Raw genomic sequence first — 72,089 nt, 5'->3', positions numbered from 1 at the left:
AAATGACCTGAATAGTGGGAAGTTCACATCTCTGGGCTCTGGGCTGTCCGCACCACTCTCTGCAGAGTCCTGCGATTCAGGGAAGTACAGTCCGCATATCAGAATGCTCTCAGTTGTGTTCCTATAGAAAGCTCTCAGGATTTGGGGGCCTACGCCAAACTTCTTTAACTGTCTGAGGTGAAAGAGGCACTGTTGTGCTTTTTTCATTGCACAGCTGGTGTGTACAGACCACGTGAGGTCCTTGGTGATGTTTATGCTGAAGAACTTAAAGCTGCTCACCCTCTCAACCTCAGCTCCATTGATATCAATAGGGGTTAGCCAGTCTCCATTCCTCCTGTAGTCCACAACAAGCTCCCTTGTTTTTGCGACATTGAGGGAGAGGTTGTTTTCTTGACACCACTGTGTCAGGCTGATGCCTTCTCTGTAGGTTGAGATTATTTGAGATTAGGCCAATCAGTGTAGTGTCATCAGCAAATTTAATTAGCAGATTGGAGTTGTGGGTGGCGACACAGACATGGCTATACAGAGAGTAAAGGAGGGGGCTTAGTCCTCAGCCCTCAAGGGCATCTGTATTGAGGGTCAGAGAGGCAGAGGTGAGGGAGCCCACTCTTACCACTTGCTGGCGATCTGACAGCAAGTCCAAGATCCAACTACACAAGGCAGGGTGAAGGCAGAGGTCTCTGAGCTTCTTGTTGAGCCTGGAGGGAATTATAGTGTTGAATACTGATCTGTAGCCCAAGAATAGCATTCTCACATAAGCATCCGTCTTCTCCAGATCTGTAAGGATGGTGTGTAGAGCTGTGGCTAATGTATCATCTGTTGATCAGTTGTGTCAGTAGGCAAATTGTAGGGGGATGCTTAATCAATGATAGTGCAGAGCATTGTTTCATACCTTTGTTTTGTGCCTCAGAGAAGGTGGAAAGTTCTTGGGTATTAGGGGATGAATCATACGAATCAATTAGTTGGATGAATATCCAACTTTGTGGTATTGACATTTTTATTCTTGTGAAGGTCAACGTCAGGGTTATTTCTCATTAATTATAGGTAGGCATGAGCTGGTTACATTCTGTAACTGCGTTGGTCACTTTACTCTGTGATGGATAAATGGATAAATTGATGCAATGGATAGGGCAAGTTATTGTATTCTGTGTAAAGGGTGGGATAGGCTACTATAATACCCACCTTTGCCTTCTTGGTTAGCCAAGTTTTGTTCAACTATCCCTTAAAATATTCCCTCCTTATTAGAATATAATTTTTTGCTGAATGTCATTAATTATCCCTGAATCTATCTGCTTCGTACACTTTATTCAACTCTGCCTCCACTCTATTTTAATTTTCTTTAAGTTAAACCCAGTTGTCTTCAACCCAAGTTTCTTCCTCTCAATTCAATACAAAATTGTCCTACTACAAACAATAGTTCCTTGGAGATCTTTTACTCTGAGGTAATTTAGTAAATCTGCTTCATTAGCCATTACCAGTCCCAAGATAGCCTCTTTTCCAACTGGTTCCATAAAGTATTGCTCCCAAATGCACTCTGAATTCATTCTCAGAGCTACCTTTTCAAACTTGAGTAACCCAATCTTCATGAAGATTGAAGCTTCCTACAATTATTGCTCACAGGAGATTCTGCAGATGCTGAAAATCTTGAGCAACACACACAAGATGCTGGGGGAATTCAGCAAGTCAGGTATCATCGATAGATGGAAATAAACAATCAACATTTGGGCCAAAACCCTTCATCAAGACTGAAAAGGAAGGGGCAGAAGCTAGAAAAAAAGGTGGTGGGAGGGAAGGGAGTACAAGTTGGCAAGTGATAGATGAGAGCTGATGAGGGGGCAGGTGGGTGGGTGGGGGATGTAGGATGAAGTGAAAAACTGGGAGGGGATTGGAGGAAGAGTTAAAGGACTGAAGAAGAAGGTAGATAGGAAAGGACAGTTGATCATGGAAGAAAGGGAAGGAAGAGGGTAACCAGAGGGATGTGAGAAAAGAAGGGGTGAGAGGGTAACTTGAATGGGAATTGGAAAAAGAAGGGGGTAAAATTACTGGAAGTTGGAGAAATTATTGTTCATACCATCAGACTGGAGGCTGCCCAGCGGAACATGCGGAGAAGCTGAGTTTGACCATATTATGGCAGTAAAGAAGGCTGTGCACAGACATGTCAGAATGGGAATGGGAAGTTGAATTGAAATGGACAGTCACTGGGAGATGCTCGACAAAGCGGCCCCAACAATCTGCACTGGGTCTCACCAACATAGAAGAGGCTGCACTGGTTACAATAAATGATCCTGACAGACTCACAGGTGAAGCATTGGAAGGACTGTTGGTGGCTGTGACTGGTGGTGAGGGGGGAGGTGTAGGAGCAGGTATGGCACGTGGTCCCCTTGCAAGGATAAGTAAAGAGGGAGATCAGCGGAGAGGGACAAATGGTCAAGGGATTCATATAAAGAGCAATCCCTATGAAAAGTGGAGGAGGTGGGAGAGGAGGGAAGGATGTGTTTAGAAAGATGATCTGGTTGAAGATGGCAGAAATTATGAAATACGGTGACTCATGGGATGCTAGGTAATGACAAGAGGACCTGATCCCTGTTAAGGCATCAGGAGTATAGGAACTTGAAACTCTCAGCTCTCTCTACCTCAACACTGTTGATGTAGACATGAGCTTGTGCATTGCATTCCCCTCACCGCCCCCCCCCCAGCTGAAGTTAATGACTCTTTGTTTTATTAACATTGAGGGAAAAGTTGCTGTCATAACACCATGTTACTAAGCTCTCTTTCTTCTTCCTGTAATCCAACCTATGATTATTTGAGATACGGCCTGCTGGAATCTCTGCAAAATTATAGGTGGAACTAGAGAAGAATATGGCCTTCCAGTCATGAATGTACAAGCAGGAGGGTAGGGACTGTGGACACAACCTCGTGGAGCACCATTGTTTGGAATGATTGTGGCAAGGTGTTGCTATCTATCCTTACTGATTGCAGTCTGTTTATCAGGAAGTCAAGGATCCACATGAAGAGGGAGACATTGACTCTCCCAGGTTCTAGAGTTTTAAATGAAATTATAGTATTGAAGGCAGAGCTGTAGTCAATGAACAATAGTTTGATGTAGGTAATTTTACTGTCCAGATGATCCAGAGATGAGTGTAGGACCAGGGAGATGGTGTCCATCATAGTTGTGTTTCAGGAGAATGGGATTTGCAGTGATCCAAGGTTACTTGGAAGGCTGGAGTTTAATCAAGCTATGACAAGCCTCTTGAAGCAATTTATGACGGTAGGTGTCAGAGACACCGGGTAGTAGTTGTTAAGGCATTACTATATTTTCTTTGGTACTAGGATTTTAGTGCTTTTTAATTTATCTCCTGGCTCCTTAAATTAAAATGCAGGATTATATTTTTACCTATATAGTCAACACTAATGTGTAACATCACCCTGACTTTTCATTCTCTACTTTCAGCAAGCTTTGCAGCCATTCTGTGACATTTATGACTTCAGCACCAAGGGAGCAACATACCTCTTCCCACCCTGCCGGGTGCAAAAATGCTATTCCCTATTCCCAGTTCCTCTGTCTCCACCGCATCTGCTCCCAGGATGAGGCGTTCTGTTCCAGGACATCCCAAATGTCCTCTTTCTTTAAGGATTGTGGTTTTCCTTCTGCCGTCATCAATGATGCCCTCACCCACATCTCCTCCATTTCCCGTACTCCAGCCCTCACCCCATCCTCCCGTCATCACAACAGGGACTGAGTTCCCCTTGTCCTCACCTACCACCCAACCAGCCTCCGGATCCAGCATATTATCCTCCTCAACTTCCGCCAACTTCAACAGGACCCCGCCACCAAGCACATCTTTCCCTCTCTACCCCTCTCTGCTTTTCGCAGTGATCTTTCCCTCCGCGACTGCCTTGTCCACACGTCCCTCCCCACAGATCTCCCACTTGGCTTTTATCCCTGCAAGCGTAAGTGCTACACTTGTCCCTACTCCTCCTCTCTTACCACCATTCAGGGCTCCAAACAGTCCTTCCAGGTGAGGCAACACTTCACTTGTGAGTCTGTTGGGGTCATCAATTGCATCTGGTGCTCCCGGTGTGGCCTCTTCTACATAGGTGAAACACAACACGGATTGGGGGACTGCTTTGTCGAGCACCTCCGCTCTGTCTGCCACAACAGGCAGGATCTCCCAGTTGCCACCCACTTCAACTCTGCTTCACATTCCCATTCGGATATGTCCATACATGGCCTCCTCTACTGCCAAGATGAGTCCAAACTCAGGTTGGAAGAGTAACACCTCTGGGTAGTCTCCAACCCCTTGGAAGGCACATTGAATTCTCCAACTTCCAGTAATTCCCTCCCCCTCCCTTTCTCCATCCCAGTTTCACTCTGCCTCCTCCTCCTATCTGCCTCATGGTTCCACCTCCTTCTACTACCCATAGTGCTTTCCCCTTACATTCCTTCTCCACCTTTCCTGCCTATCCCCTCCCCCACCCCTTTATCTTTCCCCTTACTGGTTTTTCACCTGGCACCTACCAGCCTTCTCCTTCCCACCCTCCCCCCACCTTCTTTGTAGGGCCCCTGCCCCCTCCCTCCAGACCTGACAAAGGGTCTTAGTCTGAAACATTGAACTGTTCGTCTCCAACAGATGCTGCCTGATCTGCTGAGTTCCTCCAGTGTGTTGTGCGTGTTGCTCTGACCCCAGCATCAGCTGAGTTTTGTGTTTAAGAGTAACATACCATCCTGGCCATTGTACCTATGATCGCAAAAACAGTTTTTGGTTCTTGTTGCAATGGAACCTTTTTTCATTACTCTTATCCCTTCTCCTTTGGCTGCTGCCATAAACTTGCCTCTTACTGCACTCCCCTAAGAGGTCATCTCCCCAAAGACAGTGTTGAAAACAGTATACAGTACATGTACAGGAGGAGGTTGTATTCTGTGTGATCAAGGAATGAGTTTTGCTACATTCTGTGGGGCATGGATCTTGTTGCACTGTATTGGATAGGCAGATAGTTGCATTATGAGAATAGTGGACCGAGTTGATGCATTGTATTTTGTAGCTGGGCAATACTAAGGGAACCATCTTCTCCACGTCTACTCCATTAAGGCCTTCCAGTATCTTGTAGGTTTCATAGAACAGTACAACACCATACAAACCCTTTGGTCTATTATGTTGTGGCAACATTTTAACATACTCCAAGATCAATCCAACCCTTCACCCTCGATTTTTCTTTCATCCATGTACCTATCTAGGAGTCTCTAATGTATCTACCTCTATCACTACCATGGGCAGCTCGTTTCATACATTTATCCCTCTCTATGTAACATATTTACCTCTGACATTCCCTCCCCCCAAAGTTTTATCCAATCACTTTAAAATTATGCTCCTCCTCTTACCCATTTCTACCCTGGGAAATACTTTCTGGCTGCCTACCTCGTATTATCTTATAACCTTCTGTCAAGTCACTCTGAAGAGAAAAGCCCAAGCTCATTCAACCTATCCTCATAAAAGATGCTCTCTAATCCAGGCAGCATCTTGGTAAATCCACTCTACATCCTTTTTAAAGCTTTAATGTCCTTTGTCACATATTCATAAGAATTCAAACTGGCTAATGAGGCATGACCTGCTCCTCCAAAGCCATGCTGACTGTCCCTAATCAGACCATGATTCTCTAAATGCTTATAAATTCTTTTCTTAAGAATTTTCTCTAATAGTTTGTTCACCATTGACCTAAAACTCACTTGCCTATAATTCTCAGGATTATCCCTATTATCTTTCTTAAACAAAGGAATAACATTTGCCACCCTCCAATCTTCTAGAGGCCAGTGAGGACACAAAGTTCATCACCCAATTTGCAGCAAACTCTTCCCTCACTTCCCATTGTAACTCAGTTTGACCCTGGGGACTTGCTTTTCAGAATGTCTTTCAAAAGTTCTAGCACATCTTCTTTCCTAACGTTGACATGTTCCAGCATATCTGACTGTTTTATGCTGTCCTGATATTCATGAGGATCCCTCTCACTGATGAATATTGAAGCAAAGTATTCATTAAGGACCTCCCCTACCTTCTCTGACTCTAGGCATATGTTTCCTTTTTTATCCCTGATCAGTCCTCCCCTTGCTCTCATCATCCTCTTGTTCTTCATATACATGTAGAATGTCTTGGGGTTTTCATTACTCCTGCTTGTCAAAGCATTCTCATCTTCCCTTCTTAATCTTCTTCCTGCATACATTATGATTCTCTAGAGTCCTGTCTGATCCTCTCTTCCTAAACCTTGAGTATGTTTTTCTTCCTCTTGACTAGATGTTCCACATCTCTTATCAACCATGGTTCCTTCACCCCACCATCCTTTTCCTGCCTGAATGGACAAACCATTCCAGAACACCATGCAAATGCTCCACAATTAACCACCACATCTCTGTTCTGCATTTCCCTGAGTACATCTGCTCCCAATTTACGCTTGCAAATACCTGCTGTATAGCATCATAATTTGCCCTCCCCCAATTAAATACTTCTCCAATAGTGCCTGCTTTTATCCTATCCAAGGTCAGCGAGTTGTGTTTACTATCTCCAAAATGCTCACCCACTGGGAAATCTGTCACCTACCAAGGTGTATTGCCTAAAAATACATACAATATGGCCTCTCCTCTAGTTGGCCTGTCCACAAATGGTGTCAGGAATCCTTTTTGGACACGCCTAGCAAATTTCATCCTATCTAAAAATTTTGCATTAAGGATGTGCCACTCAATATTAGGTCACCCATGGTTGAAGTCACCCATAAGAACAACCTTGTTGTTTCTGCCTCCCAATCTGCTCCTCAGTGTCTCTGTTCCTATTGGGCAGGGCAGGGGATTTCTATAGAATACCTCAATGAGACTTCCTCCTGATCTTTCTGAACTCCTTCATAGAGAAATAAAATGCTCCTCATACATTAAGCCTTTTATTGCTGAGAACATCCTCTGGACTCTCTCCAAAGCCAGCACATCTTTCCAGAGATATGGGGCCCAAAATTACTCACAATATTCCACATGGGATCTGACCAACGCAAATAAGGTCTCGGCACTTTTATGTCTGTAACCTTCTACTGTATGCTTTGTCTATTCAATTGCTTGTGTAAGTGCCTCTTAAACATTGTATCTAATTCCATCACCTTCTCTGACTGCACATTTCAGATATCAACCGCACTCATGTAAAGAGCTTTCCCCTTAGATCCCCTTTAAAACTCCTCCCTTTCACCTTAAATCCACACCCTGTATTAGACATCCCTACCATGGGAACATCATTCTGACTATCCTTTCTATGGCACTCATAATTTTATAAATCTTTGTCAGGTCATCTCTCAGCATCGTTAGGGAAAAGAAGGCTAGTCTATCCAAGCTCTCTTTATGACTAATGTCCTCCACTCTAGAAAACATTCATGTGAGTCTCTTCTGCATTCTCTTCAGTGTCATTGCAGCGTTCCTGTTGGGTGGAAACTGGATGAAAAACTGGCATGGTAATACGAGGCTGTGGGTAGTGGTGGAAGGATGTTTTTCTAATTGGAAGCCTGTGACCAGTGGTGTATCATATGGATCAGTGTTGAGATATTTGCTTTTGTGAAATATGTCAACAACTTGGATGTGAATGTAGGAGGCATGATCAGTAAAGAATTTAATCCTGTCAAACAGGCATATATAGAAAATGGCAGGGCACTAAACCAATGAAGAGAGAAACCCAGGGATTCATAGTCCCTGAAAGTGGAAAGAATGGTGAAGAAGGCATAAGACTTGTTTTCTTTCATATGTCAGGCATAGAATATAAGAGTTACAACAAGAAGCTAGGCTTGATTCCCAGGGCAAAGGAAGCTGAGGGAACAACATGACAGAAATACATTAGACTGAGAGGAACAGATAATCAAAATTGTTTTTCCATAGTAGCGGTCAAAAACAAGAAGACATGGGTTTAAGATAAGAAGTTGGAGTTTTAGAGAGGATCTGACAGATGAGTTCTTTTAAGAAGAGGGTGGATGATATCTGGGATATGCTGCCAGTAAAAGTGATGGAATCAATTACAATTACTATTGTTAAGAGGCATTTAGATAGACACTTAAGTAGGCCAGGCAAGAAAGATTACCATGCTAATGTGGGCAAATGGGATGGGTAAAAGAATTGGCATGGAACGTAGTACGTTGAAGGGCCCATTTCTGCATTGTACATGTTTATAACCCTATCCATGACATTCCAACTGCTATATTCTTTGCTCTGTCCTATGAAGGCAAGAATGACGTATGCCTTATTTATCAAACTATCAACTTGTGTGGCTACATTTAGACTTCGACCTCAAGGTCTGTTTGTTCATTAACCTTCTTTTGCCCTTGTTCTTGCTGTACATACCCCACCCCTATTTGATTTTCCAAAATGTATCACTTTGCACATTGTAATTAAACTGCAAATGCCAAATCTCCATCCAGTTTTCCATTTGGTGTATGCATTATTATAGCCTTAGATTCAAACTTTCAAAGTGTATTTATTATCAAAGAACATATAAATTATATAACCTTGAGGTTTATTTGCTTACAGGCAGTTGCAAAGCCAGGAACCTGAAAGAACCCAATAAAAAAAAAGACCGATGCCCAGTGCCCACAGAGAAAGGGAAAACAAAACAAATCATACAAACAATAGAAGTAAGCAACAATAACAGCATTCTGAACCAAACTGAGTCCTTAGCTCCAAATCCCCGGAGCAGCCCAGAGCAGGTCCAACGTCTGGGTATTCAGTTCACCATATTAACAGGGATAATTGCTGCCAAGTTCACAGCATGAAGCACAGCAGCTGGGGGCAGTCTTACAGCCTTAGTGTCATGGAGAGAGGAGCCCCCAATCTGGGCTGGCATTTAAATTGTCAGAAACTCAAACTTGAACCTGGCCCCGCCTTGACGGATTTCACAGCCAGAAAAGCTGTTGTTGACCTCTCCAAATCAGCTTGCCACCCAGAGCAATCCAACCTTGCCTGACATACTGCCTTCCAATCTATCTGGACTGGTGTTTAGATTGTCCAAACAGCGTATTGTACCTCGCATTAGGACCCAGGCCTTGCTGCAGCGAATCTCTCTGGGTCGAGAACACACTGCCCAGCGATTCGCTCGGGTCCTAGATTTCGCTGCCAGAGAATTCATTCTTGACCTCTCCAAGTTGGCTCAGTGCAAAGGACAATCTACCCTTGCACCGAGGCCAGCTGAATGGGCATCGGAGCTCCTCTGTTTTGTCTCCTCTCCCAATTGTCCACTCCAGTCAGCACGGTTCCAGGTCCAAATGTGTCGGTTTTGCAGCGCACCAGCAGGGCACATCTCTCAAATTTGCTTTGCCCTCATTCACCTTTTCATTGTTTGCAGTGATAGTTTACCACAATTTACCTCAAAATATGTTGTTTTGAATGTACCACAGCTCTGAGGGGCCGAAGGGTGCGGGGTAGCCGCCTCCTTTGTGAGAATTGCAAGAGCATTATTGGGTTGGGTCAGAGGACCCAGGAAATGAGAGAGAGACATGGCCATTGTCTCCTGGAGACAACGTTTGTGGATTGGGGACTATGCTATGTGCAAACCCTCAGGCAAAGTGGGCTGGTTGAGAGAGAGATTGCATCACCCCAACCTGATTGACATCTACTACCCTGCTAGTTAAGATAAAAGAGGGGCTGTAGGGACAGCCCCTCAGACGCACCAGAAGAAACGCTAGCGATCCCGTAATAGCGGGAAGCCATTTGAAGGAAGCCACGTGCGTTCAGTTCCCTTGCCTGGGAGCTGGTGGCTGGTACCACAGAAAACGACTTGGAACTAACAACGGGGAACCAACTCCCCCGACTCAACGGATTGGCCTCATAAAAGACCCGGGCAAGTTTAAAACCGTCTCTCTTAAACCCAAAGAGCTGCAGCTTGAAAGGACAGTGACTTTTATCTTTCCATCGGACAATACAATATCCCCTAGACAAATGATAGAGCTATTGCTTAATTGATGAGTATTATTATACCCACGTTTTTAGATTGAGTATTGACGACGTATGTTATCTGAATGTCTGTATTAATCTTATTTTTGTGCCCCTTTATAAATAAAGACTTTTAAAAATAGTACCATCAGACTTCAACGGACCTCTCGATCTTTGCTCGTAAGTGACCCAGTTACGGGGTTCGTAACAATGTTATTAATAGTTTTTAATCAAACTCCTTTGCTTTCAAACTACCAGTAATCTGTTGCATGTCGGTAGCACCATCTTAAACCGGAACTTAGATAAGCTTCCTTATTGTCCAGGACACACCACCTACGTTTGTGTCACCGGCAAACTCAATACCTTCTACATTCACAACCAAGTCATTCTTGTGGTACAGCAGTGGTCCAATTCTATAAGGGGCTAAAAAATCAAAGTCAGCAGCATTGCCAACAACAGTGCATCCCTTCCTGATGAGCTTAACTCATTATGAGCACATTTTGAACAGAAGGTACATGGAATGTCACCATCTGCAACAAATAACTCTAATGTAGCTGAACCCACAGTTACTGTTGTAGATGTCATATCAGTCTGTCAGATAGTGAACCCATGAAAAGCTTTTGGCCTGGTTGGAGTCCCAGGCCATTCCTTCATATCCTGCACAGATCATTTGGTGGGGGATACTTTCAGACAATTTTACCCTCCCCACTTTCAATGTGAGGTTCCCACCTGCTTCTAGAAGATCTCTATCATCCTGGAACTTTAGAAAAATAAGGTAACATGATTTGAATGCTTCTGCCTAATGGCTCTGACATCCACCTCATGGCACACATTAATTTCAGCCTCCCAGAAAGCCTTGACCCACTGCAATATCCCTACTGCTGCAACAGGTCCACAATGGATAGCATAGAGATAGACAGCCCAGTTACATGCTGAAATAAGAACATCCTTTACTTCACTGTCAGCAAAACAGAAGTGCTAGTCATTGATTTCAGTCCTGGTGGTAGGTGGGTGCGGTGGGGGGTGGATAGTTTATAACCTCCTGTTTAAGACAAGGTTCTGAGGTCAAGAAGGTTGATAGCTTTATGTTCAAGGTGTTGTCAGCAAATTTAAATATGGCATTGGAGCTGTACATAGCTTCCCAGCCATAAGTATAACGTGAATAGAATAGTGGCTAAACATACACCATTGTGGTGTACCTGAGCTGATGGAGATTGTGGAGATATTGTTGCCAATTCAAAGTGACTGGGGTCTACAAGTGAGGAAATGGAGGATTCAGTTGTACAAGAAGGTATCGAGGCCAAAGTCTTGAAGATTATTGATTAGTTTTGTTGGGATTACAGTGCTGAATGTGGAACTATAGTCAATGGAGAGCATCCCAATATATATATCTCACTTTTCAGATGTCCCAGAGCTGAGTGAAGAGCCAACAAAATGGTATCTGCTGTTGATGACTCGTGGTGGTGGGCAAATTGGAGTGGATCCAAGTCATTCCTCAGGCAGGCGATGCTAAGTTTTGTTACCAACCTCCTAAGGTATTTTATCATCAATGGACAATAATCATTGAAGCAGGTTGCCATGTTCTTCTTTGGCCCCAGTATGACTAAAGCCTGCTTGAAAAAGGTGAGTACATCAGACTGCCGAATTGAGAGGTTATTGTGATATTTAAGCAAGCTGTAGTTTGGTGTTGGGCCAAGTTGTTGCATGTCTGATGATGTAGGCAAACAGTTGTGATATTCAGGTGTTGGGTCAAATTGTTCTTGTATTCTGTGATGTTGGATCATATTTATATTGGTGCTGGTGTCACATTCTTGCACTTCTGGTGATGGTTCAATCAGTGGCAGGGTAGCGTAGTAGTTAGCACAACACTCTATAGTACCAATGATGTCGATTCAATTCCTGCTGCTGCCTGTAAGGAGTTGGTATGTTCTCCCTGTGACCTTTTGGATTTCCTCTGGATGCTCCAGTTTCCCTCCACAGTCCAAAGACATGCCAATTGGTATGTAATTGTCATTGTAAATTGTCCTGTCACTGTAAGAATAGATGGAGAAGTGAGTCAGTTTGCGAAAATCAAGAGAGGTGTTAGAGAAGGGTGTGTTTTCTCCCCTTATTTGTTTAATGTGTACAGTGAAATGTTACAAAAACAAAAAGAGATGTCCTGGGAATCAAAGTTAGCGGTGAAAACATCAATAGTTTCAGATATGTGGATGACACTGTGTTAATTGCAAGTATGGAGGAAGAACTACAAAACTTAATTGATATAATTGTTGAAGAAAGTGCTATCTATCAATAGCAAAAAGACAGAATGTATGGTGATATCCAAAAAGAAGGAGAATCCTATCTGCAGGCTGATAATAAACAGGGAAGCCATAAACCAAGTACAGAACTTTTGCAACTTAGGAAGCTGGGTGACATCAAATGGCAGGTGCGACACGGACATCAAAAGAAGAATAGGGATGGTAAAAGACACCTTTACGAGAATGAAGAATATAGTGACCAACACTAAACTAGACATGACAACCCACCTCAGAGTACTGGAATGTTACATTTATCCAGTTATGTTATATGGTTCAGAATGTTGGACAATATCTAGTAACATGAGGAAATTAATTAAAGCAGTAGAGATGTTGTTTTTGAGGAGGATGCAAAGAATATTATGGCCCAAATGAATATCTAATGAGGATGTCATGAACAGAGCAAGCACAAAAAGAAAAATAATGTATGAGATCATGAAAAGGCAACATTGCTTCATTGCACATGTGATGAGGAAAGAGGAATGAGAATGCATGGTAATTATGGGAAAGATTGCAGGGAAGAAAGCAAGACAAATGATGGTGGAGACAGCAGCCAAAGAACTGGAAATGAATACCAATGAATTGATCCACTTGACCAGAAACAGGAGAGTGTGGGCCATGGCAATCAAAGCTCAAGCATGGCACCTGATTATGAAATTGTCCTGTGATTAGGTTAAAATTAAATTGAGAGATTGCTAAAAGGGCCTACTTGTACTGTACCTCAATAAACAATTTAAAAAGTTGTGATATTCAAGTGACAGAGCAAATTGTTCCTATGATTTTGGATCACGTTGTGGTTGGTGTAGGGTTTTTGCGTTTCTGATTGTGCGATCTGTTGCAATATTCAAGAACTGTATGCACTTATGCCTGTATTCTCTGACGTTTCAGCAAGCTATAGTCTGGTTTTGGTGTTGACATTGAGGAAGACACAAATAACCTGTTCAACAATGTCAACATGACAAGGGAGATAGTTACTGACTTCAGGAGAACTCGCACCACTCACTCCTCGTTACTTTAGCGGCACTGCAGTAGATAGTCAAAGGCTTTTTCCCAGGGCTGTAGTATAATCTCATCAGTGTTTTAATTCTCATGCTGGGGACAGATTGTTGTGATATGTAGAGGACGGGTGAACTTGTATGCTCCTTCTCGCATTCGCTGATGTTGGATCAAGAGTTGTAGTTTGATTTCTGAAGTCAACCAAATTGGGGGAAAAAAGCCATAGTTCTTGAATTGGGCTCCGAAAAGGCCAATCTGGTAACCGTGGTAACGGTGCGGGCGGCTGGCACGCATGCGCGCGCCCTCCCTCCCGGCTCTTCCGTTTCGGGGTTGGGGTGCGCGCGCCGCCGCGCCCCCGCGCTGAATTTTTACCTCAACTGCTGGACCGCGGCCGCTCAGCCGACATCTGACACCCCGCCTGTGTCAACTCAGGGATTATCGCCCGAAACCCGACACCCGCACGCCGCCTTGCTTGCTTTATTCGACGGCCCGTCCGCAGACAGCCGCCAGAGAATCTTCACCCTTCGGGAGTCAACGGCCGAGAGATGGATATCGTTTCATCGTTGGGGTTGAGCAATTTCGTATTGCAGTTCTCACGGATTTCCATGTACCCGTTTTTCGACATGGCACATTACACGATCTCGATCATGAACCTGAAGGAGCAGCCAGGTAAGTGCCGCAACACACTGGAGGAACTCAACAGGTTGGGCAGCATCCGTGGAAACGAGCAGTTAACGTTTCGGGCCGACACCCTTCGTCAGGACTGAAGAGGGAGGGGACAGGGCCCTGTAAAGAAGGTGGGAAGGAGAAGGCTGGTAGGTGCCAGGTGAAAAACCAGTAAGGGGAAAGATCAAGGGGTGGGGGAGGGGACAGGGAGGAAAGATGAGAAAAGGAATGGAAGGGGAAAGCACTATGGGTAGTAGAAAGAGGCAGAATCATAATGCCCTGCTGCTGTAGTTCCCATCTCTCTGACATTCTAGTTTAAATCCTCTTGAGTAGCACCAGCAAACTGCCCAGCGTGGATATTGGTTCCCCACCAGTTGAGGTACAAACTGCCTTAGGAGACTCTACAGATGCTGGAGGAACGGAGCAGGTTGGGCAGCATCTATGGAAGAGAGTAAAGAGTTGACTTTTGGACGGAGATCAGTCCCTAAGAAGAGTTGAAAATGTCCATTGTTTCTTCCCCTCCACAGATGCTGCCTGACCTGCTGATTTCCAGTACTTTTTGTGTTTTATACAAACTATTTTGTTTATACATGTTCAACCTGCCCAGAAAGTAGCTCAATGGTTTATAAACCTGAAGCCCTCCTTTTGTATCAGCTCCTTACCATGTATTAAGCTACACTTCTTATCTTACTAGCACATGGCATATGTAATCCTGAGATTCCAATTCTGAAAGTCCTGCTTTTTAACTTTCTACCTAACATCCTAAAATCATTTTGTGGACCACATTTATACTCCTGTCCATCATTGGTACCTTTATAGACCACAATCCCTGGTTGTTCACTCTAAGAATGTCCTGTAGTCACTGTGAAAGATCCTTTACCCTGGCACGAGGGAAGCATCGAACCATCCTGAAGACTTGATTATGGCCACAGAAGTGCTTCTTATTATATTCCTTACAATTGAGTCCCCTATCGCTATTTTAGGGGCCTTAAAGTGAGTGCGTGGAAAGGGCTGCCAGCAATGGTGGTGGAGGTGAATACAACAGGTACATGGAGCTTAATAAAATAGAGGGCTATAGGTAAGCCTAGTAATTTCTAAGGTAGGGGCATGTTTGGCACAGCTTTGTTGGCACAAGGGCCTGTATTGTGCTGTAGGGTTTCTATGTTTCTTAAGGTGTATACCTGTTGTTATTTCTTATGTTCTTTTATTCTTACTTATGTCCAAATTTCCTCCCCAATGAACACCACTGAAGGAGTTCATCTGGATACTATTAAATTAATGTTTGTGGAGCTTGATGTGGTTGAGAAGACAGAAGGCATCTTGGCCTTTCTTGCAAAGAGGGTTGAAGTTTAGAATGATAAATTATTGTTCCAGTTAGGTATTGGGTATTGTGTACAAATTTGATCGCTTCATTAAATAAAGGATATACTAGCAATGAAGACAGGTTAAAATAGATTAACTAGTCTCATTTCTGGGATGAGAGGATTTTCCTATTATGAGTGGCTAAGGAAATAAGTTCTATATTTGTTGTATAGAAGAATGAGGGGTGATCTTATAAATGGAGTGTGTTCAGGTAGTTATTGAGATATTTCTACTCAGGAGAGAATCTTCAACAAATTGATGCATTTATAAGATTATAGGGTAATCATATAAAACTGGGTGCATGGGAACAGCTTCCCACAGAAGGTGGCTGAAACATCAGATCACGAGGAGAGAGAAAAGAGAGGGGGTGTTATCTGATATTGGGCAATTTAATGTTCCTTTCTAAAAGTAAGTTCCTCCAGCAGTTTCTTTTTGCTTAATGGTTATATTTAATAGTGGGACAGACTGTGGACTATTTCTCCTCTTGTTGGGGTCTTGTAGGCATTTCTTGCTGAGTAATCCTTAAGTCCATCTGTGCCAAAGACAATGCCAAACTAAATTGAACTAAAGTGCCAGCACTTGATCTATATTCCTCCATTCCAAGTAAGACCATAAAACATAGGAGCAGAATTAGGCTATTTAGCCCATTGAGTCTGCTCCACCATTCAATCATGGCTGATCCTTTATCCCCCTCCTGATTCCCATTCCCCAGCCTTCTCCCTGTAACCTTTGATGTCGTGTCCAATCAAGAACCTATTAATCTCTGCCTTAAATACACCCAATGACCTGGCCTCCATGGCTGCCTGTGGTAACAAATTCCACAACACCATCCTCTAGCTAAAGAAATTTCTCTACATTTCTCTGTTTTAAATGGTCACCCCTCTATTCTGAGGCTGTGTTCTCTTGTCTTAGACTCCTTCACCATGGCAAACATCTTTTCCACATCTACTTTGTATAGGCTTCTGTATGGGCTTATCTAAAAGCCTTTTAAATGCCACAATTGTTTCTGCTTTGACCACTACCCCATTGCTACCCCTGGCAGCCCACTCCATGCACCTGCTATTCTGTGTGTTTGGGGGAAAAAGCTTGGAGGGAGGAGCTTGCCTCACATGTCATTCTTAAATTCTCCCCTCACCTTAAATGCATGTTCTGTAATATTTTCATTTCTACCTGGAGTTTGGTGGGTGGGGGAAGATGTGGATTGTCTATGCCTTTTACATTTATATGAGCTTCTGTCAGACCTTACTTCAGTCTCTCGTGCTCAAGGGAAAGCAACCCAAATATATCTATTTTGACATATTAGGAAGTTAAAAGCTTTATTATGCTTGCATCTAATGCTCAAACTGGTGCAGCCCTTTGGAAGGTGATTGGCTGATGTGTAGCATGAAATCAGTGGTTGTAATCATCCTTCCCTTATTTCTTGGTTGTTCAGAAATATGTCCTGCTGTGTGTATTTTATGTCCACAGTTTGATTTCCACCTTCTAAAGAAAATGTAAAAGGCAAAGCTAGTTTTGATGGCACAGTAGAAGACTAGACTAAACTATTTCTTTCTGGCATGTGCTCACATTTGTTGCTTCTTGGGATTGACACTTAGCATTTTCAAATTATATTTTAAGACAGCACAGCAAATTATAAAAGGCTACTGATATTTGAAAGAGGTTCACAAGTAGCTTCATCTCATTCCATCTGAAGCTAATTAGGAATTTGTGCATTTGTTTTATGCAGCTACACAAAATCTTAACAAAAGTTGTGAGATCAACAGGACTGTGATTAATGATGTGCTTCTTTCTAAAATTAGTTTTATGTTTTTACTTCTGGTGTCAATACAGCATGCCCTCAGCTCACCAACCCTAACTATATGTCTTAGGAATGTGGAAAGAAACCAGAGCACTCAGAGGAAATGTGGTTATGGGGAGAATGTACAGACTCCTTATGGACACTGGTGGGAATTGGATCCAGATCACTGTTCACTTGCACTGTAAAGCTGTGTTTTAGTTTATTGTCATTTAGAAACTACAAATGCAATGCAGCTAAAAAATGAGACAATGTTCCTTCAGAATGATATCACAAAAGTACATAATAAAACAGTCTACACCAGAAATTCTACATAACGTTTGGCAATCCCCAGTCCAGAGTCCGGAGAGGCTGCTGCGTATTAATATCGCTCTACTGTCTAGCACGTTCCTCGGAAAGGAGCTCCAAATCCACCAGACAAAACAAGACCAAAAACTAAAGCTACAAGACCTGCACAAAACCACATAGATACAACATATAGTTACAACAGTGCAGACAATAGCATAATTCATAAAAACAGATCATGGGCATAGTAAAAAATAGTCCAAAGATGTTGAAAAACTATAAGTTCGAAAGAAACCACCACACAGTTTCCACAAGTCCTCAGGATCCCGATAGACTTATCATCCCATGCAGGCGGCAGAAGGGAATACCCCCGCTATGGACTTCCACAGCGCCGTCGGACTCAGCCTCACAGATACAGCACACAGTGAAAGTGCCCCGACCGCAGCGGACTCTGAGTCTGTCGAACCTCCAAGCCTCCGACCATCCCCTTCGGCATTGCTTTTCCGAGCACCATCCTCTGCTGAGCGTATTAAGATGCCACTGGCAACACGACCCTGCGGATTGAGGGCCTGTTCTTCTCAGCAGAGACCTGGACCTCACAGCAGCAGCAGCAACGAAGAGAGCCTTCCTGGAGATTTCCAGATGTTCCTCCGTGCTCGCACATCCATTTTTCATCAGATTAGGATTGCGCACGGCACCCCACTTAACAAATAACAGATATCATCTCCGGAGTGGCCACTGCAAGCTGTGTCACGCTGCCATCTTGGCATCTGCATGCCTAATGCACCATACCATACCTGTATCTAGCAGCCTCTTAAACACCATGTCTTTTTCCACCACTATCCTTGGCAACCTGTTCTAGGTACTTATCACTCTCTGTAAATTTTCTGCCTTACACTTTAAATATATATCATCTAATACTTGACACTTAAGCCATGGGGAAAAGATTCTGGCCTCTACCCTATCTATGCCTCTCCACTTTATGAACTTCTATCAGATCTCACGTCGGCGTCTAACATTCTAGAATAAACAACCCGTTTGTTCAACCTCTCCTAATAGCTCTTTCTTCCTAATCCATATAGCATCCTGATAAACCTCTTCCTCACCCCTTTATAAGTCCCCACATCCTTTCTGTAATGGGAGTTAGAATTGCACTTAATACTCCCGAGTGCAGCCTAACCAAAGCACCTTTACCACCATAACTACGTCATTGCCACTTTCAGGGACCAATGGACTTAGACATCCAGCTGCCTCTTGTACATCATTTCTGTAAGGGTCCTTCCATTAACTGTATACATTTCCCTTACATTTCACCTCAGGGTGCAATACCTCACACTGATTAATAGGGCAATACAGCATTGTACAGACACCTCGGCTCAGTCAGTCTATGCCAACCATGATGCTTACCCAGCTAGTTTCAATTTTCTGCATTCAGCCGTGTCCCTCTAATCCCTGTGTCTCCATGTATCTATCTATGTGCTTAAACGGTATTATTGCACCTGTCTTAACCACTTCCTATGGCAGCTTATTCCATTTTCTTGCCAACCGCTGCATTGAAAAAGTTACCACCAATGTCCCTTTGCCCTCTCACCCTAAACCTATGCCCCCTAGTTTTGGACTTCTACCCTCAGGGGAAAATAATGTTTCCATCCACCTTACCTATACCTGTCCGAGTTTTAAACATTATATTCTATAAGGTGGCCCCCCCCCCCCACAATTCTCCTGTGTTCAAAGGAATAGAGACCTAGCCTGGCCAACCTTGCCCCATCATTTGGCCTCTATTTATGGCATCCTGTTCTAGGCACTCACCGCTCACTGTAAATTGTTTTTAAAAAAACTAGCCCTGCAGATATATAGGCTATATAGGACCCTGGCAAGACCCCATTTGGAGTACTGTGCTCAATTCTGGTCGCCTCATACCAGGAAGGATGTGGAAACCATATAAAGGGTGCAGAGGAGATTTACTGAATTGGGGAGCATGCCTTAGGAGAATAGGTTGAGTGAACTCGTCCTTTTGGAGTGACAGCGGATGAGAGGTGACCTGATAGAGGTGTACAAGATAATGAGAGGCATTGATCATGTGGATAGTCAGAGGCTTTTTCCCAGGGCTGAAATAGCTAGCATGAGAGGGCATAGTTTTAAGGTGCTTGGAAGTAGGTACAGAGGAGATGTCAGGGGTAAGTTATTATGCAGAGAGTAGTGAGTGCGTGGAACGGGCTGCCAGCGGCAGTGGTGGAGGCAGAAACAATAGGGTCTTTTAAGAGACTCCTGGATGGGTACATGGAGCTTAGAAAAATAGAGGGCTATGGGTAAGCCTAGGTAGTTCTAAGGTAAGGACATGTTTAGCACAGCTTTGTGGGCTGAAGGGCCTGTATTGTGCTGTAGGCTTTCTATGTTTCTGTTTCTAGATCTTCTGTAAGTTTCTTGCCTCGTATCTTAAAAGCATGTACTCAGAAGCTCTAGCCCTGGTTTTGCACTTTGTCCAGTTTAAACATACTTTTCCTATAATAGGGTGACCAAAACTCCAAATAGTATCCAAAGAGTGGCCTCAGCAGCAACATTTACATATGGAGTATGAAGTCCCAATTACTGTATTCAGTGCCTGTCTGATGAAGGCCAATGTGCTGAATGCCATTTTCACCAAGTTAGCTATCTGCAACAATGTTTTCAATTGCTGCCACGTGTCAGATGTGGTTTTGTCTGATAACTTCTTATGGAAAAACTCCTGCTACCTCCTGTATAATAATATATTTCAAATTCAGGTTTTATTGTTATTCAACCAATGAATTCAACCAAATCAAATAGCAAAACAGTACCAACATTCATACACAGCACAAGGCATTTATAACATATATAAGATAGCAATAAAATACAGTCACATGAAAACAAAATTCAAAATCTCTGAGTCCATGATGTTGCAGCAGTCTGCATTTGAACACAGTACAGCTTGTCTTCTGCCAAGTGAACACTGGTGGGCACCACCAACTCCAGATTGGAAACTGTGCCACACTGCCTCTGGCGCTCTGATGGAGCGTACTGACTTCGATACCTCACTCCTGGGCAGCTGTCAACAGGCAACATTGTGGCTTGAGGCTAGTCCTCGTTATGACTGAGGCCATGCTGTGCCCCTGCCGTCTGCCATTAAACCAGTGAATTGGACTTGCAGTATTCTACATTAACAATATACAACGGTCTTGCAATCACAAGAAAAGCGACCAAGATGATTACTTGCTTTTAGACTGTAAGGCAATCATTTGAGCTTAGACAGAAGTAATAATTACTAGTAGTTACTGTAATTTTTCTTTCCAAATTTAGTATTTTCCCACAAGGTCCAGACATACCCTTACTCATAACTATCTTTAAAACTCAAGGAGTTGTCATCACTATTCCCAAAATGCTTTGTTATTTAAAGACCTGTCCAGGCACAATCCCAAAATGAGGTCCAATATGGCCCCTTGTCTTGGACTATCTACAGACTGTTTCAAGAAAGCCTCTTGACTGCACCGAAATGATTCTGCCTCATCTAAGCCTCTTGCAGTAAGGAAATTGCTGTCAATATCAGAACCAGGTTTATTATCTGTGATGTAAAATTTGTTAACTTAGCAGCAGCAGTTCAATGCAATACACAATTAGCAGAGAAAAGAAAAAATAATAAATAAAATAAAACAATCATAAACAAGTAAATCAATTACATATATTGAATAGATTTAAAAGAATGTGCAAAAACAGAAATACTGTATATTTAAAAGTGAGATGGTATTCAAAGCATCAATATCCATTTAGGAATCGGATGGCAGAGGGGAAGAAGTTGTTCCTGAATCACTGAGTATGTGCCTTCAGGCTTCTGTGTCTCCTACCTGATGGTAACAGTGAGAAAAGGGCATGCCTTGGGTGCTGGAGGTTCTTAATAATGGACGCTGCCTTTCTCAGACACCGTTCCCTAAAGATGTCCTGGGTATTTTGTAAGCTAGTACTCAAGATGGAGCTGATTAGATTTACAACCTTCTGCAGATTCTTTTGGTCCTGTGCTGTAGCCCCTCCATACCAGTCAGAGATGCAGCCTGTCAAAATGCTCTCTGCAGTACAACTATAGAAGTTTCTGAGTGTATTTGTTGACATGTCAAATCTCTTCAAACTCATAATAAAGTACAGGCGTCCCCCGTTTTCCAAATGTTCATTTTATGACATCTCGCTGTGACAAAAGACCTACATTAGTTTCCTCTTTTCGCTAGCAGAAGGTGTCTTCACTGGTACAAAAAAAGGCAGCGCGTGTCGAGCAGCCAAGCTCCTCCTCCAGAACTGCATTCTAGCCACCATTACTTAAATACGTGCCTGTGAGCATCTCTGCTTTACGTCGATTTATTTTGTGCATCTGTTAGCAAGATGAGTTCTAAGGTATTGGAAAAGCCTAAAAGAGTGTGTAAGGGTGTTACACTTAGTGTAAAACTAGACATAATTAAGTGTTTCAATCGTGGTGAACGAAGTAAGGATATAGTGACTTTTGCTAAGGAGGCTGGGTTTTTGGAAGTTGACAAAGATGATGTTGAGGATGTTGAGTGCCAGTGAAGTTAAAATTGCCCACTATAACAATCCTGTTACTTTTACATTTTATGTTATTCCATATTGTGGATATGTTTATATCCCTCTATATTCTGTTAGTTATTGGGAGGCCTGTAGTATAACTATCTTGTAGTGATTGACAAGCTTGCTTCCTGAAACCCAGAAGCTTTACTACATTTACAAAGGAGAAGTCAGAAATGTAATGGAATATTTTCAATTTGTAAGGGTGAATGCAACTCCAATAAGGCTGAAGAGACTTGATACCTTTTAAGGACAGACCAGCGTGGCATTATAAATATTACATCCATAATATTTTGAGAGAAAGCTAACAGTCCTAGTTCCCATGTTCCCTTTTCAATTGCCAGTGTAGTTTTCTGTGCCTCTCTTTGCTTACCAGTTTCAGTGAAAAATATGTTGCCCTACTGTAAAAACCTTAAAAATAAAATTGAAGGTATCTAATAGTGGAAAATCTGCTCGTTGAGCACCTTCAAAGTACTATGTTTGTTGGAATAAGAGTTTTATGATAGATCATTTTTCTTTCATTCACTTCACAATTTGGCAAGGCCAGCATTTATTGCTTGTTCCTAATTTTCTTTGAAATGATGGTGTTGATCCATCTTGAATTGCTGAAATCCTTTTGGATATTGGTTAGGAAGTTCCAGGATTTAAATCTAGAGATGAAGGAGGAATGGCAATATTAATTTCAAACCAAGATAGTACACGGGTTTGGGAGGTTCTGTTGAAATAACAAAGGCAATGCATGTTGTAGGCTCACTGTTGTAATGATGTGGCTGTGGTTGTAGGAATGAATATTTTAAGGTGGTTGATTGATATCATTAAGGTGATCGGTTGTTCTGGATGATGTTGAGTTTCTTGAGTAGTTGAAACTGCACTCAATTAGGGCAATGAAAATTCCATCTTTCTAAATGTTTCTACTGTTAGCATTTAGTGACTGAAACATACACCATTAATAAAATAAATTTAAGTTACTCACTTCTGACTTGAAAGTTTAACCCAATCACTCAGAACCTCTACACCAACGATAAGATTCAGGTGAAAGGCACAAGCCACCTGCGTATTGTCTCTCCTTGTCGCACATCATCCTGACTTGAATAAAACTTCCATTCTTCCATCACTGTTGAAATTTGAACCTGATACTGAATTTTTTAAAAAAATGTTTTTTTAGGAGTAGAAAGAGGCTACTTTGTTCCTCAAGCTTGCACGACCATTAACTTAACAGCTTACTACTCTGTATCCTCAGAAAATGTAACAAACATTCTTCCAGTGCCTTTTATATAAATTACAAAATGGTAAGACACCAATCACTGTGCTACAGTACCTGTTTCTTCAAAGTTCAAAGTAAATTTTAGTATCAAAGTACATGTACGTCACCATATACAACCTGGAGATTCATTTTCTTGTGGGCATACTCAATAAGTCTGTAGGATAATAACCATAACAGAATCAGTGAAAGACTGTCCAGTTAGGGTGTTCAACCAGAGTGCAAAAGGCAACAAATCGTGCAAATACAAAAAGAAGAAATAATAATAATAAATAAGTAATAAATATTGAGAGCATGAGATGAAGAGTCCTTGAATGCAAGTCCATTGGTTATTGGAATATTTCAATTATGGGCAAGTGAAGTTGAGTGAAGTTATCCCATTTGGTTCAAATGGTTGAGGGTAGTAAGTAAGTGTTCCTGAACTTGGTGTTGTGAGTCCTAAGGCTCTTGTACATTCTTCCTGATGGTAGCAGCAAGAAGTGAGTATGTTGTGGGTGGTGTGGGGGGAGGGGGTGACCCCGATGATAGATGCTGATTTTTTTGTGACAGCATTTTATATAGATGAGCTCAGTGGTTGGGAAGGCTTTACCTGTGATTGACTGGGCCATATCCATTGCTTTTGTAGGATTTTTCTAGAGTTAGGGGACATAGCCTTAAGATTCGAGGGTGTAAATTTAGGATGGAGATGAGGAGGTATTGCTTTTCCCAAAGAGTGGTGAATCTGTGGAATTCTCTGCCCAGTGAAGCAGTGGAGGCTAGGTTGGATAGATTTTTGCATAGTAGGGGAATTGAGGGTTAAGGCAGGTAGGTGGAGATGGTCAGATTAGCCGTGATCTTGTTGAATGGTGGAGCAGGCTTGATGGGCGGATGGCCTACCAATGCTCCTATGTCTTACATTCTTGTGTTCCATTAAAGGGCTTTGGTGTTTGCATACCAGGGTGTGATGCAGCCATTCAATATACTCTTCATCACACAGTCATAGAAGTTTGACAGAGCTTTAGATATCTTACCGAATCTTGACAGACTTCAAAGGAAAGTACAAGTGCTGCTGTGCTTTCTTTGTAATTGCACTTATGTACTGGGCCCAGGACAGGTCCACTGAAATAGTAACACCTAGTAATTTAAATTTGCCAACCCTTTCCACCTCTAATCCTTTGATGAGAATTGGCTCATCGACCTCTAGTTTCCTTTTTCTGTAATCTATAATCAGCTGTTGTTGTTATGACACTACTCAGCTAGATTTTCAATTTCCCTCCTATGTGCCTATTCATCATCACCTTTGATATGGCCTACGACAGTAGTGTCATCAGCAAACTTGAATATGGCATTGGAGCTGTGCTTAGCTACACAGTCATAAATGTCAAGTAAGCAGACCAGGGGGGCAAAGACACAGTCTTGTGGTGCACCTATGCTGTTGGAGATTATGGAAGAGATGTTGCCAATTTGCACTAACTGGGGTCTGTAAATGAGGAAGTCTAGGATCCAGTGGCAGGTACTGAGGCCAAGGTCTTTGAGCTTATTGATTAATTTTGAAGGGATGATGGTATTGAATGTTGAGCTGTAGTTGATTATCCATAGCATATCTTTTTTCAAAGATTTCAAAGTTTTCAGTCAAATATGATTTCTTTGACAAAACCACATTGATTTTGGCTGATTTCTTGATTCTTCCCTCCCCCCCCCCCCACCCCCACAAGCTAGCCCTATTAAGCTAGCTAACCTGTAGCTTTCTGTGTCCTGTTTTGAATACTGTTACAATTGCTACTTTCCAAGCTAGTAGAACCTCTATGAATCGGAGGAGTCTTGGAAAATTAAAATTTATCGGTTTTCTCACTAGCCAAATTAACCACTAAATGAAATGTATTATAACCTGGAGAGTTGTTGACTGGTAGTTCCAACAGTTTGCTTAAATGTTTCCATCTTCAGCCTATCATCTGTACTGGGGCTTTGGCTGCCAATGTCCTCTTTCTTAGGCCAGTCTTTCAAGTTGTCCCCAGAGGTAGCCAATCTTCTTGTTAACCTTCCTCTCCCAGGGATGAGGACTTGGGAGCTTCTGTTGGTATTTCTGTAGCACTGGGTTTCATGGGATGGGGTTACTAGCCCCATATCTAACCCTGTTCTTTTCACAGCTGAGCATGGGACTATCCATTGCAAAGTTTTATGTTTCCTGGTGGTTGTAATTTTCCTGACTTTTTCCCATTTGATGTAATTTTTATCCACTATAGTGAAAATACCTTTTCAATTCATTTCCCTTCTCCTTATTCTCATCATTAACTCCTCAGACTCACTAATAGGATCAGCACTTTTATCAGGTTAAAAACTCTTTAGAATCTCTTACTATTGCTTTTGTACAATTAAGTTGGCCATAAGTATAGTCTAATTTGATTTTTTTTTGATTCCTTACCCATTTGTTGGCTTTTATGTTCTTTTCAACCTTTGACCACTTCTTTGCAATTATAAACTTTTTCTTAAATGTCATGTTTAATGTTTTCCTTTAACTATGGATGATGGTTTTCTCCCTACTGGTGATATTAAGATTCTCAAAAATGATTAAAGACTAAATTTCTCATTTTCCAATTATTAAATTGGACTTTTTATTTGAACTGCTATCTTCACAATACAGTGGAAAGTATCTATGCCAATTAGCAGCAATGAGTGATGCTTAACATGTTTAACCAAGCTCAACAGTGGCACCAGCAGGATTGTCATAATGTAGCAACTTGTGGTATTTAAATGCTGTGAATGGAGGTCCAAAAACAAGGATACAGCAGTAGTTACCAACATCCTCTCTTTGAACTCAGTGGCAGTAGCCACACCACTATGTCATTTAATTTTTAGTTTTGCCCCAGAATTAGCTTTGTTGTTGACTGTGCTGTAAAGGAGCTCGCTTCACTTCCTCTAAGAACACTCACAGACTACAGGTCTTCTAAATCCATGATAAAAATGATTTTATTTTATGAGAGGTATTGTTCATGAGAAGTTGGTGGTGTCTTAAATTGCTGCAATCCATTCTCATGGTGTTGCTAGGTAGGAGGTTTCATGTTCTTGACACCAGGGCAATTAACAACAGCGCAGAGATTTCAAAGCCTACTAGCAGTGTACCTATAATTGCCAGAGTTTATGAAGTTATTGTACCTGGGTTGTACAGCTGATCTTCACAATCTTTAGTCATCAATCTAGGAATCTCTGGCTGTGATATTCAAATTTTGTACGACTGCATCACAATGCAAAGTACTGCCCTTTGCACCTTGGCATAGTCAATCTAGTTCTTCCAATCTTTCAGAGCGTCCAAGTGATTGTATCGAAACATTGGACATTCAAGCAGAATGAGAATATGAAAGATCAAAGCACTTTGTTATCAAAGTACTTATGTATATATTATACAACCGATTCGTTTCTTTACATGTGGTCACAAAACAAAAACCCAAAAGGGCCCTTTTTTTTTAAAAAAAAGAACAGCCACCACCCATTTGGCACAGAGAAAAAAAGCAAGTCGTGCAATCAATTAATGTAAACAAATAACATTTAGAATAAAAGTGAATCCTCAGGTGTGAAGCCCAGAGCAGGCCACTGCCTCAGCCTCAGCTCAGCACATTGTGGAGTAAGTGTCACAGAGCCCACAGACATGAAGCCTGGAGCAGCTGGAGCAGGCCCACAGCCACTGCCCCTTAGTGCAGCAAAGAGCAGAGTCGATATTGCAGAGTAGCGAGCAGAACTAGCCTGACTCTCACCTCTGATCCCGACCACTGCATTTTCAATCCGTCTGGCTCAGCATTTAGATTGCCCAAACATCAGCCACTTATGGTACATGCATGTGCATGTACAATAAGGAGCAGGACTAGATGTTGATGCCATCAACTTCTATCTTGTAATGACTGGTATCAAATGAAGACTCCACTTAAATGAGGCATCAGGTTTACATTACTAGCAGCTTGTTATTTGTTAGTTTATTCCATTCCTTTAAATAGAAATCAGAAATTCACCCTTTGGGTAAGTGTGGAACCAGAAAAGGCTGTGTGGTTGGCAGGAATGGCACTTACTGAGAATCAAAAATAGATAAATCGGTGATGTTTTTAAAGTTCCTGCATTTTTGGTGTTTATTTTTAATATTACCTCAGTGAACGTTTCCCTCAGTCCTTCAGTACAGATTACATTTTTAAGACTCTATAAACAATCCATTACAGTAGCCTTTTCTCAAAATGATAAATGATACTGACCATTTCATATCTTTTGGGGATGGTGCTTTGTCTATCATGGCCATTTGGGGCTAGAAATGGCCACATGACAATTTTTGTACTGTACCATGTTTTGCTAATCTTTGCAGGATTGAGCCCACAAGTGCATGTTCAGAATCAGAATCAAGGGTAGGTTCCAAGGGTAGGTCAGCAGAAGCCTGGTATTTCCAAATCAAAATTACTTGACTTGAAGAGAAGCAAGCTGATCCTTCTAGGTGATGAAGAAGATTAATAAAGAAGGTGATCAACAAATTTCATTCAGTCTTCTTGTTTTTTCTTTGAATTTTCTCATTTTGATGGTTGGCTTCTTTTGAGAATTTTATTGCCTGTAAAATTGTGAAGTGAAATAATCTTTGGTGTGCTTACTACACGTATTTCCCCAAAATATTCTTACCTAATCAGGCATGTTAGCTGTTGGGAAATGTAAAACTTGTTTGTGCTTTCTAGTGCAAAGCTTGAGAGTTACTGAGGGACAGTAAAGAGAGTAGATTTTGAAGCTTGGTGACAGAAGTGAAAATGATTTTATTCATTCATTCAGACAAATTGCAATTCCTTTGTAATTCCTAATACAGTTAGTATACTTGTCGAATTTTTATTGCATTTCTTAATTTAGTGAATAAAAGTAATATATTTAGTTTGTGGTCTGTAATCATTAATGATATACTTACTTGAATGAAATGTGTTCGCTTTGTTTTCCTAAAACCAATGTTTTAATCTTCCATGTTGCAGGTGTAATAGATGTTGCACATCGCAGTCCAATTGCATGTTGGTTCAGCGGTATGCTTTCCTGTTTTGGTGGAGCAATTCTGGCATCTTTGCTTCTAGGTGAACCTCCCATTGAGCCTTTTACAAACAACAGAAATATAATACTAGCTTCTGTAATTTGGTAAGTCTGAAAGATAAATATTTTAGTGACTTTGGTCAACATCCAGTCTCTTTTAAAGGGCTGTTTGCCCTTCTCAAGTGTGTCACTATTGCTATTTAAGTCCTATTGCCTGCTCTTCTAATATGAAAAGTAGATTAATTTCAAAACTATGGGTTGTGCTTCCATAAGTCTCTCCAATGGTATAGTTCATGTTAGCTGTGGACCAGCGTGTTTTTAAGATACTCTGATGATAACTTTTCATTCCTTGTGTTAGTAAACTTGTACTGTTCAGATATCCTCACAAACATCTTAAAATAAGTTCTGATGTTGTAAATATGCCAAAAATGTTTGTAATTTAGAGTACCCAATATTAGATTTCCCTTGTTCTTTTTCATTCCCTTATCACTTTTGGTAAAACATTTCTTGCTGTCCTTACAGCCTTGGTTTTCTTTCTGTGCTTGTGGTTGAATAACTGTATATGTCTTAACCAGGATCTATACAAGATTAATGTTATACTTAGCTTTGAATTCTATTGACATACAAGAAAATGAATTTCTTTTTACAGCTTTATTATTGTTGTTCCTTTTTGCACCTTGTGGCGCACTGCAGTGGTATTTTTGCTGTTTCTGTAGCATTTGACTTTTTTACCAGACTGATTGCCAGTTCGACGTTCAACCCAACACAGATGGTAAGCGTGCAAGGAGCTGGCCGGATTCGAACTTGGGACCATTCACCTTGAAGTCTGGTGCCGATGCCACTACAGCACCAGCCGGCTTTTATTATTGTTTAAGATAAAAGATTCAAATATATAATTCAATTCTTTTACACTTTTGTTACATTGTACAATTTTAGGATGTACTGGCTGATCATTATATATAGGAAGCCTTAATTAAGTGTACTATTTTGATGTACTCTTACCAAGTGATCATTAATCCTGTTTCTCAGAATTTTCTGCATAGCTTCCCTACTATTGATGTTGGGCTCACAGGTCTACTTTCCAGGCTTTTTAGTGCGGCCTTTCTTGAAATGGGATATCAGTTTAGAACCTCTTCAGTAGATAATTACCCCTAACTTGTCTAATTCTTTCTGCTAACTATCTAGCATTTCTTATTCATCGGTTTGCTTCAGTATTGTGCTTTTTTAATATCCAACCTAACTACTGTTCCCTCTGAGCTGCACAGTGACTGAAATGCTCCTACACACACAGCCTTTGTTGTCGCTGGAATTTTCTTTTCTATAATGTTTTATTAAAGTGCTGCAGTTGTCAGATGTGTAAAATAGACATACAAACCCCAATCAATAAATGAAATAAAATTAATTAATTCCTGCTTAGAGCAATGAATGGTTGGCTGTGCAGCTGTAAAAATAAATTAGAGTGAACATTGAACCTAGGCATGTTTATGCTCATGTCCTGACTTTCAGATCATTTAGACCATAAGACAAAGGAGCAGAATTAGGCCATCTGGCCCATCGAATCTGCTCCTCCATGCAATCATGGCTGATTCTTTTTATTTCTATCTCCTCCTCAACCCCAGTTCCCAGCCTTCTCCCTGTAACCTTTGATGCCATGTCCAATCAAGAACCTATCAATTTCTGCCATAAATACACCCAACAACCTGGCCTCCACGCTGCATGTGGCAACAAATTCCACAAATTCACCACCCTTTGGCTAAAGAAATTTCTCCGCATCTTTGTTTTGAAAGGGCGCCTCTTTCTCCTGAGGCTATGTCCTCTTGTCCTAGACTCTCCCACCATGGGAAACATCTTTTCCACATCTACTCTGTCTAGGCCTTTCAACATTCAAAAGGTTTTAATAAGAATCCCCCTCATCCTTCTGAATTCCAGCAAGTGTAGACTCAGAGCCATCAAATGTCCCTCGTATGATAACCCTTTCATTCCTGGAATCATCCTTGTGAAAACTCCTCTGAACCCTCTCCAATGCCAGCACATCCTTTCTAAGATGAGGCCCAAAACTGTTCACAGTACTCAAGGTGAGGCCTCACCAGTGCCTTATAAGGCCACAGCATCACATCCCTGCTCTTGTATTCTAGACCTCTTGAAATGAATGTTAACATGGCATTTGCCTTCTTCACTGCTGACTCAACCTGCAAATTAACCTTCAGGGTGTTCTGAACAAGGACTCCCAAGTCCCTCTGCATCTCAGATTCCTGGATTTTCTCCCTGTTTAGAAAATAGTCCACTCATTTATTTCTTGTACCAAAGTGCATGACCTTGCATTTTCCAACATTGTATTTCATTTGCCACTTTCTTGCCCATTCTCCTAATCTGTCTGCATCCTACCTGTTTCCTCAATACTACCTGCCCCTCCACCCATCTTTGTATCATCTGCGAACCTGGCAACAAAGCTATCTATTCCATCATTTAAATCATTTATATACAGCATAAAAAGAAGTGGTCCCAAAACCAACCCCTGTGGAACACCACTAGTCACTGGCAGCCCACCAGAAAAGGATCCATTTATCCCAATCGCTACCTCCTACAAATCAGCCAATGCTCTAACCATGTTAGTAATTTTCCTGTAATACCATGGGCTCTTAACTTGGTGAACAGCCTAATGTATGGAACAAAGGCCTTCTGACAGTCCAAAAATACACCATCCACTGCATTCCCCATTATCTATCCTACTTATAATCTCCTCAAAGAATTCCAGCAGGTTCGTCAGGCAGGATTTTCCCTGCAGGAGACCGTGCTGACTTTGTACTATCTTGTCCTGTGTCACTAATAGTCCATCACCTCATCCTTAACAATTGACTCTTAACATTTTCCCGACCACTGAGGTCAGGCTAATTGGTTTATAATTTCTTTTCTGCTGCCTTCTTCCTTTCTTAAAGAGTGGAGTAACATTTGCAATTTTCCAGTCCTCTGGCACCATAATTTTTGAAAGATCATTTCTAATGCCAGCACAATCTCTAACTCTACCTCTTTCAGAACCCTAGGATGCAGTTCCTCTGGTCCAGATGACTTGCATAACTTGAGGTCTTTCAACTTCTTGAGCACCTTCTCTTTTGTAGCAGTAACTGCACCCACTTCTCTTCCTTCACACACTACAACATCAGGCTTATTTATTACAACAGGGTTACTTCAGGCTTGTTTATTTGTTTGTTATTATTATTTTTATCTTATTTACTGTTTTTTTTCTTTTCTATATTATATGTTGCATTGAACTGCAGCTGCTATTTAACAAATTTCACATCACATGCCGGTGATGATAAACCTGATTCTGATTCTGATCAGGCATACTGCTAGTGTCTTCCACAGTGAAGAATGACGCAAAATACTCATTTAATTCATCGACCATCTCCTTGTCCCCCATTACTATTTCTCCTGCCTCATTTTCTAGCTGTTCTATATCCACTTTCATTTCGCTTTTTTTAACATATTTGAAAAAACTTTTACTATCCACTTTGATATTGTTTACTAGCTTGATTTCATATTTCACCTTTTCCCTTCTAATGATTTTTTAGTTGCTCTCTGTACGTTTTAAAAACTTCCTAATCCTCTATCTTCCCACTGATTTTTGCTTTGTTGTATGCCCTTTCTTTTGCTTTTACAATAGCTTTGACTTCCTTTGTCAGCCACAGCTGTACTATTTTACCAATTTGAGTATTTCTTCATTTTTGGAATACACATGTCCTGTACCATCCTGATTTTCCCCAGAAACGCATACCATTGCTGCTCTGCTGGCATCCCTGCCAACAGCTTCTTCCAGTTTACTTTGGCCAACTCCTCTCTCATTCCACTGTAATTTCCCTTACTCTTACTGGAATACTGCTACATCAGACTTTACTTTCTCCCTATATCAAATTTCAAGTTGAACGCAATCATATTGTGATCACTGGTTCCTAAAGTTTCTTTTACCTTAAGCCCCCTAATCACCTTCTGTTCATTAGATAACACCCAATCCAGTATAGCTGATCCCCTAGTAGTCTCAATGACAAACTGCTCTAAAAAGCTACCTCTTGGGCATTCAACGAACTCACTCTTTTGAGATCCATTACCAACCTGATTTTCCCAATCGACTTGCATGTTAAGATCTCCCATGACTGCCATAACATTGCCCTTTTGACTCGCCTTTTCTATTTTCTGTTGTAACCTTTTGTCCACTTCCCAGCTACTGTTGGGAGGCCTGTATATAATGCCATCAATATCCTTTTACCCTCGCAGTTTGTTAACTCAACCCACAAGGATTCAACATCTTCTGATCCTATGTCACATTTTTCTACTGATTTGATGCCATTCTTTACCAGTAAAGCCACACCACCCCCTCTGCCTACCTTCTTATCCCTCCGATATAATGTGTAACCTTGGGACATTCAGCTCCCAACTGCAACCATCATTTAGCCATATTAAACCTGCCCAGAAGAATATTGGTCCCCTTCGGGTTCAGGTGCAATCTGTCACTTTTGAACAGGCCATACCTCCCCAGAAGAGATCCCAATTATTCAAAACATGAAGCCCCCCCCCCCCCCCCACACCAGCTTCTCAACCACACATTTATGTGCCAGATCATCTTGTTTCTATCCTCACTGGCGCATGGCATAGGCAGCAATCCAGAAATTACTACCCAGGAGGTCTTCTATCTAGCTCTCTAAATTCTCTTTTCAGGATCTCATTGCTTTTCCTTCCGAAGTTATTGGTAGCAATGTGTACCAAGACACCTGGCTGCTCCCCCTTCCTCTACAAAATGTTGTGGAGTCAATCTGAGACATACCTGACCCTGGCACCTGGGAGGCAGCATACCATTCGGGTGTCCCATTCATGTCCACAGAATCTCCTGTCTATACCCCTCACTATTGAGTCCCCTGTTACTACTGCTCCCTTCTCTTTCCCTTCTGCACCATGGATCCATGCTTAATACCTGTAACTGGGCCGCTGTGGCATTCTCCTAGAAGGTCACCCCCCACAAAAATATCCAAAGCGTTATCCTTGTTTTTGAGGGCTATGTTCTGCTCTATCTGCCTATTTCCATTTCCCCTGACAGTCACCCGGCTACTCGCCTCCTGCAACTTTGGGGTGACTACTTCCCTGTAACTTTGATCAATTCTATCCTGGCTCTCCCATACAAGCCGAAGGTCAATCAGTTGCTGCTCTAGATCCCTAACACAGTCTTCAAGGATCTGCAGCCGGATGCACTTTATGCAGACGTAGTTCCCCGGGAGACTCTGGGTCTCCCAGTTCTCCAATATCCAGCATGAAGAGTGCACCACAACCATTTAAATAGTACAGTAACAGAGGGGAAATAACCGAAAAGGAAATGTTAACAGACGCATTATACTGAGCCAAAGCCTGTCACTGAGATCAAATGGCTACAAAACCATGAGCATGAGTGATTTATCAATTTATTGTGATGTCCCTTGATGCATAGAACCATAGAACATTACAGCACAAAAACAGGCCTTTTGGGCCTTCTTGGCTATGCCAAACCATTTTTCTGCCTAGTCCCACTGACCTGCACCTGGGCCATATCCCTCCAAACCCCTCTCATCCATGTACCTGTCCAAGTTTTTCTTAAATGTTAAAAGTGAGCCCGCATTCACCACTTCATCTGACAGCTTATTCCACACTCCCACCACTCTCTGCGTGAAGAAGACCCCTCAATGTTCCCTTTAAACTTTTCCCCCTTCACCCTTAACCCATGACCTCTGGTTTTTTCCTCCCCTGGCCTCAGTGAAAAAAGCCTTCTTGCATTCACTCTATCTATACCTATCATAATTTTATACACCTTTATCAAATCATCCCTCATTCTTCTACGCTCCAGGGAATAAAGTCCTAACCTATTCAACCTTTCTCTGTAACTCAGTTTCTCAAGTCCCAGCAACATCCTTGTAAACCTTCTCTGCACTCTTTCATCCTTATTAATAACCTTCCTGTAATTAGGTGACCAAAACTTCACACAATACTCCAAATTCGGTCTCACCAATGTCTTATACAACCTCACTATTATATTCCAACTCTTATACTCAATACTTTGATTTATAAAGGCCAATGTACCAAAAGCTCTCTTTACAACCCTATCTACTTGTGATGCCACCTTTAAAGAATTATGTATCTGTACTCTCAGATCCCTCTGTTCTACTGCACTCCTCAGTGTCCTACCATTTATCTTGTATGTTCTACCTTGGTTTGACCTTCTGAAGTGCAATACTTCACACTTGTCCGCATTAATCTCCATCTACCATTTTTCAGCCCATTCCTCCAACTGGTCCAAATCCCTCTGTCAGCTTTGAAAACCTTCCTCACTGTCCACTACACCTCCAATCTTTGTATCATCAGCAAATTTGCTGATCCAGTTTGCCACATTATTTTCCAGATCATTGATATAGATGACAAATAACAATGGACCCAGCACTGTGGCACACCACTAGTCACAGGCCTCCACGCAGAGTAGCAGTCCTCCACTACCATTCTCTGGCTTTTTCCATTGAGCCAATGTCTAATCCAATTTACTACCTCTCCATGTATACCTAGCGACTGAATCTTCCTAACTAACCTCCCATGTGGGACCTTGTCAAAGGCTTTACTAAAGTCCATGTATACAACATCCACTGCCTTCTCTTCATCCATTTTCCTGGTAACTTCCTCGAAAACTCTAATAGATTGATTAAACATGACCTACCACGCACAAAGCCATGCTGACTTTTTCTGATATGTCCCTGTCTATCCAAATACTTGTAGATCCTATCTCTTAGTATTCCTTCCAATAATTTACCTGCTACCGATGTTAAACTTACTGGCCTATAATTTCCTGGCTTACTTTTTGAGCCTTTTTTAAACAATGGAACTACATGAGCTATCCTCCAATCCTCCGGCACCTGACCCGTGGATATCGACATTTTAAATATTTCTGCCAGGGCCCCTGTAATTTCAACACTATATTAAATAATGAAATCAGATTAACTTCTCAGAGGCCTGTGATCCCAGACCCTGGCCTTTTGCACAATAAATAAATAAATAAATCTATCACTCAATCATGCATATATTTGTAAACATGAAGTTTTCTGCAGATGTTGGAAGTCCAAAGCAACACACACAAAATGCTGTTGACCTCAACAGGGCAGGCAGCATCTATGGAGGGGAATAAATGGCTGACATTTTGGACAGACACCATTAACCTTAGCTGAAAACATCAGCGGTTTAGTCCCTTCCTTTGATGCTGCCTGGCCTGCAGGATTCTTCCAGTATTTTTGCGTGTTACTCAGATATTTGTAACTTTAAAAATATTCCATTTAGTGAAAAAGAAATCAGGTTATCCTTAAGTTTGACAAAGCATTATCAGACAACTTATTTAGCCTATTTCCTTGAAGTTGATTTTTAATATTATCCTACTCAATAAGTTAACTCGGTACCAGTATAAGTCTTAAGTGACTAAATTCGGTGGATTAACCTCATTATTTGTGAATAAATGCATCACATTGGGAACTCTTTAGTCCTTTGGCACAACTTCTATATCAAAGGATGCTTCAAAAAGTATGGTAATAGCCTTGTTTCTTCCTCTACCTGTTGTGTATTTGCTTAGGCTCTCTTTCAGATGCTTATGCCTTTTTTGTCAATTGATCTTGGTGTTCCATCTGTGTTTTCTCTTTTTTTTACATTATTTTAATATAGAAAGAAAATCAGCAAATACCCAATTTAGTATTGTTGCTGTTCCTTCCTTTTCTAAGCTTAATTTCTACGTTTTGTTTTCCTATTGCGTTTTAATGCAGTCCTCATGACTTACGATAGCTGTATTGGCCTCAGTGTTATTTACTGTATTTATTTGTATCAACATCTCCAAGCATTATGAACTTGCAGCCATTTTTGATTATACATATTTCCTCATAGCTCTTTAATTTCTGTTTGTGAATCTTTCTTTCCTTCCTTCCTTCCTTCCTTCCTTCCTTCCTTCCTTCCTTCCTTCCTTCCTTCCTTCCTTCCTTTTATTGAGTTTCATATATATATATACGAAAAAACATAACATAGTAATAAATAGGTTATAAATACAATAGACTTGAAATTACATTGGTAATAGGATAATAATATCCTATTAAACATCAACAAAAAAAAGTACATTAATCAATCAAGTCTATATAATTATATATGAAAAAAAACAAAAATAATCATCAAAAGAAAAGGAAAAAAATTTGAAAATATATAAAAGAGAATATATATTAAAAAAAAACACTAAACTAAACTAACATGGGCAATAATAACAGTTTATAAGTATATGATAGTGTCAAAAAAAAACTCCGGATCTCCATACCTGAACAAGAATAAGCAGAGAGAAGGTCTGAAAAAGGCCAAATTAATTCATATGAAAATGTCGAATGAACGGTCCCCAAGTTTCTTCAAATTTAATTGATGAGTCAAAAATAGTGCTTCTAATTTTTTCCAAACTCAGATAAGACATAGTTTGAGAAAACCACTGAGATGTGGTAGGAGGATTTACTTCTTTCCAGTTTTGTAATATAGACCTTCTGGCCATTAATGTTACAAAAGCAATCATTCGTCTGATTGGAGGGGAAAATTGATTACCATCCTCATTTGGTATACCAAAAATTGCAGTAATAAAATGAGGTTGTAAATCGATATTCCAAATTGAGGAAATGGCACCAAATATGTCCTTCCAATAAGTTATGTAAAGTGGGACATGACCAAAACATGTGGGTCAATGAAGCCACTTCTAAATGACATCTGTCACATTGAGGGTTAATATGAGAATAGAATCGAGCAAGCTTATCTTTAGACATATAAGCTCTATGTACAATTTTAAATTGTATTAAAGCATGTTTAGCACATATAGAAGAGGAATTAACCATTTGTAAAATTTTTTCCCATTTATCTGTTGATATATTGTATCGAAGTTCTTTTTCCCATTCTTGTTTAATTCTATCTGATATTTCTGGTTGTATCTTCATAATCATGTTATAAATAAAAGCTACTAATCCCTTCTGACAAGGATTAAAGGTGAAAATCAAATCTGAGAAATCCAATGAAGTTGAATTGGGAAAAGATGGTAGAACTTTATGTAAGAAATTTCTAATTTGTAAGTATCTAAAAAAATTAGATTTAGGTAATTTAAATTTGTTGGAAAGTTGGTCAAAGGACATCAAAGTACCTTCAAAAAAAAGATCATGAAAACATTTTATACCTTTCCTTTTCCATATGCTAAAAGCTTGATCTGTCAATGAAGGTTTGAAAAAAAAATTAAGTAAAATAGGGCTATCAAGAACAAAGTTTTTCAGAGTAAAAAACTTACGAAATTGAAACCAAATTCGTAGTGTATGTTTGATAACAGGATTAGATATCTGTTTATTGAATTTAACTAAATCAGCAGGAAGAAAAGAACCAAGAACGGAGAATATAGAATATCCCTTTACCTCACTACATTCCAAATTTACCCACTGTGGACACAATGGTGAGTCCAAATCTAGTTTCCAGTACGTTAGGTTACGAATATTATTCGCCCAATAGTAAAATCTAAAGTTAGGTAAAGCTAAACCACCATCTTTTTTAGATTTTTGTAATTGCCTTTTACTTAACCTGGGGTTTTTATTTTGCCACACAAATGAGGAAATTTTTGAATCAATGTTGTCAAAAAAAGATTTAGGAATAAAAATTGGTAAGGCTTGAAATAAATATAAAAATTTCGGTAAAATCATCATTTTAATAGCATTAATCCGACCAACTAATGATAGGAATAAGGGAGACCATCTTGTAGTAAATTGTTGAATTTGATGAAGCATAGGTAAAAAATTCAGTCTAAATAAATCTTTATATTTCTTGGTGATTTTTATACCTAAATAGATAAAGTTATCAGTAACAACTTTAAATGGTATCCTGTCATTCAATAAGGTTTGTGCGTTTAAGGAGAATAATTCACTCTTATCTAAGTTTAATTTATAACCAGAAAAACTACCAAATTGAGCCAACAAGGATAAAATAGCGGGAATAGACCTGTTAGGATCAGAAATATATAACAGCAAGTCATCAGCATAAAGTGATAATTTGTATAACTTCTCATTATGGGTGATACCAAAAATATTAGGAGATTCACGAATAGCAATGGCTAAAGGTTCTAATGCAATATTAAATAATAAAGGACTTAAAGGACAACCTTGTCTCGTACCACGAGATAATTGAAAAAAAGAGGATCTATAATTATTTGTAAGAACAGAAGCAACAGGTTTATAATATATTAATTTAATCCATGATATAAAATTAGGACTAAAATTAAAATTTCTCAATGCATTAAATAAGTATGTCCATTCAACTCTATCAAAAGCTTTTTCAGCATCTAATGAGATAACACATTCTGGGGTTGTGGGTGATGAAGTATAAATTATATTAATCAATTTTCTAACATTAAAAAAGGAATACCGATTCCTAATAAAACCAGTTTGATCTTCTGAAATAATCTGTGATAGTACCTTTTCTAATCTAATGGCTAAAATTTTTGTAAGAATCTTAGAATCTACATTTAATAATGATATAGGGCGATAAGATGCACATAAAGTAAGATCTTTATCTTTTTTAAGAATTAGATAGTAGCTTCATAAAAAGATTGAGGTAATCTTTTCTTAACAAACGCATCATTAAAGATTTCACATAACCAAGGAGAAAGTAAAGAAGAAAAAGTTTTAAAAAATTCTACAATATAACCATCAGGGCCAGGAGCTTTCCCTGAATTCATTGATGAGATAGCCTCTCTTATTTCAGCCATAGAGATAGGAGCATCAAGCAAGCTACAATCTTCATCTATCAGTTTAGGAATATTCAAATTGTTAAAAAAATTATCCATCATGGACAGGTCACCATCAAATTCTGATTGATATAAAGATTTATAAAAATCTTGAAAAGTGTTATTGATTTCTTTATGATCAGTAGTTAAATTACCGTCTTGTTTACGAATTTTAATAATTTGTCGCTTAGTCGAAATAGCTTTTAATTGATTAGCTAACAATTTACCAGTTCGATCACTATGAATATAAAATTGAGCCCTGGTCTTGATTAATTGATTCTCAATTGAAGAAGATAATAATAAGCTATGTTCCATTTGAAGCTCAACTCTCTTCTTATAAAGTTCTTTGGTAGGAGTAACAGAATAAATCTTATCAATTTCTTTAATTTTATCTACCAATAAAGCTATATCTAAATATCTTTGTTTTCTTTTACCAACGGAATACGAGATAATTTGTCCATGGATAAAAGCCTTGAAGGAGTCCCAAAGTATTCCTCTATCAATCTCTTCGGTATAGTTTGTTGAAAAAAATAAGTCAATTTGTTGTTTTATGAAGGTAATAAATTCTGGATCTTGAAGCAAAGTAGCGTTGAGTCTCCAAGATCTAGTATTAATGGAAGAGTCCGAAATCTTGATAGATAACTTCAAAGGTGCATGATCCGAAATGGCAATAGAATCGTATTTACAATCAATAACATCTGTTAATAAACGATGATCAATAAGGAAATAATCAATTCTAGAATAACTATGATATACATGTGAAAAAAATGAAAATTCTTTATCTTTAGGGTTCAGAAACCGCCATATTTCAGTAATTCCCGAATCGACCATAAAAGAATTAATAAGTAAAGCTGATCTATTCGGAAGAGTTCGAATAGGTTTAGATCTATCCATCGAAGGATTCAAACAACAATTAAAATCTCCACCCATTATCAACATATATTCATTTAGATTAGGAAGGGAAGTAAATAAACGTTTAAAAAATTCAGGGCAGTCAAAATTTGGAGCATAAATATTAACTAGAACGACTTTTCGATTAAAAAGTGAGCCAGTTATCAACAAAAATCTGCCCTGTGGATCAGAAATAATTTCATGATGCGTAAACGAAATTGAGGGGTCTATAAAAATAGACACACCCCTAATTTTGGCGGTACAATTCGAGTGAAATTGTTGACCCTTCCAGAACCTAAAAAAATGTTGATTATCCTCCCTCCTAATATGGGTCTCCTGTGCAAAAATAATAATAGCGTTCAATCTATGGAATATTTTAAATATTTTTTTACATTTAATCGGATGATTTAAACCATTAGTATTCCAAGAGATAAAGTTAATAGATTTATCCATCATGCCAATATTAGTTGTGTGTATCATAAAAGGTTAAAAAGACACATAACCCATAATTCAGGAAGAAGGAAAATTGATTCAGGAGCAACCAGAGAACATGACACCTCAACAATATTAATAATTTAAAGTCGGCCCATAAACTAAAAGCAAAAAAATAAAAAGCAAAAGCGTGAAAAAAGATCCCTCCCCCCTCCCCCCACCCTTCGAAAGAAAGCCAAGCGGCAGGCGCATAATCTAATACTAACATTACCCCCATTTCAAGATGGCAGCTCCATAAAAAGATTTTTAAAAAACTATGTAACACCCAGATTAAGATATAGGGTTGCAAAAAGAAAATATATACCAGTCAGAATGAAAAAACTAATATAATAAAACAATCATTAATAAAAAAAGAGTATGAACATTAAAATTTGAAAGTGTAATATACCTTTAAAAAAAAATTCCATGTCCAAATACAAGAAAGATGACGTTTCAAAAACAAAGACTTATGGGAAGAAGAAACGACATTTTGAAAAAGCCATATTACAAAATATAAATGTAAGTTCAGCAATCTATTAAAAAAAATTTAGTAAAAAAGAGTTATCAAAATAGAATTAAAAAAAAGATTTAATAGACACTACAATATATATAAAAAAAGACTAAAAAATTCAAAACATTCATCCCATTTCTAAGTACAGGCAAGCAAAGTCTTATGGGAAGAAGAAACGACATTTTGAAAAAAAAGTAATTCATTATTACAAAATAAAAACGTGTATAAAAAAGGATATAATAAATGATAATAGTAGTAAAAAAAAAAGAACCAGACCCGTAGATCAGGATAAGAAGTTGTAACCCAGCTTCATAGGTTAAAACTTAAAATGAGATGGCATCCTCTCTCCGAAAAATCTTCAATATAACACATAGTTCAAGTTGCACTAGAAGATCGATATTCTTCAACAAATTTCTTCGCTTCTTCCGGAGTGTTGAAAAATTGTTGACTGTTGTCGTTCAGCATAATTCTAAGCTTCGCTGGATACATTAAAGCTTGTTTAAGTCCAATCAAGTGAATCTCTGCCATCACTGGTTTAAAAGCGATTCTCGCTCTCATTACTTCGTATGAATAATCCTCAACAATTTGAAATGTGTTGTTGTTGTGAGAAATCATACCTTTTTTACGAGCTAATCGAATTAGAAGCTCTTTCTCATGAGGATAATGAAGGCGAACAATCACCGCTCGTGGTTTAACACTCGTAGCCAAAAATCTCGCAACTCTGTGAGCGCGGTCGATAACAGGTTTATTATGCAAACCTTCATCACCGAAAATTTCCCACAGTAATTTAGAGAAAAATTCAGTTAAATCACCGGACTCAACTTTCTCGGGAAATCCGATGATACGCAAATTCTGTCTACGAGATCGGTTTTCGAGATCAGTAATTTTAAACATACTGATCTATAGTTTTAGCAGTCGACTCTACCTTCTTCTCCAGCGCTTCAATTGTACGTGCTTTTTCACAAATTGATTTTTCAAGAGTCGTGATCTTATCTTCATCCCGCTGAATATCTGATGCCTGCGATTGAAGCTTAGTTTCAAGCGATCTAACAGCTTCTTCAAGTTCAGATATTTTCGTGGTAAGCTTATTTTCCAAACTTGCCAGTTTACTTTCCAAGTTACCTTCTAACCTGCCTTCTAAACCCGCAAGTCTAGCATCCAGAAGGTTAGAAATTGTGTCGATGGATAAAGGATCCTTAGACGATTTCTTGCTTGTAGCCATTTTAAGTTTGACAGGATTAGATCAAATATTGTTTTAGGAAAAAAAAAGTTAATCAGAAGTAGCAACTCATATGATTAAGTTCGAAAAGATTTGATTAAAGGGTGATTATAGTTGAAAAAATGAAGAGCGCCTAAAAGGCAGATGTTTACGTCGCCATCTTGAAACTCCACCCCCCCGTTTGTGAATCTAATTATGAAATTAATGGGAAGAGTTCACAAATGAAGGATGTTAACAAGATATAGCTCCAATATAGAATTTGCTGTGCTCCCCCAAATAGAAATGTTTAAATGGAAACTTTACAGTTAATTTTTGCAGTACTGACAAATGATGTGCATTATTTGCCCAGTTGCAAACATCCTTGATAACTATGTTTCAGAATGCTTCATTAATTGCAAGTGGCTTTGTATTGCTTTTGGTTCCATATTTCTCTCTTTCTTTCATGTTATTAAGCCCAAAGATATACTAAGTATATTAGTATATTAAGATATACTAAACCAATTAATTCCCATTTTGTTAACCCCTCTTTACATTTTGTGAAAAATACATGGGACATTGTCTCCTTTTAAATATAATGGGTTTTGTCTGATTTTCAATTGTTACTTTACAACCTTTTTTTTACACAAATTATAGGTTTTTTCCTTAGCATCATTCTATGTTCTAGGGGCAAACTTTCATTTTATCATTCAAGAAATGACCTATGAAATATGAATTTAGCCATTGTATTAAAAGTAAAGGCTTTAGTATTTTCTGGGAACGCAGTTGCTCACATTTGAAGTTTGTCATTAATGCCTGTTGAGAATACGTTCCCTGCTATTGTTTGGCAAAGAGGGAATATTAAACAGATAGTGATGTTTTGACTTGGTGAATAATCCAAATGAGTATTGATAGAGTATTTGCAATTTCTGTAGAAACTGGATATGTTGAAGCCTTCATAGTATTATCCCTTTTCGCAGATGGGAGCTGACATTTCAAAGAGTCAGTAGCCAAACTTGTTGTTCATACCAAAAGTTTCTTCTGTGCAAACTTTACTTATATTAGTGTGCAAAGTTGGTAAAGGGGTGTGGAGTGATGGTAGGAGTAGGCATAATATACCTTTGCAGCAATTTTATTATAGCTTGTTCCATGGTGCCTTTTGTATGGAAGTGCATATATTTCTTGTAAGTGAAATAATCTAGACTGTTTCAATGTTCTCTGTCAGTTGGCTTAGATAAAACATGGATTTTACATCTTCATGAATGAAATGGGAGGAAAACCCAGAAATATGTAATTATATTAACTTTGATCTTTGCAGTGAAGCAATTTTCCTTGTCAAGACACATTAGATTCATATATAATACTGCTTTCTCTAAAGGTCAGCCCTCTTTTATTTTCTTGATATTTTTAGGTATTTAATATTCTACTGTCCATATGACAAGTTCTACCAATGCTGCAACTTTTTACCAACTAAATTATTTATAGCTGGTATGAAGGAGGTAACAAGAGCCCGCAAAATTGTTGGAGGAGTAGTGGAGGCACACAACCGCTACAGAAATGGATGGCTTGCTGTAATTGCTGTTGGATGGGCTAAAGGTAAGAGGCAGTTTCATTCATATTGTACATGTGTTTTTTTTGTCATTTCTTTTATTCTTGCCTCCTAGTTATAAAAATGCTAAAACGTATTGTCATGCTATTCCATTTGTGTTCCCTGACCTCTGCTACTGGGTAACAATTAGAAGAAGGAATTTGATTACCTCTTGTGCTTTTCCGACTGTACCATCATTGCATAATTGAATAAGGTTGGACGGCAGAGAGGGGTATACAACTTCTTCAATACAAAATACAATTATGGAGTACAATTATTTATCTTCCTTTTCAAAGTTCAAAATACATTTATTATCAAAGTAGGTATACCATGTACAACTTTGGGATTCGTCTTGCAAGCAGCCACAAAACAAATAAACACAGTAGAATCCACAAAAAAAAACCCACACCACAAAGACAGTCAAATATCCAATGTGTGAAAAAAGAACAAATCATGCAAAAGATAAAAAAGTAAATAAATAATACACAGACCAGGAACTGCATAGTTGCCAAAAGTGAGTCCACAGCCATGGGGACAGTTCATCGCTGAGGCAAGTAAACTCTTACAGATCAGTGAGCTGGACACTGGTTCATCCTTCACCCTCGGCTCAATGCTTTAATGTTTTTATTCTGGCTCAGAGCTTAATTCAGCTAACCATTGGTTTGTTTTTCACTCTCGGGCCTGGGCCGCACCGCTTCAATCCAGTCTGAAGTCTGTTCCACCAATGTACGCTGTGGCATTACCTGCATTCTCAAGAGTCCATTTCATGGAATCCTTCAGGATACTGCAAAAACTGCAGGTCATTCAGATGGTTCAGAAGTACAGCTGTCAAATGGAAATTACAGGTCGCAGATTGCAGTGATTGTAGTTCATAAAATATTATTTTGTAGAATAGTTAGCAGTTTTGTTAGCTGCTCGCAAAATGTCTTTGTGTCTCGCCCATGTTGTCTTGGAAACTGTGATATTCGTTTATTACACTATTGCAAATATTAATTTTTTGCAGTGTCTGTCCACAGGTGCTGGTTCTGGCTTGATATCCAATTTCGAACAACTGGTGCGTGGTGTCTGGATCCCTGAGAGAAATGAGTTGCTGAAAATGTCCTAGTATGTAATGGTTTCAAAATTGTGTTGGATTTGTTTTAAACTGAAGTAAAAATGAAAGTACTGAGCCATTTCCAATTTTTTGGCTGTCCTCTTTAAAAAAAAATTGCTTTAAATTTTAATGCCCCATTTAATTTTCTTCCTTCAAGATAACATAATTGTTTTCAGAAATGAAAATAAAGTGTAAATCATAGCAGCAGAGTATATTAGAAATATCGTTGCTTATGGGATTTCGCAATTATTAGAGTAAAGATTAATGTGCTTGTGAAAAAAACATAAATTAATCAGAAAGCCAGATAATCAATACCTATACTTGTAATGTGATTAAAGATCTTTCTTTGCAATTATTTCTTCTGCTGTCCGGGAAAGGAAAAGAATATATTCTTGTCTATTTTTCTTCGTCCTGGTGTAAGTAGAATATCTTGTCATCTGTATAGGGAGAAAGAAGTTGAACATAATTTTTTAAATTAATCACTGCTTTGGCCCTCATCCTTCCACCCCTTCCCTTTGAATATGAAGAAGTTATTTTCTGCCATAAAGGCAGTAAATGAGCAAAACCTAGTCAGACTTTGCTTTCTTTATTTTATCAAAAACTCTTTACTACCCTATCTACCTGTGACGTCACTTTTAGGGAATTTTGTATCTGTATTCCTAAATCCCTCTGTTCTACTTCACTCCTCAGTGCACTACCATTTACCTTGTATGTTCTACCTTGGGTTTTCCTTCCAAAGTGCAATACTATGAAAGAAGTAGTTCTGAATGTAACACAAGATCTGATAAATGCCATTGTAGCATGTTATTCCATATTACAAAGTTCAAAAGTTTTTTTTGTTACTGCTGCTGTCTTAAAATCTTCCTTCTATTGCTATTGTAGCTGAATAGACATTACCCCCTTTGCAGTTGCCCATTGCTGAAATAGCAATTTCTAAATCTTCACTGTCCCTTTGATCCATTCACTTGATGCAGTTTAATTCTTGCATCTGAGCACATGAACCTGATATAATTTAGAAGTTGATAAAATTCTGAATACTTCTTCCATTGAAATCAATAGGCTGATCAGTTGTGAAAACGTAAATTGTCATTTCCTTTGTGAACAAGACTTGGGTAAGATTACTACTGAATAAGAGCTTAAAATATTCTGCACTACTTAAACCACTCTGCAGTATTGCAAACCTGAGTTCACTTTACTAATTAGACCATTGCACAGATGATTCATCCTGGAGTAATACTTCACAATAGCATATTAGAAATACTGTATTCAAAGATGCTCTCAAAATATATTTCTTTAGATTTTGTGTATTTGCTACCTTTTTACAAAATAATGTTAAATGTTTTATAAAATGATCGCTGCTATCCTCTGATCCCTGTTGAGCATTCATTTATAGAGACCCTGTCATCCATGGCTTTTTGTGATTCTGGTCCTATGCATTATACTCTTCTAGGGTTAAGGGCATATTCCAATATTATGTACGGTACAGTTAAAAAATGTCTAGATACTCACATGACATTTTTAAAAGAAACTTTGAACATTTCCACTTCCCATTAAATCTCAAAGCTAATCCAGCAATGATGAAAGTCATGGGCAGTCGATAGCCTTAGGTTATACATGGATTTATGCAAAATTAGCTGTGGTTTGCTGCTGCTAGAGAAAAAAAATGCTTAGGGACTTTGGTGAAGAATGAGACCTAGTTCTGCTATTTTTTTTTCAAAATATTGCTACTGTGTAACAAAATTAGTTGAAAATTTGACTTTTTTTCTGTGTATAGACTATATAATGGAAGAATAAATGTTTTTAATATGTATATTAATTATCCTGTTTCTATTTCAGTGGAACAAAAGTAACTCTGATAGGCGCTGTGCTCTTTACTTTGCAACAGATGAATTATCTGCCTATTACCAGACACAACCTGATCTTTTTGTACACAATGTTTGTAGTTTCAACAAAGGTATGTGAATGCTAGCAAATGTATTATTTTCCTTTTGCAGAATAAAGGTATGGTAATAGAATTGTTGCTGATTCCTCATATTAACTTGTGTGAGACAATTCGTCATTTTTTTGTCTGCACTACTTTCATTTATACATTTTCTATTCTTTTGAGACTGTGGGTAAGAAACAAACAATTTAAATGTGATGTCAGACTGGAGCTGAATGTTTTGAATTGCTCTGTGAATAGTACTTGGCAAATCTGGGAACATTGGACTGAATTTTTTCTTTGCCTAGAACAATGAGAGAATCTGGAACTTAAAGTTGGTATAAAAACATTATTTCATGAATATGATTTAAATGGAATAAATCAGTCATTTTCTAGTCTTGGAAACACGTTTTAAAGTGTTTTCTAGTTCTAAAGGTTTTTATGAAGTAACTGAAAATAAGTCAAGTTCTTGTTTGTTTTATCAAAGTGTTTTCATGTCCAATGCTCGAGGAGCCTGGGCAGTTTCATTGCCTCGTTTGGGGGAAAGATTTTTTTCATACAACAGGCACATTGGCTGCTTAGTGCTGGTAGAAATCCGTATTTCAGAGACTCTGCTATACTGTCTACACTTTTTCATTTAGTTTGCTTCTGCAATCTTTGTTACAGATTAATGACCACAGTCAATTCCTATTGTTTTAAGTCAAACCACTGCTAACAGTAAAGGGTGTGATGTCACCATAGCTCTGCCTGAAGGTACATTCAGTGGGGCAGCAATCTCAGTTGGTCCAGGGACTAGAGAAATGCAGTCAAGACAATTTGAAAGGGAAGATTTTGAACTTTACTCCAGTGAGTTGAACTGCATCATGTAAACTGGGGCTTGAACAAGCCTGAAGGGAACTCAGCAAAATTAGTGAATGAGTTAGCTGCCCAAATATTGTGATTTCAAAATAGTTGGATAGTGGATTAGTGGAGTCCTGTTGAAATGGGTTGGGTCATCTGTGTGCTTTCTCCTTCTGTTCCCAAGTCTGTGTACTATTGCACGTGATTTATAATATGCCAAGCAAGAAACCCTTTTATAAAAGAGTCAGGAATATTAGGTTAATTGCAGAAGTGGTTTACATTGTTGGATATGCATGCCTCAAGTAGTATTATACTTGAGAGAACTTTATTTGTACGGCTGCTCAAGCAAAAATAGTCTAATGGTATTTCTGTGGTGACATGCATAAAGTTTGACCACTGTTATTCTTTGTTATTTTTTTGCAGTCTGTTTACCTAACTTCAATTACATGGTTCAAAAGCAATAAATGCTGAGATTCTGTTTAGTAGTAACCTCTCTCAAGGACGAAAAATAAAATATGTGGGGAGAAAAAAAGATTCCTAGTACTCTGATCTTTTATGATCAGGAAAATTCTGCTTTGAAGTTCAATGTTGAATTTGCTTGACTTAACATTTTTAAAAGAGGAAGCCTATCCTATTTTAGATCCATGAGTTTTTCATTCTGTCTCAAAACATTACACTGAAGTGCTGAATGAATAACTGGGTCAACTTACTTAAGCTCTGCTACTACGATTTTGTTGCTATCAGCTGTTCCATTATTTTTATGCTGTGGTGTCATTGTGTTTATTTCCCTGTAAATACAGTGGTGCTTCAGAAGGACAAAATGTGAATACAAAAAGAACATTTGAACCTTCTTTCATATTTAGCTGATTACATTGGCTTTCAAGAATTTAATTCAAATGTTATTGGGTTAAGACTATAAATGACTAATTTTTTAAATGAATTTTTTAATCAAAATTGATTGCATGTTTAAGATGTTTGGAAGGAAGTCAAATTTACTTCCTTAACAAAGTCTTCTCTTGATAATGTGAGTACAGTGAAAATAGGATATAAGCTTATGAGATTAAGTAACCAATCAAAGTTTTAAAATCAGTAGTAACTCAAACTATCTTGGCATAGCTAGGGTGCGAGGCATTCTATTTGGACTGTTAGCTTTTTGTACATTACAGAAACATTTTTTCAAGCTGGTTTGAATGCAAGGTTTTCAGGAATGATCCAAGCAACTGAGGTGAAAACTAAATATGATTGTGTCAATTTACACATTTGATCAATGTCCAATCATCTATACATTTACATGTTTTGGTGTATTGTAATTTTGTATGGTGTTAGAAATAAAACTTTGCGGTGATCTCACCATGATTCCAGGCACAATAAATAATGTTTCTACAAGATAGGTAGCAAATTAAAATTTAACTAACACTACTTAATTTTGTTTAACCTCATGTATAACGTGGTCTTTTGTGAGCAACACACACAAAATGCTGGAAGAACTCAGCAGGCCAGGCTATGAAAAAGAATACAGTTGATGTTTCGGGCTGAGACCCTTCATCAGGATTGAAGAGAAAAAGATGAGTCAGTAAGAAGGTGGGGGAGGGGAGGAAGAAACACAAGGTTATAGGTTAAGTGGGGAGGGGTGAAGTAAAGAGCTGGGAAGTTAATTGACTGAAGAGACACAGGACTGGAGAAGGGGGAATCTGATAGGGGAGGACAGAAGGCCATGGATGAAAGAAAAGGGGGAGGAGCAGCAGAGAGAGTGATGGGCGGAGGGGGGCGCAGGTAAGGAGATGAGGTGAAAGACGGGAATGGGAATTGGTGAAGGAGGTAGGGGGGTATTACTGGAATTTCGTGATATTGATGTTCATGCCACGAAGTTGTAGGCTATCCAGAGTGTTACTTCACTGAGGCAGTAGAGGAGGCTATGGGCTGACATGTTGGAATGGGAATAGAAAGCAGAATTTAAAATGTGTGACCATTGGGAGATCCCGTTTTTTCTGGCGGATGGAGCGTAGGTGCTTGGCAAACATGCCCAATTTACATTGGAAACCCTGTCCTATCAGATGCCCCTTTCTCCTGCCCATCAAATAGCTTCCCAGCTCTTTACTTCACACCTTCCCTGCGCTCCTGGTTTCACCTGCAGGTGTCTGCTGTTTTTCGAACATTCACTTTACAACACCTCGCTGTTATGAAAGACCTACATTAGTTACCTGTTTTCACTAACAGAAGGTGTTTTCACTGTTACAAAAAAGGCAGCGCGCGCCCCGAGCAGCCAAGCTCCTCCCCTGGAACTACATTCTAGCCGGCATTGCTTAAACACGTGCCTGTGAGCATCTGTGCTTTATGTCAATTTATTTTGGGCATCTGTTAGCAAGGTGAGTTCTAAGGTATTGGAAAAGGCTAAAAGAGCACGTTAAGGGTGTTACACTTACAAACACGTTTGTATTAAACTAGACATAATAAAGTGTTTCGATCATGGTGAACGAAGTAAGAATATAGTGAGTTTAGCTAAAGGTTTGTAGAAGTTGACGAAGATGATGTTGAAGAGGCTTTGGCATCCCATGACCAAGAACTGACAGATGAAGAGCTGATGAAGAGGAAAGGATAACAATTGAAACCGAACACAGTAGTGAACTGCCCGGAAGTGAAGTCGTCCAGGAACTGAACGTGAAGCAATTGACAATGCTGCAATGATTGCAGAAAAGTATGACTTTAATTTTGAAAGGGTACGTAGGTTTAGGGCATATTTGCAGGATGGTTTGAGTGCTTACAAAGAACTGTATGATAGAAAAATGTGTGAGGCTAAGCAGTCAAGCGTACTATTGTTTTTCACGCCTTCCACATCAGCCACAGCAGATGACGAAACTCAACCTTTGACGTCGAGGCAGGCAGACATAGAAGAAGGTGACCTACCTGCCCTGATGGAAACAGATGACGATGACATGACACCCCAGTCTCCCACCATCCCAACCTCCGACAACTCAGCCTAAGACCATCATCAATGTGCTTACTGTCTTCCCAATTCCAGTAGGTGAAACTACACTGGACGTACATTATTTCTACTTTATATAGGCTGTGTATTTTTATGTGTTATTTGATACGATTTGGCAGCCTCATAACTTAAAAGTTACTGGAAAGAGTGCTTCTGCCAAGAGCACTTGCACCGAGAGCGCTTGCGTGAGATTTTCACTATGGTGGACAGTGCTGCAATAATTGTAGAAAAGCATTCCTACTTTATATAGGCTGTGTATTTATCAGATCATTCCTGCTGTTTAGGTTTTATTTGTTATTTGGCATGATTTGGTAGGTTATTTTTTGAGTCTGCGAACACTCACAAATTTTTCCCATATAAATAAATGGTACACTAATTGCTTCTTCATAAAGTGTAACTGCTTCTACACTTTACGACATTTCGGCTTATGAACTATTTCATAGGAACGTTGTACTTTCGAATAGCGGGGGAAAACCTGTATCACCTTGTGTTTCTTCCTCCTACCCCACCCACCATCTTACTCTGACTCCTTCCACACCCCCTCCTGTCCTTATGAAGAGTCTCAGCCAAGTACAGAACATTGATTGTACTCTTTTTCGTAAATGCTGCCTGACCTGTTGAGTTCCTCCGGCATTTTGTGTGCGTATGTTGCTTAGATTGCCAGCATCTGCAGATTTTCTGTTGTTGGTGTAGGATCTTTTGTGATGAGGGATTATGATTGGAAGATTGAATATCTGACAGATCGTAAATACAAGAGATTCTGCAGATGCTGGCAATCCGGAGTAACATACACAAAATACTGGAGAAACTCAGAGCAAGCAGCATCTATGGAGAGGAATAAAGAGATGATTTTTTAGGCCAATACCCTTCATTAGTACTTGATGAGGCTTGATGAAGGGTGTTGACCTGATTCCTCTCTGTAGATGCTGCTTGGCCAACTGACTTCCTCCAATATTGTGTGTGTGGTGTGCATTACTCTTAAATACCCATCGATATGATTTAAGCATTTCAAATCTTGAAAATTTTTGACATGATGTGTAAATGTTGAAAGTATTATACAACAAATAATGAGTGCATTTTTCCTAACTGCAACAAATACATGCAATGAAGAAAATAAGAATTTTTAGTGCATTACATTTTTTATTTCCTTCTGTTTTTCTATTTCCTATTTTACCTGCTATTTTTATATGTACAGTTGCATAGCCTATTATGGTCTGTTTTTGTTTCAGATTTATGGCAAGAATTTTTTTTAGTTGAAACCTTTTGTTAATTAAAATGTGAACTTTTTGCTGTTGCATTGGTGGCAGTATACATTTCTGCTGAAGGAATGGAAAGAAGGTTTGAAACACTGAACTAGATAACAAATCTAGGATTTAATATAAATGAGTAAACTTATTTTCTCAGTACAATGTTACATTAAGTAAAGCTAGCCTGTAAAAAGCATGGTGTGATCAGGACAGTGTAACCAAATTTTGTTTGTTAGTGGGGCTTTTGATGATGAAAGCAAAGTTACTTTTATGAGCCCTTGGCAATGTTTCTCCAAGTTTTTTTTTAAATTCTACCGGCCTTTAATGTCATGCATTAAGTATAAATTGTATGTCTTTGCATTTTTTGTGGATAATTTTGGTAAAGAAATGTGGTTTAAATATGCCTGCTCATGCATGATTGTTAAATTGGATAGCAATCCCAGAAAGTTAACTGAAGTTGCTCTCAACAAAACCCAGCTCTTTGAGGGCTGTACTGTTCATTACCCAGGTAATGAGCAGGATTCTTCAATTATCTGGTGCTGGTCAGCACATTAAGTGCTGATAAGTAAAAATCAAATTCTTAATATTGATTGCTTGGGGAAGAGTTTAAAAGCAATGTTTCTACTAATTTTGCATGAACCTCTTATTTATTTACATCATAATTGCCTTTTGAATAGTCTTTCACTGAAGAACAAGATATTGCCAGTAAATACTGTTACAGCTGCTGGACGGCACTAATATTATATTGCATCCTTCTGCAGCTTGTCATATTGGCTTTGAATAGTCCTGTGCAATTTGGCCAATATATCACTTTGTATTTCAGGTTGCAATGGTGCTCTTTAATATTCATCTTTCACCTTTTGCACCAATGGAAGTTGCTTTGTACCATATGGCTTTTAGTTGGCAATCCAGTAGCCCTGAAAACAATTGTAAGACAGAAGCTTCAAACAAAGAAGAATTGCAGGGGAAAAGCTGCCCTGCTCCCCCAGGTTTTTCTTCTGAGGAAGCTGAAAATATCAAAAGAAGGAAGACAAAGAAGTCTGAATGAGAAACTCTTCAACTTGAAAATTCAGGATATTTTTTTTGTTGGACTTTTGTTCTGTTGAAAGCTTTTTCTGTGATGTCGTAAAATTAAGAAAGCCTTCCATAGCGGAAGTAATATGGGGAGTAGTAATAATCATCTGCAAAGTAAAATGGTCTTAGATATGAATGAGAAGAGGTACCATAAAATTCAGGTAGAAAACTATTGAAAGAAGATAGACTAAAATTTGTTTTAATAAAGTTGACTCCTGTTGGTGTTTTTTTCATTTTACTATGGGTTTAAGTAGGAAGTATATTTGATACCTGTGAACAATTTTGAAGTGTCCTTTACTTTGTGCAAATAAAATATTGCTGCAATTTTATATTTATGCCAAGATTAAAATATTGTTTAAAGTTTACTGAATTCATGGAAGTCTTGTGCAGGGAATTCTGTTTATAAATTTTACAAGTGATAGCAAACACTGAAATTGTACATTCTACAAAAGCTAATACTTTAAGACAATTTGCTAAAACAGTTTTTAAACACCTGGAAATTAAAATTGCTGCCTACTCTTAACCGAGTCACCTTTATCTGAAAACTGGCTCCATTGTTGCATTTTGACGGACCCAACTAGATTTCTGTGAATGTAAGAGTATATGCTACGCCTGAACTTCTATATTGCTTGAGGCTATTTTTCAACATGCTATTCAGTGATTTTTGACAGAGAAACCGTTGCTGGGTAATGTAGGAAGAAATGGATAACTCAACCAAATACAGGTGTTATTTCAATTTGTATATTTGGATTTAGATAATATATTTAATGTGTTTTCTCTTCTGGTTTGTTCATTGTGTTCAAAAGGAACTGTCAACATTTGTATTCCAGTTTTTGGCTATTCATCCCATCAGTAATTTAATAGTAAACAAAATTTGTTCAGTAATAAGATATATGGCATAGCCAAAATGTTGAAATTTACAATTTGAGTTCTTCAGTTATAGACCATAATTTTCAATTTTGTCATTTAACTAACTGTGAACTTGTGATTTGTTTATATGAGAAATGTATGTTCCCTGCACTATGCAATTATTATTTTGTTCATATGCAAAGTGAATTTATCCTCTTTGACCATTGTTAGTTAACCATTTTTGTACTAATGATACAAAGCACATATTTTTGTGGTGCAGTTCTTGTTTGCTGTTTTTTTAAATATACCAATTTACAAAACATTTTGTAAGCCAGTAGGTATGACAGCAATATGAGGTAGAAAAATTGCTGTGTAGTGTATTTTCGTACAATATAGTATGGAATTTGTCCAGAAACCTCTGACACAAGAGATTGTCTCAATATTTTAAAGTGCAAAAAAAAAATCTGCAGATGCTGGAAATCTTGAATAAATACGAAGTTCTGGAATACTCAGCAAGGATATGTAGCAACTTGTAGCATTTCAAGTTGATATCCTTACACTAAAACTCCTGAAAGATCTTTGATTTGAAATAATTTGGGTTTGTTTTTCTTCACAAAATGTTGGCTGGCATGCTGAGTATTTCCACATTCTGTTCTTATGTCTAGATTTATTCTTGAAATTTGATTATCTGTTCTAATGTAAAACATACCAAGTTGTTGTTCAAGAGAAGATTAAAATGCACAATGAAAATGTTTTCTGGAACCATCTTGCCTTATTAAACAAGATAATGAGTGATGAATTTGATCAAGTATTGGCACTCATTGGTGAAGGAACATACTACCAGCATTCTACAGACTGATAACTTTTGTCATTTCTGGGTTAATAGTGATTTGAAATGTAACAACTTGAAGTGCAGATTCACTGATGAATATGCAAATAAAATTCAAATTTCCTTTCGCCAGCTATGTATTTAATGGTGTTTTTTTAAAAAGAGATTTTCCTTTTCCTTTGTTCTCTTTTTACTCTTGACATTTTTGTCTTCCCTACTTTCACTGGACTGCTTATCAGTCTGTCTTGTAAGGAGCAGAAGATAAATTTTAAAAAATACAATTTGTTCTATTAATTGTGTTGAAGAATTTTTATCATTCTGGCCTGAGATACACTGCTGCCTATTGAAGATGTGCCTTATGTTTCTAATGTTTCTGAACTTAGTGGTAATGTAAAGTAGGACAAGCTTGGTGACAGTACTGATCTGTAAAGCATGAGTACTTGCTTGATGGGATCTGTTTATTCTGGAAGGTGAGCTTAATAGGACTATTGGCCTCCAACATATCACTAATGAATAAAATAACTCTTTTAAAATTTGGGTTTCTGCTTCAGTTAGAATTTTGCTTTCATCCTTGTCTCCAGAGAGCACTAATGCTCAAAGAACAGCTGTAAAAAGATAACTCTATTCCCTTTTGGAGCTCTAGGTCATGTCTTTTCTTCAGTAATGAAGTTTTAGGCGATTTATTGATTCATGTTGCCCTTATTGGAAAGGTTAATAGTGGACTTTTGTGCCTGGAGTTTGCATTTCTTTGTTGCCTCTGTTTCAAAATGCAAGAACCTTGAGCTCTACGTAAAGAATAATTTCAGCATGTATAGGACCAGTTTATGAAGGCCCTAAGCTGCCACCTAGAGGTTAATGAAGGATGGCCTAACTGAAACATTGATGTCCACATCCTATGAATAAGTTTTACAAAATGCTGGAGCAAGGACATATGAAATAGAAACAGAAGTGAGTTGTGCGATTCTGTTCTGCTTTTTAATAAGTATGTGGCCAACCTTGTGCATAGTTCAGTTTGTTTCTTGATTCCATTTATTCTTTGAGATTCTTATTCTTTAAAACTGATTACAGTTTTGAGTATATTCAATGACTGAGCATGTACAGTGAAAGCCAAAGATGTAAGGTTATTCCACTTCATCTAGACCTAAGTAGCCAGTTCTTATCCAGAAATAACATATTGCAGCACAGTACAGGCCCTTAAGCCCTTAAACCCTGCCTTCCATTTACCCCCCCCCCCACCTTAAATTCCTCCATATACCTCTCTAGTAGTCTCTTAAATTTCGCTAGTGTTTTTACCTTCACCACAGACTCAGGCAGTGCATTCCAGTAAAAAAAACCTTCCTCTAATATCCCCCTTGAACTTCCCACCCCTTACCTTAAAGCCAGGTCCTCTTGTATTCAATAGTGGTGCCCTGGGGAAGAAGCACTGGCTATCCATTCTATCTATTCCTCTTAATATCTTGTATACCTCTATCATGTCTCCTCTCATCCTCCTCCTCTCCAAAGAGTAAAGCCCTAGCTCCCTTAGTCTCTGATCATAATGCATACTCTCTAAACCAGGCAGCATCCTGGTAAATCTCTGTACCCTTTCCAATGCTTCCACATCCTTCATATAGTGAGACCAGAACTGGACGCAGTACTCCAAGTTAAACACAAGGAAATCTGCAGATGCTGGAAATTCAAGCAACACACACAAAATGCTGGTGGAACGCAACAGGTCAGGCAGCATCTATAGAGAGAAGCGTTGTTGACGTTTCGGGCCGAAACCCTTCGTCAGGACTGAGGTCAGGCAGCATCTATAGGGAGAAGCACTGTTGACGTTTCAGGCCAAGATCCAAGAAGTGTCTGGGCCTGAAACGTCGACAGCGCTTCTCCCCATAGATGCTGCCCGACCTGCTGCGTTCCACCAGCATTTTGTGTGTGTGACAGTACTCCAAGTATGGCTTAACCAGAGTTTTATAGAGCTGCATCATTACTTTGCGACTCTTAAACTCTATCCCTCGACTTATGAAAGCTAACACCCCATAAGCTTTCTTAACTACCCTATCTACCTGTGAAGCAACTTTCAGGGATCTGTGGACATGTACCCCCAGATCCCTCTGCTCCTCCACACTACTAAGTATCCTGCAATTTACTTTGTACTCTGCCTTGGAGTTTGTCCTTCCAAAGTGTACCACCTCACACTTCTCTGGGTTGAACTCCATCTGCTACTTCTCAGCCCATTTCTGCATCCTATCAATGTCTCTCTGCAATCTTTGACAATCCTCTACACTATCCACAACACCACCAACCTTTGTGTCGTCTGCAAATGTGCCAACCCACCCTTCTACCCCCACATCCAGGTCGTTAATAAAAATCACGAAAAGTAGGAGTCCAAGAACTGATCATTGTGGGACACCACTAGTCACAACCCTCCAATCTGAATGTACTCCCTCCACCACAACCCTCTGCTTTCTGCAGGCAAGCCAATTCTGAATCCACCTGGCCAAACTTCCCTGGATCCCATGCTTTCTGACTTTCTGAATAAGCCTGCCATGTGGAACCTTGTCAAATGCCTTACTAAAATCCATGTAGATCACATCCACTGTACTACCCTCATCTATATGCCTGGTCACCACCTCAAATGAACTCTTAACAGCCTTATTAGACACGATCTGCCCTTCACAAAGCCATGCTGACTATCTCTATCCATGATTCTCTTAACTGCCCATAGATCGTATCTTTAAGAATCTTTTCCAACAGCTTTCCCAATACAGATGTATGGCCCACTGGTCTATAATTACCTGGACTATACCTACTATCTTTTTTGAACAAGGGGACAACATTTGCCTTCCTCCAATCCTCTGGTAACATTCCCGTGGACAACAAGGACATAAAGATCCTAGCCAGAGGCTCAGCCATCTCTTCCCTCGCCTCGTGGAGCAGCCTGGGGAATATTCCATCAGGCCCTGGGGACTTATCCATCCTAATGTATTTTAACAACTCCAACAATGCCTCTCCCTTAATATCAACATGCTCCAGAACTTCAACCTCACTCATATTGTCCTCACCGTCATCAAGTTCCTTCTCTTTGGTGAATATCAAAGAGAAGTATTCATTGAGGACCTCCCTGATTTCCACAGCCTCCAGGCACATCTTCCCACCGTTATCTCTAATCAGTCCTATCTTCACTCCTGTCATCCTTCTGTTCTTCACATAATTGAGGAATGCCTTGGGGTTTTCCTTTACCCTACTCACCATGGCCTTCTCATGCCCTCTTCTTGATCTCCTGAGCCCCTTCTTAAGCTCCTTTTTTGCTACCCTATATTCCTCAATAGCCCCATCTGATCCTTGCTTCCTAAACCTCATGTTTGCTACTGCCTTATGGTTCCTTCACCCTACCATTCTTTATCTTCCTCACCGGGACAAATTTATCCCTAACATCCTGCAAGAGATCCCTAAACATCAACCACATGTCCATTGTACATCTCCCTGCAAAAAAATCATCCCAATTTACACCTGAAAGTTCTAGCCTTATAGCTTCATAATTTGCCCTTCCCCAATTAAAAATTTTCCTGTCCTTTCTGATTCTATCCTTTTCCACAATAATGCTAAAGGCCAGGGAGCAGTGGTCACTGTCCCCCAGATGCTCACCCACTGACAGATCAGTGACTTGACCAAGTTCGTTATCTAATACTAGATCTAGTATGGCAATTCCCCAGTCGTCCTGTCAACATACTGTGACAAGAATCCGTCCTGGACACACTTAACAAACTGTGCCCCATCTAAACCATTGGAACTAATCAGGTGCCAATCAATATTAGGGAAGTTAATGTCACCCATGATAACAACACCGTTATTTTTGCACCTTTCCAAAATCTGCCTCCCAATCTGCTCCTCGGTATCTCCGCAGCTACCAGGGGGCCCATAGAATACTCCCAATAGAGTAACTCTCCTTTCCTGTTCCTGACTTCCACCCATACTGACTCAAAAGAGGAACCTGCTATATTACCCACCCTTTCTGTAGCTGTAATAGTATCCCTGACCAGTAATGCCACCCCTCCTCCCCCTCCCCCCCCCCCCCATCCCTTTTAAAACACTGAAATCCAGGAATATTGAGAATCCATTCCTGCCCTGGTGCCAGCCAAATCTCTGTAATGGCCACTACATCATAATTCCAAGTTCTCAGTTCATCACCTTTGTTCCTAATGCTTCTTGCATTGTAGTACATGCACTTTAGCCCTTCTACCTTACTACCTTTACACCCTTTTTTCTGCTTCTCTTTCCTCAAAGCCTCTTTATATGTTAAGATCTAGCTTTATTCTGTGCACTATATTTGCAGTTCTTGCATGACCTTTATCCTCCTCCACCTTACTATCTGCTCTATCTGGTTCCCAGAGTGATTATGTATAAAATAAAATACTCTTTATTCTACATTCTCAATCTCTTAAGGAAACAACCTCTCTGCTTGAAAATACACTCCTTTAATAATCTTATATGTCTTAGCGATGTTAGGTCAATCTAATTTAATCAGTCCATGAGAAAAAACACTAATCTTAATCCTACCCTGAAATAACACCCTAACTAACCATAGGCCAAGTCCCATAACTAAGCAACACCTCTGTTAACCCTAAGGACTACCACTAAACACCCCTTGATTCTCAACCTCTTTCACTTTAATCCCACATATAATCCTAAACAAGACCCCTACCCCACTCACTCACTATTAATAAGATGGATGATAAATAGACATAGATCCCAATAAAGGCAAGTGAAGTTGGACCTGGTTAATGAAGGCATAGGCCAATAACATGTCCAGTGACACTGAATCTCTAGTAACAAGATCAATAAACACAAGAAAGATAACTTAATCACTACTTGCAAACTAATACCCTACCCTGAATGCAATCCATCCTTGATAAATATGAAGACCAAAATTCCATATAATACTTTGGGTGTGGTCTTGGTAAAACCCTGTACAATCAGGGCAAGACTTGTAGTCCAACCACATTGCTGTTTACTTTCTGCTTTTCATGAAATAGCAAATCCTCCTGGTACGGCAACCTTTATTGGTTACTAAACATCAAAAAATAATGTTTTTTTTCTATTTTTACCAAGTTGCATAAGCTTGCATATACAAACCCCATTTCCAGAAAAGATGGGATATTTTCCAAAATGCAATAAAAACAAAAATCTGTGATATGTTAATTCACGTGAACCTTTATTTAACTGACAAAAGTACAAAGAAGAGATTTTCAATAGTTTTACTGACCAACTTAATTGTATTTTGTAAATATACACAAATTTAGAATTTGATGGCTGCAACACACTCAACAAAAGTTGGGACAGAGTTAAAATAAGATTGAAAAGTGCACAGAATATTCAAGTAACACCGGTTTGGAAGACTCCATATTAAGCAGGCTAATTGGTAGCAGGTGAAGTATCATGACTGGGTATAAAAGTAGCGTCCATCGAAGGCTCAGTCTTTGCAAGCAAGGATGGGTTGTGGCTCACCCCCTTGTGCCAAAATTCGTGAGAGAATTGTTAGTCAGTTCAAAAGGAACATTTCCCAACGTAAGATTGCAGAGAATTTAGGTCTTTCAACATCTACAGTACATAATATTGTGAAAAGATTCAGAGAATTCAGAGACATCTCAGTGCGTAAAGGGCAAGGTCGGAAACCACTGTTGAATGCGCGTGATCTTTGAGCCCTGAGGTGGCACTGCCTAAGAAACCGTCATGCTACTGTGACAATTATAGCCACCTGGGATTGGGAGTATATCAGAAAACCATTGTCATTTAACACAGTCCGTCGCTGCATCCAGAAATGCAACTAGAAACTGTATTACGCAAGGAGGAAGACATACATCAACTCTATGCAGAAACGCCGGTGAGTTCTCTAGGCCCGAGCTTATCTCAGATGGACTGAAAGACTGTGGAACCGTGTGCTGTGGTCAGATGAGTCCACATTTCAGCTAGTTTTTGGAAAAAAACCGGCGTCAAGTTCTCCATGCCAAAGATGAAAATGACCATCCTGATTGTTATTAGCGAAAGGTGCAAAACCAAGCATCTGTGATGGTATGAGGGTGCATCAGTGCCCATGGCATCGGTGAGTTGCATGTATGTGAAGGTACCATTGACTCTGAGGCATATATTAGGATTTTAGAGAGACATATGTTGCCATCACGGCGATGTCTCTTCCTGGGACGTCCATGCTTATTTCAGCATGACAATGCCAGACCACATTCTGCACAGGCTACAACAATGTGGCTTTGTAGACACAGAGTGTGTGTGCTTGACTGGCCTGCTGCCAGTCCAGATCTATCTCTTATTGAAAATGTATGGCGCATCATGAAGAGGAGAATCAGACAACGGAGACCGCGGACAGTTGAGCAGCTGAAGTCTTATATCAAGCAAGAATGGTCAAAATTTCCAATTGCAAATCTACTACAATTAGTATCCTCAGTTCCAAAACGATTAAAAAGTGTTATTGAAAGGAAAGGTGATGTAACACATGCCTCTGTCCCAACTTTTATTGAGTGTGTTGCAGCCATCAAATTCTAAATTTGTGTATATTTACAAAATACAATTAAGTTGGTCAGTAAAACTATTGAAAATCTTTTCTTTGTACCTTTGTCAGTTAAATAAAGGTTCACGTGAATTAACATATCACAGATTTTTGTTTTTATTGCATTTTGGAAAATATCCCAACTTTTCTGGAAATGGGGTTTGTACTTAACTGCTTCCTTTGTGTCCATCTGCTTAACCTGTCAGTGTGCTTTGGTGGTTGTTATCCAACTCTTTTCTACCTTCCAGGGGTTCCCTACCTTATTCCATGGACTAATTCCATGAAGCAGAGGGCCCACGGACCCAGTTTGGAATACCTGGTTGTCAGCGATTTTAGATGATCCATGATCTGTCCTTTTGTCAACTATAGATTGCAAAAAGCTGAGGGTCTTGCAATGATGATTATAGTACCTTGCAAAAACAGCCTGAAAATAATTTGTCCGTTCTCCATTTGGGTCCTTTAACCAAGTCGTTATTCTTGCAAATATATTACCATAAATCCTGTTAACCACAGTGGTTTTATGATTTTGTTTTTTGTAAGTCCATTTATAATCTTTCTCTCCCCTTCATTTATCCTGTTGTATCATCAAAGAAAAATTTGTCAAGTACTATTGTGCTTTTATCAATTCTGCATATTGTAATATGAATTTTGTAAGTGTCCATATTGCCATATCTCAACTAATGGATTATAACATTTGCCTTTTAATGCCATTGGCTAACAGGTACATCTGTTTACCTATGCCTAACTCATTTCAGTAGTATTGTATTTGCTATTTTCCAATTTTCTGGGTCATCCAGAAGATCATCTCATGCATTATCTTCCTTAGCAACTTTACACATCATGACAGTCAGTTGATTTGTTGTGTTTTAATCCCTTGGTTCTCTGTATTCCTTTAATAACAGTAATTAGTACTGCTTAAATTTCCTCTGCATCGTTACTGTTTTGTGTCCAAATTTATTCTGGACTCTGTAGTTTTAAAACAAAATTGATTTTCAGGCAATCGGCTTTAACCAAATTGTACAAATTTACTTATGTTATTTGCTTAAATGGGAGTAGAAACCCATTTTTTTAACCTCTTGTGACTTTGATTGTGGGTTTCCTGGCCTATTTTACAAATCACTGTTCTAAATAGCCTACAACTATTTTGCAGTTCTATACATTTATTTGGGCCTGCTGTGTACTTCCAGCATACTCTTTTTTGTTTTAAAAAAGGTAATGTACTGTCATTACATACTTTAAAAACTTGAGAAACAACGTTTCTTGCTGAATTGCTCATTTTTATATTCTCCCATGCTGAAAGCTCACTCCTCAGGCTTGCCATTCTTCTCGATAGTATTAAAAGAGCTTTATTGCACTATCATTAATTCTAGTTAGCCATAAATGGATTAATTTTCATGTGTGATTTTTCTTTCTCAATGGAATAAACATTCATTTGGAATTATAAAATGCGTCTTCAAATATGCTATTATCTAATGTCAAACCATTTAATCTAATTTAGCTAGTTGGTTCTCGTAGATATGTAATTGATAATATATTCATATTTCATTTTTCCACTGAATTATATACTTTTCAAATTTAATAATTCATACAGTTCTATTTGTAAAATGATCCTTTACTGTGAAACTAATTGTGAAATATCTACAACAGCATATAGGCAAAATACTATGGGGCCAAATGTAGACTATTGAGGTACAATTCTGCTTATTCCATTACAGATGTGTATGACGTGTTTGGAAAGGGTGTGTAAGAGACTTACCAGGATGCTGTATGGATGAGAGACCATGAGCTATAAGAAGAGCCTAGATAAAATTGTGTTGTTTTGTTGAAGGGTTGTAGGCTGAGGGAAAACGTGATGGAAATTTACAAGATCTTGAGAAGCACAGAGTACAGTCAGAATGTTTTCCGAGGGTAGAAATATCAAATACTAGAGGGAACGTGTTTAAACTGAGGGGGTGAAAGATTAAGGGAAATGTGTGGGGCAGAGTCTTGTACAGAGTTGTAGGTGCCTAGAACAGGAAGCTAGGGAAATGGTGGAAGCAGATATGAAAATGGCATTTAAAAGGCATTCAGACACATGAACCTGTAGGGTTTAGAGGGATATGGATCATGTACAGGCAAAAGCCAGTTAATGTCGTGTTTGATATTAGACCATAAGACATAGGAGTAGAATTAGGTTATTTGGCCCATCATGTCTGCTCCACCATTTAATCATGACTGATCCTTTTTTTTCTCACCTCGGCATTCTCCCCATAACTTTTGGCCATGTCCAATCAAGAACCTATTAAACTCTGCCTTAAATACACCCAACAACTTGGCCTCCACAGCTGCCTGTGGCAATAAATTCCGCAAATTCACCAACACCTGGCTAAAGAAATTTCTCCACACCTCTGTTTTAAATGGACACTCCTCTATCCTGAGGCTGTGCCCTCTTGTCCTAGTCTCTCCCACCATGGGAAATATCCTTTCCACATTTAGTCAGTCTAGGTCTTTCAATATTTAAAAGATTTCAATAAGATCCCCCTCATCCTTCTACATTCCAGCGAGTACAGACCCAGAGCTAGCAAATGTTCCACATGATGAACCTTTAATTCCCAGAATCATCCTTGTGAACCTCCTCCGAGCCCTCTCCGATACCAGCACATCTTTTCGTAGTCAAGGACCCCAGAACTGTTCACACTACTCAAGGTGTGGCCTCACCAGTGTGTTATAAAGCCTTAGCATCACATCCTTGCTCTTGTATTCCAGACCTCTTGAAATGAATGCTAACATTGCATTTGCCTCTCTCACCACCAACTATACCTGCAAGTTAACCTTCAGGGTGTTCTGCACAAGGATCTACAAGTCCCTTTGCATCTCAGATTCCTGGATTTTCTTCCCATTTAGAAAATAGTCTGCACATTTATTTCTTGTATTAAAGTGCATGACCATGCATTTTGCAACATTGTATTTCATTTGCCACTTTCTTGCCCATTCTCCTAATCTGTCTGCATCCTACCTGTTTCCTCAATACTACCTGCCCCTCCACCATGGTATCACCTGCAAACTTGGCAACAAAGCCATCTATTCCATTATCTAAATCATTGATATACAGCATAAAAAGCTGTCCCAACACCGACCCCTGTAGAACACCACTAGTCACTGGCAGCCCACCAGAAAAGGATCCTTTTATTCCCACTCGCTGCCTCCTAGCAATCAGCCAGTACTCTAGCCATGCCAGTAACTTTCCTGTAATACCATAGGCTCTTAACTTGGTAAGCAGCCTTATGTGTGGCACCTTGTCAAAGGCCTTCAGAAAGTCCAAATGTACAACATCCACTGATCCCCTTTACCTATCTTACTTGTAATCTCAAAGAATTCCAACAGGTTCGTCAGGCAGAATTTTCCCTTAAGGAAACCGTACTGACTTTGTACTATCTTGTCCAAAGATACTATACAAGAAACCATACTATCTTGTCCTGTGTCACCAAGTACTCCATAACAATTGACTCTAACATCTTCCCAACCATTGAGGTCGGCTAATTGGTCTATAATTTCCTCTCTGTGTCCTTCCTCCTTTCTTAAAGAATGGAGTGATATTTGCAATTTTCCAGTCCTCTGGCACCATGCCAGAGTCCAGTGATTTTTGAAAGACATTACAATTGCCTCCACTATCTCTACCGCTACCTGTTTCAGAACCATAGCGTGCAGTTTCTCTGGTCAGCTTTTTGAGCACCTACTCCTTTGTAATAGTAACTGCACACACTTCTCTTTCTTCACACACTACAACATCAGACCTATTTATTACAACAGGCTTACTTCTGGCACACTGCTAGTGTGCTCCACAGTGAAGACTGATGATGCAAAATACTCATTTAATATATCTGCCATCTCCTTGTCCCCGTTATTATTTCTCCAGCTTCATTTTCTAGCAGTTTTATATCCACTCTCATCTCTCTTATTTTTTATGTACTTGAAAAAGCTTTTAGTATTCACTTTGGTATTGTTTGCTAGCTAGCTTGCTCTCTTATTTCATCTTTTCCCTTTTAATGATTCTTTTAGTTGCTCACTGTAGGTTTTTAAAAGCTTCCCAATCCTCTGTCTTACCACTAATTATTATGTTGTTGTGTGCCCTCTCTTTTGCATGTATATTACTTTTGACTTCCATTTTCAGCCACGGTTGTACTATTTTGCCAGTCGAGTATTTCTTTGCTTTTGGAATATATCTATCCTGCACCTTCCTCATTTTTCCCAGAAGCTCATGCCATTGCTGCTGTGCTGTCATCCCTGCCATCAGCTTCTTCCAATTTACCTTGGACAACTCAATTGTATTATAATCACTGCCTCAGAAGGGTTCTTTTATCTTAAGCTCCCTAATCACCTCCGGTTCCTTACATTACACCCAAGCTGATCTCCTACTAGGCTCAAGGACAAATTGCTCTATAAGGCCATCTCATAGGCATTCAACAAGCTCACTCTCTTAAGATCCATTACCAACCAGGTTTTCCCAACTGACTTGCATGTTGAAATTTCCCATGACTATCATAACACTGCCCTTTTGATGCAGCATTTCTATTTCCTATTGTGATCTGTGGTCCACATTTCAGCTACTGTTGGGAGGCCTGTATGTAACAGCCATCAAGGTCTTTTTGCCATTGCAGTTTCTTAATTCACCCCACAAGGGTTCAACATCTTTCTATCCTGTGTCACATCTTTCTACTGATTTAATGCCATTCTTTTCAAGGAGAGTCACACCATTCCCTCTGCCTATCTACATATCCTTCTGTAACGTGTAACCTTGAACATTCAGCTCCCAATTACAACTATTCTTCAGCCATGATTCAGTGATGGCCATAACATCATACCTGACAATCTGTAATAGTGCAACAAGGTGGATCCACCTTATTTCTTATACTCTGTGCATTGAAATATAACACTTGGAATACTGTATTTGCTACCACTTTTGATTCTGCATCCCTAATGCATTAATATTCACCCTGCTGGCTGTAATTTTGTCCTACCTTCTTAACGCTGACTACGCTATCTTTTTTCCACTTACCATCTGTCCTATCCCGAGTCCTTCACTCCAGTTTCCACTCCCCTGCCTAATTTGTTTAAACCCTCCCCAACAGCTCTAACAAACATGCCAATAAGAATATTGGCCCTCTCAGGGTCAGGTGCAACCCATCACTTTTGAACAGGTCATACCAATGATTCAAGAACCTGTAGTCCTGCCACCTGCACTAACTTCTTAGCCACACTAAAAATTATTTCTCTATGACTTGAAGCCTATGTATTGCTACTTATTCCCTTATCTGATGAAAAGCTATTGACGTGAAACATTATCTCCATTTTCTCTCTTCAGATGCAAGATCCAAAAAACTTGCCACTAGTTAGTTCTTTTGATTTATTGCTCCAGAAAACTGTTCCAATGCATATTTTGAAACTCATCCTTCTATTTTTGTCAAGATCATTAGCATAGTTCAGAACTTTATTTGATCCACAAATAAATAGACCCATCCCAGAAAGTACTGGCCGAATTTCATTACTTGCCATGAAATGGATATAAACAATGTTGATAATCTGTTTTAAGATTCGTTGTTGCTTGGTATGGAAACTGCTCTGTGGTGGATAGGAAGGTTCTATAAGCAGGTAATTAAAACTACCTGTTTTAACATTGTTGGCATCAGCCTACCCACAATCAAGGATATATATACATACACTTTACTTCCCTCAAACAGTAAGGCTGTCAACGCCTCCACCCACTAACTTCACCACTACTGTATTATATCCCGTCAGTTACCTTATGAACAGCCTAGCATCACTTAATGGACATACAATCAATCTATGTATATAAGCTACCTTGTATATTTATATTTATTGTGTTTTTTTGTTATTTTATTTATCTTTTGTGGGAGTTTTTTTGTGCTGCATTGGATCCGGAATAACAATTATTTTGTTCTCCTTGTACTTACATTATTACATTAAACAATCTTGAATCTTTATGGCTAAAATCCAAGCAAGAAAATGCTAACTGCAAACCCAAATTTGACCACTTCATGAGAATGTCCCTGCTTTTATGTGTTCATTTGTTTTTATTTAAAATAATATTTCAGCAACAGACTTAAGTAAAATCAAATTTCATACCCTTAATATATTTTTAGTTGATATTTTTAAAATATTTTATTATAACTAATTTACAGTATATATTCTGAATTTCATCAGTTAAGTAGTTCCAAATTCCTGTCTGAGTAGATGGTTGTTTCCCTCTTCTAGGTGAAATGGTATTACTGCATAAAGTAATACCTCTTAATTTGTATTGTTGCTCTTTTTTTGGCTTTCAGGTGTTTTGGCAAATGTAATGCAATTCTATTATAAGGTTGTCCAAATCAAATTTAGACACAGGGTGTGATTTGACCTGAAGGCATAATCTCTCAACATGTTTTGACTTTGCACCAGCTGTACTACATCTGTAACCAGTGTGACATGAAAATTCCCAGCTGATCCCACTGAGCATGCGAGAATATTTTAAAACCTTAATTTTAAATCTTTGGTACTTCAATAGAGAATCAACAGCCTTGATATTGTCAAGCGAAACCTCCATGTTGAGAAGGGAGGATGAGTTTCCACTCTTGAGTTCCCTTGGGAAATTTTCTGTTGAGTGAAATTGATATCAACAGTTACAGGAAAAACATGAAGAACAAACGTGTATTTACATTCTGATTTCCATGACTCTGTGACTATCCCAAAACAATTCTTGTAGCCAATTAAGCACAATTAAAAGATACTGTCATTGTTTATATAATATAGGAACAGTTAATATTTGTAGCCGTTAATTTGTGCATAGCAAGATGCCACCTACATTGAAGACTTGATAAGCATTGTTCACACCACGGATCCTATCTGTATCCTCAGTCAAGTACCAGTACCATGTGCGTGTGCAGTATCTTGAAGAGTTCGATATTTTATCCTACTTTTGAAAGAAATATATGTAATTGGCTGGATCTAAGCACAAAAGAAAGAAAGGTTGGTTTTCTGTATACCCACAGCTAATTTGCACACAACAAACTTCCACAAGTAGTAAGATGGTGCTATTTTAATGATCTTGGTTGGTGGAAGACCATAAAATATAGGAGCAGAAGTCAGCCATTTGACCTATCGAGTCTGCTCCGCCATTCAATCATGGGTTGATCCAATTCTTCCAGTCATCCCCACTCCCCTGCTTTCACCTCCTACCCTTTGATGCCCTGGCTAATCAAGAATCTATCTATCTCTGCCTTAAATACACCCAATGACTTGACCTCCACAGCTGCTCATGGCAACAAATGCCACAGATTTACCACCCTCTGATGAAAGTAATTTTTCTACATCTCAGTTCTAAAAGCACGTCTTTCAATCCTGAATTTATGCCCTCTTGTCCTAGAATCCCCCTACCATGGGAAATAACTTTGCCATATCTAATCTGTTCAGGCCTTTTAACATTCGGAGTGTTTCTGTGAGATTCCCCCCTCATTCTCCTGAACTCCAGGGAAGACTATTGGTCAGGATATTTTCTGTATTCCTCTCCACTATCATACGTCGGGATCTCTTAGATTTATTAAAGAAAATTGATAGGTCTATGGATTAATATCTTGGAGTCATAGAATACAGTATGGATACAGGTCTTTCAGCCTAATGAGTCCATAGCCGACCACAATACCAACCTAGATAGTCACAACTTTCTGCGTTTGTCCCATATCCCTCTAAGCTCCCACCCCTCCATGTACGTATCCAAGTGCTCCATAAGTGATACTATTCTACCCACCTTAATCACTTCCTCTGGCAGCTTGTTCCCTATTCTTATCACCCTCTGAGTGGAAAAAGTTGCCCCTCAGGTCTATTTTAAATCTTTTTATCTCTCACTCTAAAGCTATTTCCCAGTTTTGGAATCCCCTAATCTTGGGAAAGATTGTTATTATCTGCCTTATCTATGCCCATCATAATCTTAAACATTTCTATAAGAGTTTATGACATTTCTAACCCCTCCTCCTATGTTCGAAGGAATAAAGACCTAGCCTGGCCAACCTCTCCCTGTAACTCAAGCCCTCTAGTCCTGGTATTAAGTCTTTTCTGCGCTCTTTCCAGTTTAAGCACACCTTTCATTTAGCAGGGTGATCAAAACTGTACATTGTACTCCAAAAGTAACCTCACTAAGAACCTCAACGCCCTGACTGATGAAGGCCTGTGTGCTAAATGCCTCTTTCACCACTCTGTCTGCCTGTGACTCACCTTTCAACAAACTATGCAGTTGTGCTCTAAGCCCCTCTTCCATTACTCTCCTTTGTGCTCTGTAATATAACTGTTTGTCCCACTCCCATCAATGAGCAGGTTATGTAGCATCCACGTCAGGACCACCAGACTCAAAAACAGTTATTTTCACCAAGGAATAAGGCTGGTCAACACCTCCACCCACTAACCACCCCGCCAAGTCTAGTCACTTTTTATTGTCATTTCGACCATAACTGCTGGTACAGTACACAGTAAAAATGAGTCATTTTTTCAGGGCCATGGTGTTACATGACACAGTACAAAATCTAGACTGAGCTACGTAAACAACAACACAGAAAAAAAAACTACACTAGACTACAGACCTACCCAGGACTGCATAAAGTGCACAAAACAGCGCAGGCATTACAATAAATAATAAACAAGACAATAGGGCAGTAAGGTGTCAGTCCAGGCTCTGGGTATTGAGGAGTCTGATAGCTTGGGGGAAGAAACTGTCACATAGTCTGGTCATGAGAGTCCGAATGCTTTGGTGTCTTTTCCCAGATGGCAGGAGGGAGAAGAGTTTGTATGAAGGGTGCGTGGGATCCTTCATAATACTGTTTGCTTTGCGGATGAAGCATGTAACTTAAATGTCCGTAATGGCGGGGAGAGAGACCCTAGTGATCTTCTCAGCTAACCTCACTATCTGCTGCAGGTCTTGCGATCCGAGATGGTGCAATTCCTGAACCAGGCAGTGATGCAGCTGCTCAGGATGCTCTCAATACAACCTCTGTAGAATGTGATGAGGATGGGGGGTGGGTGATGGACTTTCCTCAGCCTTCACAGAACGTAGAGATGCCACTAGGCTTTCTTTGCTATGGAGCTGGTGTTGAGGGACCAGGTGAGATTCTCCGCCAGGTGAACACCAAGAAATTTGGTGCTCTTAACGATCTCTACTGAGGAGCTGTCGATGTTCAGCAGGGAGTGGTCGCTCCATGCCGTCCTTAAACCACCATTGCTTTATCAGTTCTTTTCAGAATCACCTTATGTACGAAGTGCCTAGTGTCACTTCATGAACATACATCAATCTATGATATAGCTATTTTGCATATTTATTGTTTTTTATTATTATTTTCTTTATCTTATTTTGTCTTTTTGTGCTGTGTTCCTCCAGGACCAAGATGCAAAACATAATACCAACAGTCACCCACAGCACGTATAGCCCACATATTGTAATTATGATAGCAGACAAAAACATACAGTCACAAAAAATATAATATAGCCTAAGTCCTGAGTGGCATGGGCCTGTAGATTGGTGGTTCATGGGATGTTCTCCTGGAGTCATGTTTCCGCAAAAATACAGTTTAAGTGAATATTACTTTTGCTACCTTAACTATGCCACTGGCTATCTGATTACTAGACTTGTTCTTACTGGCTATTACTTTATCTATGACTTGCTCTACTCGGAGTCCCACTCCCTATCTCGACCAATTTAGTTTAAACCCATTTCTGTAGCATGAGCAAATTTCTCTGCAAGGTTATTGATCCCTTTCTGGTTCAAGCACAAGACATCCCTCTTGTACAGGTTGCCTCTACTCCAGAACAGACAGACCCCAATGGTTAAAGAACATAAAACAGAATTAGAATCAGAATCAGGTTTATTATCACCGGGATGTGTTGTGAAATTTGTTAACTTAGCAGCAGCAGTTCAATGCAATACATAATCTAGAAGAAGAAGAAAAGGATAATAAAATAATAATAAATAAATAAATTACAGTATACATATATTGACTAGATTAAAAATCATGCAATAAACAAATATATATTAAAGTGAGATGGTGTTCATGGGTTCAATGTCCATTTAGAAAAAGAATGGAAGAGGGGAAGAAGAACAGTACAACACAGAAATAGGCACTTCAACCCACAATGTTGTACTGACCTAATTAAATTTATATTCAAATGCCCAACAAAGCAAATTCCTTCTGCCTATGCAATGTCTGTATCCTTCCATTTCCTTCACGCTCATCTGCCTATCAAAGAGCCTCTTGAAAGTCCCTATCAAATTTGCCTCCACTGCCATCCCAGGCAATGCATCCACCTCTCTCTTTGTCGATAAACACTTATGCAATATATGCCCTTTGACCTTCCCTCTTGGACCTTAAATGGCATTAAACATTTCAACCCTATGACAAAGATGCTGGCTGTCTATCTACATTCAGTGGCCACTTTATTAGGTACCTCATGTACTGAGTGTATGTTCATGGACTTCTGTTGCTCATCTATTTCAGGGTTTCACATGTTATACATTCAGAGGTGCTCCTTTAGAAGCTGTTGTGCATGAAAATCCAAGGAGATCAGCATGGGCAACATCACTTAGATCACATTTCCTCCCCATTATGATGTTTGGTCTGAACAACAACTGAGCCTTTTGAGCACTTACATGTGCTTTTATGCATTAGTTTGCTGCCACATGATTGGCTGATTAGGTATTTACATTAACGAGCAGGTATACTTAATAAAGTAGCCACTGAGTGTATGCCTCTCATAATCTTAAAAGTATCTATTAGAACTTCCTTCTGCCTCCACACTCCAGAAAAATAAATATGTCCGTTCTCCCCTTATAGCACATGTCCTCTAATCCTGGTGAACTTTTTCTGCACCTTCTCCAAAACCTTGGGATCATAAGGGGTGACTGAATCCCTGACACACAGCAGAAGTACTCTTATGTTTAGAAAGTCTATCAGCTGGGATTGTTGTGCTTCTTTCTAAGGAATGGAATTTGAAGTAGAGTGTTGTCTGTAAAGAAGCACTATAT

The 72,089-nt window shown here is 39.3% G+C and overlaps 1 protein-coding gene across 1 annotated transcript; it reads left to right on the top strand.

The window, feature by feature from the left end:
* The first annotated feature begins 13,548 nt into the window (after window positions 1–13,548).
* Window positions 13,549–54,639, top strand: LOC132396786 (trimeric intracellular cation channel type B-A-like). Its single transcript, XM_059974697.1, has 6 exons — window positions 13,549–13,899; window positions 28,142–28,298; window positions 43,495–43,679; window positions 44,688–44,775; window positions 46,601–46,718; window positions 52,579–54,639. Exons 1-6 carry the CDS (start codon window positions 13,776–13,778, stop codon window positions 52,801–52,803), a joined length of 897 nt encoding a protein of 298 aa, XP_059830680.1. The 5' UTR covers window positions 13,549–13,775; the 3' UTR covers window positions 52,804–54,639.
* Window positions 54,640–72,089: the final 17,450 nt, after the last annotated feature.

This window comes from Hypanus sabinus, chromosome 7 (assembly GCF_030144855.1).
Source record: "Hypanus sabinus isolate sHypSab1 chromosome 7, sHypSab1.hap1, whole genome shotgun sequence".
In the NCBI taxonomy this organism is placed as follows: Eukaryota; Metazoa; Chordata; class Chondrichthyes; order Myliobatiformes; family Dasyatidae; genus Hypanus; species Hypanus sabinus.
Note: the sequence above shows the minus strand (reverse complement) of the source record. Positions and strands in the feature narration are given on the sequence as shown.

What these genes read in the sequence shown, in the direction of transcription:
- LOC132396786 (XM_059974697.1), top strand. Translation starts at nt 13,776, where the DNA reads ATGGATATCGTTTCATCGTTGGGGTTGAGCAATTTCGTATTGCAGTTC. An exon ending in TGCTGTTGGATGGGCTAAAG is followed by an intron (nt 43,680 to 44,687) that starts GTAAGAGGCAGT and finishes GTCTGTCCACAG; the next exon opens with GTGCTGGTTCTGGCTTGATA. An exon ending in GAGTTGCTGAAAATGTCCTA is followed by an intron (nt 44,776 to 46,600) that starts GTATGTAATGGT and finishes TTTCTATTTCAG; the next exon opens with TGGAACAAAAGTAACTCTGA.